Below are 71716 nucleotides of genomic sequence, written 5' to 3' on the forward strand. Positions count from 1 at the left end.
CCAGTGGTCAGTGCTGTGCCATCCACCCATTTCCACACCCCCTCTGTGACATCATCAGTCAGACCAATGAAAGTTTTCTTATCCTCACTGAGCCTTTTAATAAATTCCTGGTGGGAGGACACAAAGTGAAATAATTCAACGTTACTACAGCCACTTTTTCAAACCTGATATCTAAAATAGGTTTTTCACTCTCTCTCTCCCTCGCTCTCTGTCTCTCTTTCTCTCTCTCCCTCTCTCTCTCACTTGTTCCTCTTTGCTGTCTACGATCACCAGGTCTGCTCCTCTGTCTCTGCAGTACTGTCTGCTCCCAGACCAGGTCTTCTCCTCATTGGAACTTGGGAAGACATTGGAAGACTGGACTTATAGATCATCCATCCCTGCTGAAGATCATTACCTGCTCAGTGAGAAAATTAGATAGGAGTTAAGGAGACTTGATACTGAGTATCACAGAAGTGCATGTGCACGCACACACACACACACACACACGCATATATTCTCTCACACTTGGTATCACACATACACAAAGGTAACTCAGTGGAACGGACTGGAGATAAGCCAGGATACATATGCCCATACAGATGATACTGAGGACAATCAGTCTAATACAAATGGGTGAGGAAACTCAGAATAGTAACATATTTGTCAATTTGTCAAAAAAATTCCTCAAACAAAAACACAGGAACAACCCCTTAACATGATGGACTGGTTGAGGGACTGGATCCATTTGCAGAACCGGCATTGATTTACCACAGAGTTGGCCAGGGCACAAGAGCACAGGACAAGAACACAAGGGTTCAGGATTACACAAATAACTCAGACTTACAGGCAGAACCCAGGTGCACCAGACAAAGATTTTACAAAAGAAACTAAAGAAAACCAGTGATTTATACACAAGCTGTTTCTCAATATGCGTTCTTCTCTGTACTTGTGTTCTCATGGACTTGTGAAAGGTTATCAGTCACGGCCTCAGTGCTGCTCCAATTCAAAGTTCGCATCTAGCCAAGTCGAGATCAAATATCTGGATGTGTCCTCGTTTTGTGGGTTTTATCAAGGATGCATCAGGAGGTGACTTGTGTGAGCTTGGGTAGTCAAGTTTCCCAGAATGCATTTCACACAAAGTCTAGACTCCCGAGCTGAACTTAGCAATTCTGAACTCCCAAGAGTGGCAGTCCGTGCTTGACATACTCCGTATTGAGAAACGGCTACAGAGCAAAACAGGCTTGGTGAACCAAAACAGGTGGAGACCATGATTGAATAATTAACTGAACCAAGAAACTAACAAAATCAAACAGAACTCAAACTGACCTCCAGAATAAGTGAGGGCCAGAGTGTTACAATCCAAAAGACACTTATATACTCATATGTAAGAATTGTGATCAATATAACAGCAGGACCTCCAATAAGTATTCATAGGTGATTAAAAAAACAAAAATAACAAACAAAAGAATATTCAATGCCTCGTTGAAACCACTTTGTGAAAACTGGTATGATTTAGGTCACGTGTCAACACTATCTGTCAACAAAAGCGAAAGAAGCTCAGCAAGGCTGTTTTTGAGAGTGTGAACATTTAAAATAGTTCTCATGCTCTTATCTCTTTGTGAGGAGACAATAGAGGAACTTGAGTTAATGTCCCCTGCCTTCTTCTGATGACAGTGCTTGAGAATGTTTGTCCTAACAGGTACAGCACAGAACACTTTTTTCTCTGTTGTTGTATCTTTCCCATACTCTGTATCAGGCTGTTATATGAAACAGGAGCATCCTGCAGGTGAGTGTTCAGTGAACAAGACAAGTGGACCTGACTGAATCTAAAGACCTGTATTCATGGTGTGTTCCAGTACTGGCCTGTCTACAGTCAAAGAGTCAGTTAGTTACTATGATGTTCACAACACTGACCCAACACATAGAGTATTTCAGTTAGTTACTATGATGTTCACAACACTGACACAACACATGAGTATTTCAGTTAGTTACTATGATGTTCACAACACTGACCCAACACATAGAGTATTTCAGTTAGTTACTATGATGTTCACAACACTGACACAACACATGAGTATTTCAGTTAGTTACTATGATGTTCACAACACTGACCCAACACACAGAGTATTTCTGTTAGTTACTATGATGTTCACAACACTGACCCAACACATAGAGTATTTGAGTTACTTACTATGATGTTCACAACACTGACCCAACACATAGAGTATCTGAGTTACTTACTATGACGTTCACAACACTGACACAACACATAGAGTATTTCAGTGACTTACTATGATGTTCACAACACTGACCCAACACATAGAATACTTCTGTTAGTTACTATGAAGCAGAACCACTGATTATGTGAGAGCACGGTTTTAAAACATAGAAACACAAACTGGTATTTGAGCGTCACCTTCTTCATAATGCTCTTCAAAGTACAAATTTGAATGTACTTACTCAAATCAGAAAATTTGCTCTGAAGCGCATCTTTTTCTTTCTGTAGCTGGTCTTTGTGCTTAGTCGCTTCATAGTAACTGGTTTGCAGTTGGTCTGTCTGATTGGTCACTTGGTTGTATCTAGTTTGTAGCTGGTCTGTCTCCATGGTAAGGTTGTTGTAAGTAGTCTGAAAATTTTCTCTCTCCTCTGTCATACTGGTGTGATGTAGGTAAATGATGACACACAGCACTATGACCACAACCAGCAGGAGAACACACAGCAGCCCCAGACACACTGCCATCACTCTGTAACATCTGTTCCCTACAGGTTTACTTCCTGAAGGGGAAAAATTAGGCTATTTGTAGTACCATAGCAAGTACACACCTATACTATTATTTTTCAGAGGTATTCCTTGTTTTTTCTTTTCTTTTTTTTTTTTTTTAATTTTGATATTAAGAGTTGATTAAGTTGCTAAAATAGAACAATGCACTTGTCTGTTACCTGGACACTTGGATGTACGTATGCGTCTGTGAATATGGGTGTGTGTATGTGTAAGTTTATGTATGTGTATACATTTAGGACGTGTATGTTTGAGTGTGTTTGAGAGTGGTTTTGTGCTTACCTGAGTGATGAAGTTGTGGATGGCTGTTAAAGGGAGAGGGAACTGGCTGTGTTTCCTCATTTATAGATACATCTTCATAAGAATTCCCACTGCTCCCATCTGTAAAAGACATGTCCCCTGTAAATCCTCGATCAACATATCACTTTAAACAGCTGTACCGATAGACATTTTTAAAGGTGTATTATTAAAATTTGACTCTGACCTTGCCCTTCATTATTGTCATATTAAATGCTGAGATACATAAATCAACACAATACACATCGATTCATACATATGTGAGCAAGCAAACTGAGTTAAGACTGATTGCGAATGCAATAGTACGCCAATTAGTCATGGTGGTGGTAATGACTATTAAAATCGTTTGAGGGCCGTGTTCTTTGCATGACTACACGACACATGAAATGGGAGATGAAATCAAAATAAAGCCGACTTTAAGGTACCCTTTATTGTTGTTATTCTGCATCCCACACATGGCCGTAAATGCCATAAAGCCATAATGCCATAAAGTGGATTGTGGTGCGTGACGTCACAAGTGCATACTACTATTGAAAACCATAAAAAAAATCTAAAAATGGAACTGTATCTATTGTCTCAACCCCTTATTTCAAAAACACAATGAAAACTGCCAGAAAAAAAAAATACCTGATGAAGGTTACATTTTGGGGGGTACAGTTCCACAAGCTCCCATTCATTCTGGACTCTCTCGGGAGCGCCCCCTGTGAAACAGGAAGTTCTGAGAGTGGAAGTTCTCTCCTATTTAGAAAAATTCTCTGGTGTAACATAGTGCTTTTCCCGCATGCCTCTATAACTAACATTCATGTAACATTATGGTAGACAGCCAGTCATCAGCATTATTAGATTTTGGTACAAGCATGCTGCATGCTTATTGGGGCACTGACACTGATAAGATTTACTCCTTAGGTATCAAAATATGGTACCAAATGACCAGGTATTGTTCAATACTCAGTAGTATCTAAGCAATTCGGTCAGTGCCATAAAAGTATCAAAGTTCGGTACCCAGCCTTTCTTGTACAATTAAACATGTGACAAATAAAGTTTTGAATCTTGAACAACCCCACAACATCACTCCACACCCTCCACTTCTCTGTTTGACCTGCTGCATTTGACCCTGTATAATTTACTTCTGATAAGGAACCAAAACATGCTAATGAGAACATACCATCAACCTGTTAGCCTATATATGTCATAAGATCTTACATCAGTGGAGCTGCATCTTGATAACTTAGTTTTCTGTGACATTTTTAAAACTATATGATATTTAAGTTTCACTCAACATTAAAATAGGACATACACTCTGCTGAGCTATTTTCACAGAAGCACCACAAAAAAAACAGTAAAAAAAAAAAAAGAAGAAAAACAAAAACCCCAACCCATCTTTTACCCTCTTTTACCTCCTTTTTCAGTGGTTGCTCCCAGCTACAAATTACTTCACACTGTAAGAAGTTGAACTACAGCAAAGCTACCCTAGAGAGAAATCTAGTTTGGTAAACTAAAAAGCTACTCAGAAAAAGTAGTTCAAACTACTTTGTAGGGAAAAAAAAGATCAAATTGACAATGCACACGTGATACGAAATTATAACAAAACATAATACATGATAACATCACATGCCTGCATAAAATGCCACTGAATTGAGTTTACTGCAAAGAGTGCCCACTTGTTCACAGGTCATACATAAACCAAAACAAATAAAAATACCCCACTATTCATGGGAAGGTGAAAGGACTGTCAGCTTTGGTTTTGTATACAATGTCCATCAGTCAGACACCTGCCCTCCAGAAACTAGAGCCCAAGTGGGGTCAATGCACCAAGCAGGGGGCTGTACTACGAAGCGAGGTAACTGGCTTATTCAGGTAACTTCTGGTTAGGTTAACTCATAGTAAGTAGTAAATCTCCTAATAGAAGAGCCCTTTGTTTTGCTGGGCGAATGAAGCCATAGGTCTCTCCTATTAGGATGTTTACTATTTAGTCTGAGTTAACTTAAGCAGAAGCTACAGTTACCTCGCTTCGTAGTACTGCCCTCAGGATTACTCAGCCAGGTAACTTCTAAAACAGCGTGCAGCAACCTCTCTGAACATTTGTTAATAAATAGCAACAATCAGTACTCATGATTAATTGACACCTACTATATTCAAGTTTAGTTTTACAAATTTAGATTCAAAACGTTAAAATCTATAGCCAAATACTTCTGACAGGTGAGCTGACAATCCAGCTTCCTGGAATACCCCTGAGACCTAAACCTATCCTAAACAAGACAATCCCACCTAGTCTTTTCAAAAGGACAAAACTGCAAGGTATGTTATATGATTGTTGTAAACAAATCTGGATTTTGTATTATCTGACAATAACTAAAACAGTGCAGAGAAAAATATTTAACTTGCATCTTTTAATGAGTTTGACCATCTTGAGCGCAGGTCTTAAAAAAAAGCGCCCGTTGTCTTGCTCGTCAGTTTTTTATCATCTGACATGTACAGACTTAACTATTAAGACAGTCTTCAGGCTGCACTTGTTCGTTTCTGATTGAACATATTTGTTGTCGGGCGAACTAACGCTGCAGACTTTATTTAATTTGACTAACGTTAACGTTCAATGAATTAAATCACTTGCCTGTATGTAACATTCTGACTACTTATCTAAACTTCGCAAAACTGGCTAGCAACATCAGTGTTAATACACCCACCTTTATATGAGTTCTTAGATTTGTGTTTGACGTCTTTGCAGTAGAGAGTGTATTTTCTCTTGGATTGCATAGCTCACAAATAAAGACGTAGGTTTTGTCGGTAGAGCCAGTCAGTGTCATGTGCAGTATTTGCTTAATTATGGCCATTGTGATTCTTCGTCAGGTTGAGATTCGGGAGGTTCGTCCACGGTGACGTTGTCGCTGTATGAGCACTGAGCAACGCACGCCCTTTTGCACATGCACTACACAAACGTCAAGTGTGTGGTTAGTGGCTGCCTGATAAATGCATGCCTTCGCATCGGTCAGGCTGAAAGAAAAAGGGGCCGGTCTGGTCAAAGGGGGTTCGATTACAGTGCAGAAGCAATGATAAAATACAAATAAAAAATCAATCCTTTACTTTTATGGCCTGAAATTGTTTGCATTGTTTGAAATTGTTTCACACAAAGATCGCAAAAAAGTAATTTAACTACTTGAATCACTATGCAAATATGAATATAGTTGAACTACCAGAATGCTACTGCAAAATGTATTTAAACTACTAGTTTAATTACATGTAGTTCACTACCCCCCAACACTGGTTACTCTCATGAAGTCCAATTCCACAAAGAAAATATTTTCAACACAAAAACTGATATTCATTTGATAAAAAGTTGTTGCTTTATTGATATTGTTATCTTATCATAAGATACATAATTATTTAATTCCGCTCAACTATCAGTTTATGATAATGTAATGGTATGGTCTTATTGGGATGCGGTTTTCAAGATGGTTGAGTAGTGTTACATATAGCACTTTACATAGAGAAATGGAGATTGTAGAGTTCTACTATTACTCAGTAGAACAGAGTGGAGTTGAGTGATTATATATATATAAGAAGACTCATAGAGGTAACAGTGGAAATGATTATGGAAATACATGCACCAGTGAGGAAATTCCCCCACCATCTATAATGACAGTGATGCCAAAAGGAAACTCACATGTTCAGAACTCAGGTAAGCTCTCTCTCTCCCTCTCTCTGTCTCTATGTCTTTCTGTCTCTCTCTCCGGCGCATACACACACACACACACACACACACACACACAAAAGCTACCTCAGTTGCTTATTCAGGGGAATGCATCTAATATACAGGAAAATGGGCAGGAAAACTGTGAAATGGCACATCACAGGAAAAGACAGTTTAATGTATGTTTTGTTATGGCACCTGATGAACGTCTAGACAGTGCTGAGGTCAGTGGGGATAACAGACAGTTTCTCAGCTCATCAGTTAGACCACACAGCAAATGTCTACAGAAATGGTTTGTTTAGTTGTTTCCGCGTCTCCTGCCCTTCCATGTCCCATCACCTCCACAACTCCTACACTGGCTAAGAGGGCCCAGGCGCACTTTGAAATGTCTAACAGAATTACAGAGCGATTTCACACCAGTGTCACTGATGGTGAGAACACAGCTGTCTGTGTGACTTCCTCTTTCAGCTGATCAGCTCAGCCTCAAAATATTCCTACTTAAGTTTTTAAAATCAAAAGATCATGTATTCCACTACGGTTTTGTATTGCAGGGTTATGAGTAGTTGATTAATATGTGATGTAGTGCTCTCATGGTATTCAGCATTCAGCATCTCTGGTCTACTGACCCCCAGTCTAATCACCTAAATAATTCAATCCTCGAACCTGTTTCAGTTCCTTTAAACGTATTTTTCACCTGCTTTCTGTTCATCTGTTCTGGTTTTCTTTCTGTATAAACCCCCCTTTCTTTTCTGTTCTTATTTGCAGAGTCTTATTCTGAGTCCTGTAAGTCCCGTTAAGTTGGAGATCTGTGGCGTTGAATGCAGTCTCTCCACTTTTGCCCAACATGCACAACATGTTGGACACTTTTTTTATATCTGTCTTGTGTTTTTGTGTGTGTGTGTGTGTGTGTGTGTGTGCGTGTGTGTGTGTGTGTGTGTTTTCAGAGATGTGTGATTTGATTTTTTGGAGAAGACAGTAAATTGATCTCCACCAACAGCACAACAGACGGGCCGCCTCAGTGTCCATTCAGACATTCTGTTCACAATGCTTTAGTTTTAACTTTTAAACTGGACTCACTGTGAACCTGTCTGTGAGTCCTGCTTTGCCTCAGCCTGTGTATCCTGGTGTGGATTTCTGCACATGCATGCGGCCTCTCTGCTTTTACATAATATGCACAATGTCTTGGACTCTTTTTTTTTTTATTTGTCTTGTGTTTTCGTGTGTGTGTGTGCGTGTTTTCAGAGATGTGTGATTTGACATCCAGACATTCAGTTTGCAATGCTTTAGTTTTAACTTTTAAATCAGACTCACTGGCCTTGCTAATCTACAGTCCAAATGGGTAAGAAAGAAGCTCAACATTCTTGAGCTCATCCTAACTTATATTACGAGGAAACTGGTGTTGTTTATGTCTTGTTGTCCAAAAATAAGCCATGATACTTCACGCATAAATTCACTCATCACCAGTTTCCTCTTTTCGGTTTCACACGTTAAACCAGCCTCTCTCAGATAATCCCACACAGTCCTATGACCACAGCAGCTCAGTGTGTTGGGGGGGAAACATCACGCATCAGCTCAGAGCAGTGAGGGAAAAGAGAAAAGCATGAGACTGTGGATATATGTTAAGACTGTAGAGTTGGTGAACGTTTTCTCAGCTTAACCAGTTAAAGTGTATGATAGAGACCATGGGTGAGAACATTTATAATAATGATCAGAATACAGAGGATCAGGACAAAACATCAAACAAACATCTAGGAGAGACTCAAAACACAGGTAAGAATGCACACGTATATCTGTAATGGTGAATTATTTGGTATTGTAAAGCAAAGGCAAAACCCATCAAGATCTTTCAAATCAAACAGATCAGTTTCAAAAGTTACTATGTCCGTTTGTAGATCACATAACGATACGACAGTGCTTAACACAACGTGAATAATGAACAAATTCACCAAAATGCAGAAATAAATAAAAACAGAGAGAGGAAAGAAATGAAAAGAAACGGAATTCTCTCTGCATGTCGCTTAGATTATTCTCTCTCCCTGCGCTTGGATGGAGGCAATGACTCAGGTCAGATCGAGGGATAGTTTATTTAAACAAGTTACAGTGGGTTGGATTTGTCATATGATCAAACATGACACTGAACGCACATTAAACTTAACGTTCGTGTGTCTGCAGTGGAGGCTCTGACATGAGGAGTGCGAAGCGCAGCGCATAATCGTGTAGGGGATTGTTTTCTTTACGAAGTGTTGAATTCTGAAGTTCAGTGTCGTGGAGAGAGTGTCATCGTTGCATGTTTGGTATCGGTCGAGCGTTTACGTCGATGTATTGTGGTAGAATATTTAAGGAAATCGCATCGAAACAGGTTTTCCTGCAGCCCGATTTGTGTATAAGGCAAGCTGTGAGAAAAAAAAACGAAACAGGACACTGTTCTCACTAGAACGCACCTGCACGAAAGTCGTCGCAGCTGGAGCGACGATCATCTTCGCCTACCGCCAGTTTCAGTCCTCTGCTCTGTGGCCATGTGTTTCTGAGTTTGTCAACGCAGCACAGTGTGGGTTTGTGTACTGCAGGTGCAGGGCAGCCCAATCTGGTTACACTTTGATTACGACTGAAGTAACATCTCGTCTTACATACATTGTCTCTGTGACATGCAAACGCATTTTAATGCAGTTGGCTGACAGGCTTAGAGCACTGAAAGAGCTCTGACTTTTCTTTTCTTTTTTATTTCACAAACATAAAGCAGTTTTAAATAAATGAACATATAAGTGAATTGATCAAGTTATGACACATGAGAACTACTCCTTCATACTGTGTGCGTGCGTGGGTGCGTGCGTGTGTGTGTGTGTGTGTGCGTGCGTGTGTGTGTATGTCCTTAAGGGCTTTGTGTCCACAGACTAACTGGCTGTTTTGGACTGCTGTGTATTCTCCAAGCAGCACTTAATGTTGTTCTGCGTCTTCACTGTGAGTCGACCCTGTTTTTAATATTTGATATTGAACAATTCAAAATAAGCGACAAGATATGTGTGAATGTCTTAAGTGCAAGGTCTCTGATGATTTTTTATTTATGCTGCTGGACAATAACAGTAGTGATATTGTGTCTCAGTTATCTCTCAGGGTGATATGGACCAACTGATCTGTTACAACACGACAGAAGAGAAAGACAATCTACAAACCATCTGCTACAAAGTGGTTAATCAGGAAGATAAACTTCAAATGAGCTACAGCAATTGGACTGCAGAGCTGGACCAGTATCTAACCAGTTACACCAGTCTAGCTAAAGACAGAGAAAAGTTACAAACTAGATATGAAAACATGAGAAGTCAGCTAGATCAATTGCAAATCAATTACGAAAGCCTAAGAGGTGAGAAAGAACAGTTACAAATCAGTTATGACGACCTCAAAAGACAAGGAAGTCATTTACAAACCAATCTCAACAGCCCAACGAAAGATAGAGACCAGTTGCAAACTGTACGCTGCAATGACATGAGAATTCAGAGAGACCACTTGCAAACCAGTTACAACAATATAAGAAATGAGAGAGACCAGTTACAGAGAGACAAAAATCAATTACAAACCAGTTACAACAATGTTAGAAATGAGAGAAACCAGTTACAGAGGGAGAAAAATCAGTTACAAACCAGCTACAACAACCTGGGATATCAGAAAGATCAGTTACAGAGGGAGAAAAACAAACTGGGTAAGTGGATTTAATTGAAGAGCATGTCTCATACATAATGATTTGCATATTTATGAATGAATATCTGTTTAAGTGTACAGCATACAGTCTTACTTCTGCTTTTCACTCTGGACAGATGAATATGTTAAGCAGGGATGGAAGTATTTCAGCTCCAATGTTTACTACATCTCTACTGAGACAAAGACTTGGAGTCAGAGCAGACAGTACTGTAGAGACAGAGGAGCAGAGCTGGTGATCATAAACAGCAAAGAGGAACAGGTGTGTATATGTGTGTGTCTGTGCGTGTCTGTGTGTATGTGTGTGAAAGAGACAGAGAGAGTGTGTGAGAGATGGAAGAAATGACACCCAAAAACGAAAAAAGTATGGAAATCAAATCTGAAATCACAGAAATAGAAATGGCAATTCATTTCAGTTCAGTTCAGTTCAGTTCAATTCTGCATGGCAACGGAACAAAGCAAAAATATTCTTTAAAACATTCATAATTTTGCCAGTGCCTATAGCTGAGGGGCACGGCTAGATGATGCATAGTGGAATCGAATGTTTTTCACCATTGTCTTTAGTTTATTAAAATATTGTGCTGATATTACTTTTAGACAAAAGCCCTGTCATTTGTACAAAGTGCTGTCAAACACAGCCCCCTAGTGGCCAGAGTATTAGTGTTATGGGCACCCCAGCAGTGTCGTGTTTTCTGATCATAATCTTGACTGAACATCTAAACAATGATTCATGTAATGACATTTTCACTTTGTGTCATATCAGGATTTCATTAGTAGTTTGAACACTGTGTGTAATTGCTATGCATGGATTGGTGTAACCAGAGGGTTGTATTCGTGGAGATGGGTGGACTACTCAGGATTGGATAAGAGGTGAGAGATCAATGAATTTTCCTCTCAGTTTATTGATTTATATCATAAATACAGTAAGGAGTCTGACTGTCTGTGTTGTTTCAGCTACTGGTATAAAGATGAACCCAGCGGGGGATCAAGTGCAAAATGTGTTGTAAATATGAATGGATATGACAGTCTGAGAAGTTGGTATAATTATGGATGTGATTCTAGATACAACTGGATGTGTGAAAAAAGGATTTTCAACTGATATCACCCTAAGAGAAACATGAATGTTATTACTTTTATTTCTCATAGCTGTGTGAACGATGTCTTTATTATAATGATTTGTCCTCAGTTTGACACCACTTGTTTGATCGTATGGCGAACAAACAGTTATATAAGGACATCATTTAAATGCATCTATTGAATATTTCTTCACTTTTTATCATTTTGAGATTGTAAAATATTGTTTATATTGTTTTGTTATGCGAGATTTTAATTGATGATGTATGTTGTTTTGTGTCTGCTCTCAAATAGATGTACCGCACTGACTTACAAGATGATCAAGAAAAAATTCCAAACTCAGTGTAGTGAAATAGACAAGTAAACTTTCAGCAAAATAGAATGAGAAGGTGAACAACCAGGTGTATTGTTTCTTTAAGAAATCAACACAGCAGTATTTGACAATAACACACAATAATCACTTAGAGCTCATTTTAGCCACTTTGTGCCAGTCCCACAGGGACACTCAGGAGTCAGGGTGAGAGACAAGAGAGTTTTAATAACGTCCTGGTGAGATCACACAAAGTCAGAAGGGTTGCCCATGAAGTTTAGAATACATTTTAAAATTTTATTTATTACCTACAAGGCCAACCATGGTCTGGCTCCGGAGCATATCAAAGAACTTTAAACCCCTTGCAGCCCAGCCAGGCCCCTAAGGTTAGCTGATTAAAAACTTTTAGCTGTCCCACTGACCAAACTGAAAACAAAGGGTGACTGTGCTTTTTCGGTTACCGCCCTCTGTCTTTGGGACACCCCCCCCCCCCCCTCCCCCTCAGTGGGAGATTGGCAGATTGTACTGCAGCTTTTAAGTGCCTCCTTAAAATTCGGTTTTGCAAAGACGGCCAACGCATAACAATGCTTTTCCTCTCTATTATCGCACCACTTTTACACTTGCTCCATATATTACCATTTTGTGGTATTTTATTTCACTTTATTTGTTTCATTCAACTCTTTTTTATTTCATTGAATGTTTCAGCACTTTGTGCTTAAGCTTGAAAAGTGCTATACAACTAAAATTATTACTGTTATTACTATTATTATTATATAGTACAGTTTAAAATGATCACGTAATGACCTTGTCTCCACCCCCCCCTCTGCTCCACCCCTTCAGTGCTCAGCATCACTGGTCAATGATCACCGGTCTGATCAGCTCTGTCACTCCATTATGTTTTACACCTGGTTTTGTTCATCTAGTCTACCTTTTAGTTTGTACAGATACCCTTGGTTTTGGTGTGTTCCCTATGTGTGACCCTGCTGACCCTACTTAAAGTTTGTATCACATTTCTGAAGCTCTGTAAGTTGAGAAACCTTTGTTACACCTGTGATCCTGCCAGAACATTATCAGTGGAACATTACAGACTGGAGATAAGTGAGGATATGTATGCCCATACAGATAATACTGAGAACAATCAGTCTAATACAGATGGTTGAGGGAACTCATAACACTAATGTTTTTGTCATTTTGTCAAAAAAAAAAATCTTTAAACCCAAATCACAGGAACATCTCTGAACATCATGGATTGGTTGAGGGACTGCATGCATGTGCAGAACCAGCATTCATTTACCACAGGATAGGCCATGGAACAGGCTGGGGGAACACAGAACAAGAACACAAGGCTTCAGGATCACACAAATAACTTTACAGGTTGAACAGGTAGATCCTGTTCCATGGCCTGCCCTGTGGTAAATGAATGCTGGCTCTGCACATGCATGCAGTCCCTCAAACACAGGTGGATTTACAGGTAGAACCCAGGTACATATAGATAAGGTCACATCAGACCAGGATAGTCCAGATGAAAATTTCATGAAAGAAACCAGATAAAAATCAATGATTTATACACACAGCAAAACAGGCCCGATGAACCAAAATAGGTGAAGACCAGTATTGAAAAATTAATTGAGTCGAGTAACTGACAAAAGCAAAGAGAACTCAAGCTGACCACCAGAGGGAGTAGGTGAGCACCTAAGCATTACAGTCTTAAAGACACCTAAATACTCATAAGCTCTGATAAGTAATAATTATTTTACACTGAACTGTACATCAGTTCTGATGAGTTTACCTGAACTCTACAGTCTCCAGTTCTCTGTGTAGGGTACTTTATCCAACACTACTCAACCACTTGTAACACCACAACCCAAACCATCACTCCCCACCCTCCAGTTCTCTGTTTGACCTAGTGCATTTGACACAGTATGAATTCTTCCTAACAAAGGACCAAAACAAACTAATGAGAACATACGATCAACCTGTTAGATATGTCATAAGATCTTACATCAGTGGAGTTCCAGCTCGATAATTTAGTTTTTTGTGAAGTTTTTTCAAAGTATATGATATTCAAGTTTCACTCAACCTTAAAACAGGACATACTTTCTGCTGAGGTATGTTCACAGAAGCATAAAAGAAAAAAACAAAAGATGACAAAAAATACTGAGATAGATTTCCTCTTTTGGTGGTTGCTCCCATGGTGACGGGTTGCACAAAGAAAATATTTTAACCCCACAATTGATAACTTTGTAGGAAATGGTTGTTGCTTTATTGCTATTATTGTTTTATCATAAGACACACAATTATTTAATTATGCTCAAATAATTTCTGATGAGATGTGACTGCATAGTGATTATCAGTTTATGATTATGTAATGGTACGGTCTTATTTGGTTGTGGCCTTATTGTTGGCTAAGTGGTTTTGCATATAGCACATTAGGCAATGAACTGGTGACCGCAGAGTTCTGGTAAATTCCTCAGAGCTGATACACACTTCACTGCAACATCAGTTTTACTCAGTAGAACAGAATGGAGTTGAATGATGATATATATGTCAATACAGGACTTACTGAGAACAATGGGTCTGAAAGACACAAAAATGGGAATGAATATGGAAATATACGTGCCAGTGAGGAAGTCCCCCTGTCATCTAAAATGAGAGTGATGCCAAAAAGAAACTCACATGTTCAGAACTCAGGTAAGCACTCTCTCTCTCTCTCTCTCTCTCTCTCTCTCTCTCTCTCACCCCTCACCCTGTCTCTCTCTCTCTCTCTCTCACACACACACACAGACACACACAAAAATAAAAACATGCCTATTCTTTTGCTTGCGGGCTGGTTTGTCCACATGTGTATGCACTGAATCTTGTGTTGAGTCTTGTGTTGCTCTCTCTATCTAAGCATTCAATATTACAACAATATTGTATTTATATTTCAATATTACAGCAGCAACAACAACAACAACAACAATTTACAATTTACAATTTAGCATTTGGCAGAAGCTTTTAGCCAAAGCGACTTACAATCAGACAATAATATTAATAGGCGGAAATATTTAAATTAAACATATGTTCATATGTTTCTCCTCTCAGGAAAGAATACATCAGTCAACAGATGCTATAGAATAACTACAGTGTTTCTGGGGCTGTTGTGTGTTGTCCTGCTGGCTGCTGTCATAGTGCTGTGTATCAACAGACACCAGTTACAAACCAGTTACAACAACCAGACCATATGGGAGCAAAGGTCCTCTGTTATAGGTGAGTAGTAGTTTTTGACTTAAGCTAAATATCACATTGTAATGTATGTAAACGTAATTTGTCACATCTGTTTAATGATATCTTGCTGAAATCGTTTAATATGATAAACTATGTTTAGGTGATGTCACTTCTTGTGATCCGGATAGAGTGCTGTTGGATTACTCGACAGAGCTGTACACAAGCTCATATGAGCTGAGATCTTCAAACTGATTTTTAGGGTTGAAGTCAGAGAGATATGGACTTGTCTCCATGGGTTGCAGTGAATGTGAAACATAGGCACAAACTGAAACTGTGTGAGGAACTTGAAGTGCATGTGTTTGACTAAATTTATCACTGCCGTGAAAGTTAACACTTATTCCATAAGCGCTAGAAATAGATGCACAACTCACACTTCCTCTTTCTAGACCCAAAGATGTAAAATGACCAAGTTTATCTGTTAAAAATGATAAACAAAGTCCATCTCTTTAAAATAATTTGTAAACTGCATATGGTTAAATAGGTTAAAATCATTATAAGCCATATAAACATCACAGGTCCATGAAATGTATCACCAGTAAATCATTTTTTAGGTGTATCATTTGGAGGTGTATCATTATCATTTTGATGGTATCATTTATTTATGATCACCTGACCATGCATGCAAGCATTTGGACTGTGTGTAAACAAGCGTGCAAGTGGTTCTGCAGCAGGACTAAGTCTCAGATACACTGTCTGTGTCACTATACACTTAAGGATGGAGCCGAATCCGAATACGGTATTCGGCAAAGCACAAATAGTGGGTTTCTATGAGTATTTATTTCGTACAAATATTTTAAAAAATATTTGTTTTCGGGAAGAAAAAAAAACCAAAACATGTCAAATAGCTAGTGTTCTTCATTACGACGGAGTATCGGGGCCACACGGGGGGGGGGGGATCTAAGATTCCAAGAATAAGGTCTTAATATTACGAGAATAATATTACGAGAATGAAATCGTTATTTCAGAAGAGCAGAAGAGGATCAGCAGAGCAGCCTGCCGCAGTGTGGGACTGATGTGCCTAAAGATTAAGTAGTTCGTTATTTGTGAAACCTGAACTTAACTATACCTTCATAAGATGTTCCACGTTCCTCATTGTAACTTAGGCGGCAGGCTGCTCTTCTGATATTTCCCCTCTAAAAGAACACATAGCCAAAAATGACGACTCTATTCTCATAATGTTATGACTTTTTTCTTCATGACCTTATTCTCGTGGCCATTTCCTCCAAGTCCGCGTGGTTCTGTCTTCGGAATAAACACAGCTTCTTACACAATCTTTTCAAAGTCCTGATACTTAGGATAATGCGGTGCCCAAGTATTTCATTATTTGTGAAACCTATACCAAAGTATAACTTCACAAGATGCTCCGTGTAGGAGATTAGCCTACAACTGTGGCGTAGTTACAGATTCGTTCACCTACACACTGTGCTCACTGCTAAGTCAGCCTGTGTGTCACATGGTTACGTCCGTTTAGGACGGGTAGTGGCGGGGTTCACAATGTTCACATTTATTAGTTTAGACTTTAGTTTTCTGGCTTGAGTGTTGATTAGGAACTAAATGTTAGTTTTAAAATGGTTTTCTTTTCAATGATGTTTATGGCTATACATATTTATAGCTGGGTTTATGAAAACCATAAATCAATATTACATTGAAGTGTTCATCATTATTATAATAGTTTGTTGAAGAACACTTATTACCACTTTAATATCCCAAAATTAAAAGTGTAGTAAAACCAAGAACAGGATTGCTATGCCTATTTCCACTTTTATTCGATTACAAATACAAATACAAATACAAAGACAAATACAAATAATTTTTCTGCCTCGGTAAATACTGATACAAATACAAATACTGGGCTCTCTGCACATCCCTACTATACACACAGAAGACCAGAGACTGTAGAGTTCTTAGACACTCATCAGTGCTCAAATAAAATTCACTGTAACATTTGTATTAGTGAGTGGAAGAGAAGTGAGTTGCAAGAGAGTATATGATATAGATATGAATTGAGAAACTTATGAAGACATGCACGTCAAACTCAGCACAGCTCAGCTGTGAACTGATAGAACCGGAAATCTAAAAAGAGACACAGTTCCTAAGAAATCTCTCTCTCTTTTGCTCTCTCTCTCCCACCCACCAACCCACACACACACACACACACACACACAAACACACAGACACACACACACAGACACACACACACAAACACACATACACACACTCACAGACGCACGAAAAAAGATGAATGCACATTTGATCATTTGATTTCACACATCTAATGCTGACTCCATTGTACTCAGCAGAAACAACACTGCAAAGAGCATATTTAAGAACAAGCTACACTTTTTTCAAGGGCTGCACTTTTCTCAGCTGTTCTTGTTCTGTGTTTCAACTAGTTATAACCCACATACAGCCATTTATGAGTTTCAGCCAGTTACAAAGGAGGAGATTATGTCATGATATTTGTATATTTAATGTTTAATTTTGTAGTGTATCATGAGTTTGAATAACTATGATAATGATAATGACAGTGATGCCCCTCTTTATTATGCAGATCTATGAAGACCCTATGATTATTGTTGTTATTATTATTGCTGTTGTTGTTGTTGTTGCCATCTAGCCTGTGCATGTGTGTATAACTTTTTCATTACAGAGCTGTTAACAAAAAGCTCTTTTTTCTCCTTTTTTTTTTACTGTGTGAACAGATGAATACACTCAGCAGGGATGGAGGTACTTCAGCTCCAGTGTTTACTCCATCTCTACTGAGACAAAGACCTGGAGTAAGAGCAGACAGTACTGCAGAGAGAGAGGAGCAGACCTGGTCATCATAAACAGCAGAGAGGAACAGGTGAGAGAGACACTAAAGGAAAAAACTCACAACACACTTATAGTTGAGAGTCTGGTGTTTAATGGACAAATATATGACTGACATAATGTTTATCTGATGAACAATAGTATTTTAACACTGTTTTCACTTTCTGTCATAACAGGAGTTTGTTGTCAATAGTTTGAGGACATGCTGGGGTTGCTATGCTTGGATTGGTCTGGTTAACGACGGTTACTGGAAATGGGTGGATGACACAGCACTGAACACTGGGTAAGAAATGATTGAATTTCAGTCTAGTAATGAGTTGAATGCTCTTGGTCTCAGTAAACTGATTGTTTTAGAAGCACAGCAGATTCATTCTCTGTTCTCTTTTAGATACTGGCATAACAACAACACAGACGGATCGAATACAGGCTGCGTTGTCATTATGAGTGGATATAAGAGTGTGAGTAGTTGGTATAAATATGCATGTACTTATAGTTACAAGTCAATCTGTGAGAGAAAGATTTTCCACTGATGGTACCACAGGCAACATGGGTGACATTCCCTTCTCTCATATAAACGTGTGTATATAGCTTTGTGTTTAATTCTGTTCATTTGTTGATGTGTTGTTTTCTATTCCACTTGTTTTATTTTGTGGTGAAGATAAACAAGGAAGCCAGGATTTTAAACACAATAGTTTAATGGATCTCTGTTTTGTAATTATTCTTAATTTTTTTGTTCTTTCCTTTTTTCTTTCTTTTTTTTCAGAATATTAACCGCTAGGTTTTTTTTTTTTTGGTTTTTTTTTATGTATCTCATGGATGTATGTTCAAACATCTGCCGGAACATGGCAAGAGATTTTATGCGTTTATGTGAGATTAAAATGTAAATCTCATCCGATAGTATCTAGTTTCAGGGTTTGTTCAGGAAACGAGAAACAAAATAAAATATTTTCTTTATTTCAAACAAAACTTTCCTTTAATAAAAAGTCAACAAAATAAGGCAAAGCAACTCTGGATGCTTTTTGATGGTCCATTGTGCTACTGGGCAATGCTATCAGGTTAACTACACTTCTAGCATCTTACCATTAAATGCCAATAGTGAATGCTTATAAATAAACTGGGAAATGAGAACATATTCAAGATTTTACTTTCCTGATTTAGAGCTGGGGTCAGTTCAGATGTACTTCCCTTACAGAGTTTTGATACTTATCACTTGAGGAAGGAGAAGTATTTACTGCTGTCTGTACAAGATCTTTTGACACTAATAGAGTCAGTTTTAGAAAATATTCTCTTACATATCTCTATCATAATGGAATATAGATCATGCCTCTCAGTGACTACACTTGTGCTACTTTCACCTTCGACCCCTTAGGGGCTTAACTGCCTCAGTGAGACCTACATTAGCTTAGATTGATCTGTCTGATGATGTTACAGAACTAGTATGAAAATGGGTGGGTGTTACACATATAGCAGCACATAAAAGGTTCACCATCAAAAACCTAATAATGCACATAAATATAGCATGCACTAACAACAGACACATAAACAGTGAGTACAGTTAATAAACCACTTCAAATCTTCAAATATTTCAACTATTACAAATTTCATAGAAGTCAACCTGGTCTGAAAATACATCAAAAAATACAGTCATATGTGAAGGAAAGAGGCTGCTTCTGGTTTACACGCACACACACATACACACACACACAATTCATAACATCAACACATAGTTCAAGATTCGATCAAAACACTGTACTTTGTAAACTAACACTTTGTGTCCTCTAATGTTGTAAACAGAGCGTGTGACCAACTCAGGGACTTTACAGAAATAAGTTCAGCACTGACATGACAGAAGACTCCCCAGAGTCCTACCAAGATTTGAACTGGTATTACTGGACTCAGAGTCCAGAGGGCTAATCATCACACCACAGCACTACCGAGATGCGTGCCATGATCTTCGGCATGAGTTGCATGAACTGAGGCGTGGCTAGCTCAGCTAGCGGACCACGTGCTCTATCGGCCCACGGAGAGTCTGTCACACCAACAGCATTTCTGGTAAAGAAAAAAAAAAGAGGAAGAGTTACAACAGCCACAACCACAACCAAACCAAACAAAACCAACTGTGCTTTGTTGTTCCCCAGGGGCTGAAAATGATGTTTCTGTTCATCTAAAACCATTCATGGTCAACAATAGCAAAACCATCCACTATGCTGGATATTATTCATATCACTGTCATGGTTTTGGGACTTTGTTGACCTCTGGTGGCCATTTTTGGCTTTTTTTGTGTGTGCGTGTGTTTTGTGAGTGTCCTGCCCTCTTGCTAGCTCACCTGGACATATAAATAACTTGTGGGTTTCCAGTCTCAATGCAATGTAATTTTTGGTGGTTTGGAGGCTTGTAAGAGCAGAGAGCTGACATATATATACATATCATACGGTATCATCAGCATCAGTCAGTATGACGAAACTGAGCTGACTGAGGGTATATGTTCAAATGCATATGTTTCTGGGGATGAAAATTCCAACTCAGATGATAGTGAGCTCTTATGAAGAAAAATACAAATGTGAGGAAACCCTCTCAACTCCAAGAACAACAGCATCCATAGGAAACCCAGAAATCAGAAATCTGATTGGATTCTCATTCTCTCTCTCTCTCTCTCTCTCTCTCTCTCACAGTCACACACACATACACACACACACAGAGTTGTTACTCAAAACAATCTCATACCACCCTCATTCACTCATTCATTATCTAAGCAGCTTATCCTGATTAGGGTCGCGGGGGGTGTTGGAGCCTATCCCAGCGCTCATAGGGCGAAAGGTGGGGAAACACCCTGGACAGGCGCCAGTCCATCGCAGGGCAGACATACAGACAAACAGACTCACACACACATTCATACCTAAGGGCAATTTAGCATCTCCAATTCACCTAACAAGCATGTCTTTGGACTGTGGGAGGAAACCGGAGCTCCCGGAAGAAACCCACGCAGACATGGGGAGAATACGCAAACCATCTCATACCAGTACATCAAATTTCATCCAATAAACAGATGCTGTTGTACACATTGTTGATGGGCATTTTGCTCGTGTGAAGACCTGTTGTCAAAAATAAACAATATTTATTATATGTGTATGAGAGTCAGTCCCTTTGTTCTGAGTTGCTGTGCTCTTCTTAGTGGAGAGATCCTCTGTGTCTGTGTGGTGTTCAGGGGCAGCAAGACTGTCATAAATTTCTACCCCCAACTCCACTTGTTCTCCTCTGTTTAATTCACTTGTCTAAGTGCTTAGTTTTAAAAACTTACTCAGGCATCTCCATTCTCTTAAGAAAAGACCAAACAAATAAAAACTTTTAATGCCCCTGACCGTATGTTTGTTTCCACGATGTATGGCACTTTACTGTTCATGTCACAGCAGACAGGAAACTTTTATCACAGGAAACTGAGAAGCATCAGGAGGTTGCACTTAAATTTCCCCGTAAATTAGGAGGGGCATGCATCATATCATATATGGTCACCCTAGTTGTGTAATGGTTAGTGTTCTAGAATCTGAATTCAACGATCTGAGTCCAAATCATGGTGGGGCCTTCGTCAACCTTTTGCTGCATGCAGCACTCGCCAAGTAGCTGTCCAGCTGTTGCAAAAACGGAATAAATGTCGGAAAACAAGTGGGAGTCAAAACATAGTCATTTAATAATCTTGGCGTGATACATATGATGAAGGAGATGAAAACTTTAGCGAAAACCTTTAGAAGTGACAGAGAATTGTTTGTCTCTGTGCTACTGCATATTTATATATAACTAATGGTGCATATTCTCTACAACAGAGTCATTTCAATGGGAGTTGTTCTCATATTCAGATTATCTGTGATATTGACTGTATAAAGCATTATGTTGTGATGATTGGGTACTGATGTGACTTTCTGAGGTCTGAATACAATGCTGTTGCTGTGATAAAATGGAGATATAAATAATGAGACTGTCCAACCTCACGGCAATGTCAACAGAATGTCATTAGTAAAGGTCATTATGTAGGTTTGATGTCTCTCAGTGAGTAAATTTTCCATAGATTAATCCTCAGCTAAAACAGAATGAGATCAGAACAGATAGTGCACACACCCCATGCTAGATGAAGAGGAAGTGGAATTAAGGTTACCATGGTTATCTGTTTCCTGTCGGACCTTTGTTACAGGAAAACAATTCACACAAATACCACAGAGAGTAAATAAAACACTCTCTTCATCACTGCCATCTGACTTCTCTTAATGTGATAACTGAGTCTCCTAAAAAAAAAGAAATGTAGTGAGACCAATCTGATCATATGTTCATAATCATGTGATCACTCATCTGTGGCCTGTCGTTCTCAGGGTGGACTAATTTAAGTCATTGATTCACACAAAGTCACACAGATAATTGGAGGTTGCTAAGCACTGACAAACTCATCATAGCTGATATACGTTTTATTGTATCATCTACAGTAATTAGTGGGACAGAATGGAGTTGACTGAGGGAACATTTAAGCAATATCATTTGAGAAGGAGTATTGTTATACTGAACATCAGCACAGCTGTGATTCGGTAGTAAGCACGAGGCCACATTAGATGCAGACACTGCAACAGCTGGTAGCATCTAATATACAGGAAAGGGGCAGATATACAGGAAAGCTGCCAAATGGCACATCAGAAGAAAAGACAGTTAAATGTATTTTTCAAATGAGTGGAAAGGTTTCTTAAGTTGTTTCCATTTCTCCCTTCCATCCATTTCCCATCATCTCCACAACTCCTGCACTGGCTGGGAGGCCCCAGACTACCACATGTCTTTCCTGATACATGTGAACTCAAACACTGCATCTTTTCACCAGACCATGGAGGACTTTTCTAAGAAGTCATAATGAAAGGGAAGGTTTATGCTTTACTCCCTAGATCTGTCTTGTGGAAAATGTTTAAGCATTAACACTACCTGAACATATATTCTGCCTAATCAAGTCTTAAACTGCATTTCTAAGTCTCGTTTTAAGTTGAACGGTGAAAAATGACAAAGAGGAAGTTATGCGAGGATGTGATGGTTGAGTGTGTACAGGAACGTGCCTGCAAACTCAAAAGAAGAAGAAGTATTATTGATCTGTCGTAACCTCTGTATAATCAACACTATCAGTCACCGCTTGAACTGTCTACTTGACCTTGACCTTGGTGAAAGCATCTTAGATTAGACAAGTGAAACTGTTAAAGGGATGTCAGGCCGGGACCATCTGTCACAGTCTGTAATCGTATCCGTATTAAAGATAAATATGTCAGTCAAAGGGAAGCTGGGAGGGAAGTTGTGTTGGGCTAACTCTGCAGTTCTCCTTCGGGAACATGTTGTGTGGACTGGATGGACTGGTCCCGCTCCCACATCACGCCACCTCTAAAGTTGTTTGTCACTGTATAAATACTCTGTCATTCTCTCTATTCAGGGTGATTGTGCTCACAATTGTGCTAACCTAATCTGTGATAGTGCACACAAACACACACACACACGCTGTGAAAAGTGAGCAGTGAATTTGTCCTCTGCATTTAACCCATCCAACACACCGGTAGCAAATACACAGCATTCCTTGCGCCCGGGGGACATTGGGGTTAAGTGCTTTGCCCAAGGGCACACAGCCATTGATGTCAGTCCTGGGAACCAAACCGGACCCTCCAGTCACGAGCCTGGTTCTCTAGCCTCAAGACCACAGCTACAGTCTCCCGTGATTGCTCTCCCACGATTCATCACTGTTTGTGGTCTCTGGGACTTAACAACTCTCCATAAGGAGACTCCTGATTTCCCTTACAGTCTACTAATTTAACACACAAACCAACCAGTGAGAGGTGCTGGAAATAATCTTCTACCAGCCTACCGCCCATGAACACTGTCACTTGTGGTCATCAGATGGTCCGGCCAAACCAAACGTACCAAGACAGATACAAATCATGGTCCCTATCACCGTTGTCCTCATCAATGACTACAGTGAAGTGGAACCGGCCATCTGTATTCAGCACCTGGTCAGTGATGAGGCTTGAGGAGGAAGCCCCACAAGTCAGGGAGAAAGTGTCTACACATGGGCCACAGGCCAAGGGCTTGCCCCCAACAGGGTTCATATTCCCCTCAGTCTGTGTTGTGGTGGGTGGGTGGAGGCGTTACCTTGGTACACATTTATTTATTAGTGACAGACATTCTGATATTCAGATTCATTTATCTTTATTTTCTAAGGCTCCATCTTCTGTACTGGCTCCATCATGTCTTGAGATCTGAAAAGAACAGATCAGTGAGATGTTTCATTTCAAAATCACCATATATGGTCATTAGAAACACTCTGGAGGCTCACTGGTTAAAGTATTACCACAATTTCACACTTTACAGCACAAAAATGGTTTTCTAAATGGAAAGATCATTCATTACCCTGGTTTTGTATTTCAGCCATATGAATAGTTCATGAGTATGTGATATAATATCCTAATGTGGTATAAAGTGTGGCTCAGTCATGATTAATAAAAAATCGATAAGGCACAATACAATATGCTGGACACGATTCTGTCTGTGCTGTGTTATTTGGTGGTCAAAGATGTGTGATTTGATTTTGTGGAGAAGAAACTAAACTGATCTACATCAACAGCACAACAGACGGGCCACTTCAGTGCCCATTCAGACATTCAGTCTATGATGCATTAGTTTTAACTTTTAAATGGAACTCACTGGTCCTGCTAATCTAAAGTCCAAATGGGTAAGAAAGAAGCTCAATAGCTTTGAACAAACCCTAAAATGTATTTTGAGGTAGTTGTCGCTGTTTCTGCATTGTCATCCAAAAATTTCCCACTTAATTTTTAAAGCCACTGGTTATCAGTTTCCTCTTAACAGTTTCGCTGTTTAATCGACATTTCACCAAATATAACACACCATCATATGACTGCAGCAGCTCAGTGTGTTGATGAGAACACAACGCCCATCTGCTCAGAGCACTGACGGAAAAGTGACACACATCAGACAGCATTACGACTGTAGAGCTGGTGAGTGTTTTCTCAGTTTATGCATTCCACTGCATGATGGAGAACATGGACGAGAACACCTTTAACATCGTTCATGATCTGGATACAGAGAATCAGGACAAAACTTCAACCAACCATCCAAGAGAACCTCAAAACACAGGTAAGAGTGTACATATACACAAGTTAATTATTTAGAAAGGCAGAGGCAAAAACAACAACAACAAAAAGCAAGATCTTTCAAATCAAACCAACAGACTGATGTGTTTCAACAGATATTTTACCTGTTTGTAGATTATACAATGACATGATGATATCTTACTTAAAGTAAATAATAAATGAAATAATAGAAATACAAAGAGAAATGAAAATAGTGAAAAATAGAAATATCTGTATCTAAAATTTTCTCTGCTAACATAATTCTAACACTTTCTCTCTCTCTCTCTCTCTCTCTCTCTCTCTCTCTCTCTCTCATTCTCTCTCCACAGGTCAGGTCCAAGACAGCAGGGAGAGAAAGAGTGAGTGTACATGTAAGGGTCACTGTAAGGTCAAATAATGGCTTACTCTAAGATCAGATGTGGAGACGGCTCATTTAAATGCATGACTCAGGATTAGTTTGAGTTTTTTCAAAAGGACGTCAAATCAACATATTCTGACCAATCTTGTGAGCATGAAAATTGTACATTTTGACCTGTTGGATTTGTCGTATTATCCAACGTGAGCAAACATTAGACTTACTGTTTCGGAAGTGCAAAGTTTAACAGTATCAGTTCTCTATAGTGGAGAGACTGAAGTGTGTTTGGGGTGGGTGGTCTTGGACCTTGTGTGTTGAATATTCATTTTATGGAAGTTCCTCGAAATGGCCTTTACAACAGCCCAGTGTGGCAGTTGGCAAGAGAACAGTGCTCTGTTCTAACCACAGTGCATAAACTTATTACAAATGAAAACCATTCCTTCATACTGAAAGTGTGTGTGTGTGTGTGTGTGTGTGTGTGTGTGTCTTTAAGGGCTTTGTGTCTACAGACTAACTGGCTGTCTTGGACTGCTGTGTATTCTCCAAGCAACACTTAATGTTGTTCTGCGTCTTCACTGTGAGTGGACCCTGTTTTTAAATTTTGATATTTAAATTGGAAATTTATGGAGTTATAAATGGAAATTTGGAGTTATGCACTTTAAGAATTAATGACAAACTTGGTGTGAATGCCTTCAGCATGACAGCTCTGGTCTCTGATGAATATTTTTTTTTTAATTTATTCTGCTACTCAATAACCTAATTGATTTTGTGTCTCAGTTGCCCCTCAGGGTCAACAGGACCAACTGCTGAACTGTTACAACATGACAGAAGAGATAGACAATCTACAAACCATCTGCCACAAAGTGATCAATCAGAGAGACAAACTTCAAATGAACCACAATAAGTTAGCTGCAGAGAAGGACCAGTTACAAGCCAGTTACACCAGTTTAGCCAGAGAGAGAGAGCAGTTACACACTGACTATGACAATGTAAAAAGCCTAACTAAAGAGAGAGACCAGTTACAAACCAATTACGAGAACATGACAAGTCAGAGAGATCAATTACAAATCATTTACAACAATCTAGCAGAGGAGAAAAAACAGTTACAAACCAATTACAACAACATTGAAAGTCATGCAAATCTTTTACAAACCAATTTCAGCAGCCTAACTAAAGAGAGAGACCAGTTACAAAGCAATTACAACAACATGACAAGTCAGAGATATCAATTGCAAATCAATTACAATAACTTAGCAGAGGAGAAAAGACAGTTACAAATGAGTTATGAGAACATTGAGAGTCAAATAAATCTTTTACTAACCAATTTCAGCAGCCTGAGTAAAGAGAGAGACCAGTTACAAAAGCAATTACAACAACATGACAAGTCAGCAAGACCAATTACAGATCAATTACAATAACTTAACAGAGGAGAAAAGACAGTTACAAATGAGTTATGACAACATTAAAAGTGATATAAATCTTTTACAAACCAATTACAGCAGCCTAAGTAAAGAGAGAGACCAGTTACAAAGCAATTACAAGAACATGACAAGTCAGAGAGATCAATTGCAAATCAATTACAATAACTTAGCAGAGGAGAAAAGACAGTTACAAATGAGTTATGAGAACATTGAGAGTCAAATAAATCTTTTACTAACCAATTACAGCAGCCTAAGTAAAGAGAGGGACCAGTTACAAAGCAATTACAACAACATGACAAGTCAGCAAGACCAATTACAGATCAATTACAATAACTTAACAGAGGAGAAAAGACAGTTACAAATGAGTTATGAGAACATTGAGAGTGATATAAATCTTTTACAAACCAATTACAGCAGCCTAACTAAAGAGAGAGACCAGTTACAAAGCAATTACGACAACATGACAAGTCAGAGAGATCAATTACAAATCATTTACAACAACCTAGCAGATAAGAAAAAACAGTTGCAAATCAATTATGACAACATTCAAAGACAAGCAAATGTTTTACAAACCAATTTCAGCAGCGTAACTAAAGAGAGAGACCAGTTACAAACCCATTTAAACAACATGACAAGTCAGAGAGATCAATTACAAATCAATTACAGTAACTTAGTAGAGGAAAATAAACAGTTACAAGTCAGTTGTGACAACATTACAAGTCAAGCAAATCTTTTACAAACCAATTTCAGCAGCATAACTAAAGAGAGAGACCAGATACAAACCAATTACGAGAACATGACAAGTCAGAGAGATCAATTACAAATCATTTACAACAATCTAGCAGAGGAGAAAAAGCAGTTACAAATCAATTACAACAACATTGAAAGTCATGCAAATCTTTTACAAACCAATTACAGCAGCCTAAGTAAAGAGAGAGACCAGTTACAAACCAGTTACGACAACATGACAAGTCAGAAAGATCAATTACAGATCATTTATAACAACCTAGCAGAGGATAAAAAACAATTACAAATCAATTATAAGAACATTGAGAGTCAAATAAATGTTTTACAAACCAATTTCAGCAGCCTAACTAAAGCGGGAGGCCAGTTAAAAAACAATTACGACAACATGAAAAGTCAGAGAGATCTATTACAAATCATTTACAACAACCTATCAGAGGAAAATAAACAGTTACAAATCAGTTACGACAACATTACAAGTCAAATAAGTCTTTTACAAATCAATTATGACAACATAACAAGTCAGCAAGATCAACTACAAATTATCTACAACAATCTAGCAGAGGAGAAAACTGAGAAAGAAAAGTTACAAAGAGAGAAAAATCAGTTACAAACCAGCTACAACAACCTGAGATATCAGCAAGATCACTTGCAAACCAAATACAACAACCTGTTAAATCAGCAAGATCAATTACACAGGGGGAAAAACAAACTGAGTAAGTAGATTTAATTGAAAATCATGCCTCGTACTTTAATGATTTGCATATTTATGAATGAATGTATCTGTTTAAGAGTACAGCATACAGTCTTATTTCTCCTTTTCACTCTGGACAGATGAATACACTCAGCAGGGATGGAAGTATTTCAGCTCCAGTGTTTACTACATCTCTACTGCGACAAAGACCTGGAGTCAGAGCAGACAGTACTGTAGAGATAGAGGAGCAGACCTGGTGATCATAAACAGCAGAGAGGAACAGGTGAGACAGACAGAGAGAGAGGTTGAGAGAGAGAGAGAGAGAGAGAGAGAGAGGAGAGAAAACTTTGAAAAGAAGGCACAACCTTGGAGAATGCAGGCATCGATCCCGCTACCTCTCACATGCTAAGCGAGCGCTTTACCATTTGAGCTAATTCCCCATGCCGCCGTCTTGCCCGGCACCATTTCTCGCCCGGCCCCTCGGATGCCCAAGGTGCACTTGGAGGGCAGGCCAGTGGCTTACATCGGTAGAGCCCCTCCGCAAAAGTTTGTCGGCTCAACTTCAAAGCTAAGGCTTGACAAAAGCATTAGCCAAACTAGCTGCTTAGCTAGCCACAGCATCATGCATGCGGTGGGGAGGGCAAACCCGCTGAAACACTAGCTAACCGTCACACCAAGCAACTGCAAAACAAGACGTCACAAAGGGATCCTGGAACCACACCAAACTCATAAGGGCCCAACAAACAGTCCAAGGGGCAGGTGTCAGATGTGGGGACCTAGAAAGCCATTTACCTTAACGCCTCCTTTTCTAGCCCATCTCTGGGACTGAGTCAGCCTCCCACCCACCCTCATGGCCTGTGATGCCCACTGCTCTGGACTTCAATGAGCATAAAGTACAAAAGGGATGAACAGCGGCCTTTAAACTCGGACACTTTATGTCGGTGTTCGCTTTATGATGGACGCCACATTTGTCCAAAAAGCTCTTGGCAAAATGTGACGAGCGAAACGGAGCAATTCAGGGATGGTGGGCCGGTGTGTGTGTGTGTGTGTGTGCGCGCCTGTTATGGCTCCACGCCCTTCGATAGCTCAGATGGTAGAGCGGAGGACTGTAGGTGTAATCCTGGCCATCCTTAGGTCGCTGGTTCAAGTCCGGCTCGAAGGACAGACTTTTCATTTGATCCAGTCCTTTGACGATGTCTGGCCGCCTTCTTGGGTCACTTTTCCTGAGACACAGCGCCTGACCCAGAGCAACTTTGCTGCAGGACCTTGCCTTGCGGTGCTGCAGAGAGGGTCCGCGACCCTCGCTCCTTGCTACTTGAGAGTGGAGGTCGTGAACCAGGGACAAAAGATGCTGCTGCTCCCCGTCGGGGAATCGAACCCCGGTCTCCCGCGTGACAGGCGGGGATACTCACCACTATACTAACGAGGACACACTGGCCCTGGCTGAGGGCACCCAACACATGCAAACCGCTGGGGGCACTGACAAACACGCAAAAGACAGAACCTCTGGGTCAAGCAGCTCCGCAAGTGCCCCCTTACCGCCAACAGGGAACGGGTTCCTGAACCGGTTTCGTTCAGGATTCTTTCAACCTTGGTGCCACCTAGCCAACCAGCCCGCGTCTCCCCCAGTTTTGAGCGGAACCATTGTAATCATCATCAACCGGTCAAAATTTCCGGCAACAATGCTCAACCAAAACGTAGCTATAACCAAGGCTATCCCTAAAAAGGACATTTGTGTTTTGACAGCGAAACAGCCTATTAACAGCACCGCAATCTGCAAAGACTCACTGGACACGTTTGATGTCAAGTCGGCAGCAGAGGATTTTCACGCGTTACAGGTTACAGATGGTTGCCTACAATTTAGTGGCTAATGTTCAGGTTTTGCTCCATTGTTACTGTGCAAGAAAAAAATCCCCTCAGAGACTGCCCCGAGAGTTGGCAGACTTTTCCAGTTTTTGACACTTTCTGCTGCCTTCAGTGTATTGTCTGGGGGACAGTACAGTCTAAGCGTACAGAGGACTTTGTAGTTGAAACTAAACCTCTGCAAACTGCTAGGGATGCACAAGCTATTGAAAACTGTGCACTCTCCCACCTCTCCCACAATACATCAAAGGGAGCTTGATAACGGCCCGACAGACAACCCAGGGGGCAGGTGTTGGACGAGGCCAACGGCCTTAACACCTTTTGGTCAGCAGCTTTGACACTTTCCCAACACCCACACCCGTTTGACCACAGCGAAGGAATACACAAGCTATTGACATCAGTGCATTTCCAGCCTCCAAGACGGAGCAAGGCTGTCAGAAAATGCAGTACTCTCCCATGCCCACCACTAATATATGGAAGCCCCGTGTCAAATATGTCCCCCTTCCGACACGTTTGAGCGCGCCGCCGTGCACTGCTGGTGGGAGCAGTGGTCTTTACATTGCCAGTGGATGATCCCACTTCCATTGCTTTTCATATATATGCCGTGGGTGTCTGTAGGTGCTGTGGGTGCCTGTAGGTGCTGTGGCCCTATGTCTGCAGGGGCTTTGTGCCCATAAGTGAGAGCCAGGCTCTCTGACCCTCTCGCCTCATGCATCTCTGACGGAGCCAACGTGAAAGAACCCTGGAGCGACCAGTATTTTTGAGCGCTCTACTTATTCGGGGGGTTTTTTGTTTGTTTGTTTTCTTTTTTTTTTTTGCTGGCTCAAAGCGCCTGCCTGTTAGGCCGGTTAGCTCAGTTGGTTAGAGCGTGGTGCTAATAACGCCAAGGTCGCGGGTTCGATCCCCGTACGGGCCAGCGCCTTACTTTTCTTTGCGGCCAAGGGAGCGCGTGGACGACCCTTCCTGCTGAGCCCTGAGCTCTTCGTCGTCTGAAGAGCCCAAGGCCCGATCAGCAACTTGGAGGGTTCCATGGTGTAATGGTTAGCACTCTGGATTCTGAATCCAGCGATCCGAGTTCAAATCTCGGTGGGACCTTTTGGCAACCGTTTCCGTGTGGGACGCCGCTCGCCAACTGGCTGCCCTGCCCTGCCCCTAAGAAAACTTTGAAAAGAAGGCACAACCTTGGAGAATGCGGGCATCGATCCCGCTACTTCTCGCATGCTAAGCGAGCGCTCTACCATTTGAGCTAATTCCCCATGCCGCCGTCTTGCCCGGCACCATTTCTCGCCCGGCCCCTCGGATGCCCAAGGTGCACTTGGAGGGCAGGCCAGTGGCTTACATCGGTAGAGCCCCTCCGCAAAAGTTTGTCGGCTCAACTTCAAAGCTAAGGCTTGACAAAAGCATTAGCCAAACTAGCTGCTTAGCTAGCCACAGCATCATGCATGCGGTGGGGAGGGCAAACCCGCTGAAACACTAGCTAACCGTCACACCAAGCAACTGCAAAACAAGACGTCACAAAGGGATCCTGGAACCACACCAAACTCATAAGGGCCCAACAAACAGTCCAAGGGGCAGGTGTCAGATGTGGGGACCTAGAAAGCCATTTACCTTAACTCCTCCTTTTCTAGCCCATCTCTGGGACTGAGTCAGCCTCCCACCCACCCTCATGGCCTGTGATGCCCGCTGCTCTGGACTTCAAGGAGCATAAAGTACAAAAGGGATGAACAGCGGCCTTTAAACTCGGACACTTTATGTCGGTGTTCGCTTTATGATGGACGCCACATTTGTCCAAAAAGCTCTTGGCAAAATGTGACGAGCGAAACGGAGCAATTCAGGGATGGTGGGCCGGTGTGTGTGTGTGTGTGTGTGCGCGCCTGTTATGGCTCCACGCCCTTCGATAGCTCAGATGGTAGAGCGGAGGACTGTAGGTGTAATCCTGGCCATCCTTAGGTCGCTGGTTCAAGTCCGGCTCGAAGGACAGACTTTTCATTTGATCCAGTCCTTTGACGATGTCTGGCCGCCTTCTTGGGTCACTTTTCCTGAGACACAGTGCCTGACCCAGAGCAACTTTGCTGCAGGACCTTGCCTTGCGGTGCTGCAGAGAGGGTCCGCGACCCTCGCTCCTTGCTACTTGAGAGTGGAGGTCGTGAACCAGGGACAAAAGATGCTGCTGCTCCCCGTCGGGGAATCGAACCCCGGTCTCCCGCGTGACAGGCGGGGATACTCACCACTATACTAACGAGGACACACTGGCCCTGGCTGAGGGCACCCAACACATGCAAACCGCTGGGGGCACTGACAAACACGCAAAAGACAGAACCTCTGGGTCAAGCAGCTCCGCAAGTGCCCCCTTACCGCCAACAGGGAACGGGTTCCTGAACCGGTTTCGTTCAGGATTCTTTCAACCTTGGTGCCACCTAGCCAACCAGCCCGCGTCTCCCCCAGTTTTGAGCGGAACCATTGTAATCATCATCAACCGGTCAAAATGTCCGGCAACAATGCTCAACCAAAACGTAGCTATAACCAAGGCTATCCCTAAAAAGGACATTTGTGTTTTGACAGCGAAACAGCCTATTAACAGCACCGCAATCTGCAAAGACTCACTGGACACGTTTGATGTCAAGTCGGCAGCAGAGGATTTTCACGCGTTACAGGTTACAGATGGTTGCCTACAATTTAGTGGCTAATGTTCAGGTTTTGCTCCATTGTTACTGTGCAAGAAAAAAATCCCCTCAGAGACTGCCCCGAGAGTTGGCAGACTTTTCCAGTTTTTGACACTTTCTGCTGCCTTCAGTGTATTGTCTGGGGGACAGTACAGTCTAAGCGTACAGAGGACTTTGTAGTTGAAACTAAACCTCTGCAAACTGCTAGGGATGCACAAGCTATTGAAAACTGTGCACTCTCCCACCTCTCCCACAATACATCAAAGGGAGCTTGATAACGGCCCGACAGACAACCCAGGGGGCAGGTGTTGGACGAGGCCAACGGCCTTAACTCCTTTTGGTCAGCAGCTTTGACACTTTCCCAACACCCACACCCGTTTGACCACAGCGAAGGAATACACAAGCTATTGACATCAGTGCATTTCCAGCCTCCAAGACGGAGCAAGGCTGTCAGAAAATGCAGTACTCTCCCATGCCCACCACTAATATATGGAAGCCCCGTGTCAAATATGTCCCCCTTCCGACACGTTTGAGCGCGCCGCCGTGCACTGCTGGTGGGAGCAGTGGTCTTTATATTGCCGGTGGATGATCCCACTTCCATTGCTTTTCATATATATACCGTGGGTGTCTGTAGGTGCTGTGGGTGTCTGTAGGTGCTGTGGCCCTATGTCTGCAGGGGCTTTGTGCCCATAAGTGAGAGCCAGGCTCTCTGACCCTCTCGCCTCATGCATCTCTGACGGAGCCAACGTGAAAGAACCCTGGAGCGACCAGTATATTTGAGCGCTCTACTTATTCGGGGGGTTTTTTGTTTGTTTGTTTTCTTTTTTTTTTTTGCTGGCTCAAAGCGCCTGCCTGTTAGGCCGGTTAGCTCAGTTGGTTAGAGTGTGGTGCTAATAACGCCAAGGTCGCGGGTTCGATCCCCGTACGGGCCAGCGCCTTACTTTTCTTTGCGGCCAAGGGAGAGCGTGGACGACCCTTCCTGCTGAGCCCTGAGCTCTTCGTCGTCTGAAGAGCCCAAGGCCCGAGCAGCAATTTGGAGGGTTCCATGGTGTAATGGTTAGCACTCTGGACTCTGAATCCAGCGATCCGAGTTCAAATCTCGGTGGGACCTTTTGGCAACCGTTTGCCGTGTGGGACGCCGCTCGCCAACTGGCTGCCCTGCCCTGCCCCTAAGAAAACTTTGAAAAGAAGGCACAACCTTGGAGAATGCGGGCATCGATCCCGCTACCTCTCGCATGCTAAGCGAGCGCTCTACCATTTGAGCTAATTCCCCATGCCGCCGTCTTGCCCGGCACCATTTCTCGCCCGGCCCCTCGGATGCCCAAGGTGCACTTGGACGGCAGGCCAGTGGCTTACATCGGTAGAGCCCCTCCGCAAAAGTTTGTCGGCTCAACTTCAAAGCTAAGGCTTGACAAAAGCATTAGCCAAACTAGCTGCTTAGCTAGCCACAGCATCATGCATGCGGTGGGGAGGGCAAACCCGCTGAAACACTAGCTAACCGTCACACCAAGCAACTGCAAAACAAGACGTCACAAAGGGATCCTGGAACCACACCAAACTCATAAGGGCCCAACAAACAGTCCAAGGGGCAGGTGTCAGATGTGGGGACCTAGAAAGCCATTTACCTTAACGCCTCCTTTTCTAGCCCATCTCTGGGACTGAGTCAGCCTCCCACCCACCCTCATGGCCTGTGATGCCCGCTGCTCTGGACTTCAAGGAGCATAAAGTACAAAAGGGATGAACAGCGGCCTTTAAACTCGGACACTTTATGTCGGTGTTCGCTTTATGATGGACGCCACATTTGTCCAAAAAGCTCTTGGCAAAATGTGACGAGCGAAACGGAGCAATTCAGGGATGGTGGGCCGGTGTGTGTGTGTGTGTGTGTGCGCGCCTGTTATGGCTCCACGCCCTTCGATAGCTCAGATGGTAGAGCGGAGGACTGTAGGTGTAATCCTGGCCATCCTTAGGTCGCTGGTTCAAGTCCGGCTCGAAGGACAGACTTTTCATTTGATCCAGTCCTTTGACGATGTCTGGCCGCCTTCTTGGGTCACTTTTCCTGAGACACAGCGCCTGACCCACAGCAACTTTGCTGCAGGACCTTGCCTTGCGGTGCTGCAGAGAGGGTCCGCGACCCTCGCTCCTTGCTACTTGAGAGTGGAGGTCGTGAACCAGGGACAAAAGATGCTGCTGCTCCCCGTCGGGGAATCGAACCCCGGTCTCCCGCGTGACAGGCGGGGATACTCACCACTATACTAACGAGGACACACTGGCCATGGCTGAGGGCACCCAACACATGCAAACCGCTGGGGGCACTGACAAACACGCAAAAGACAGAACCTCTGGGTCAAGCAGCTCCGCAAGTGCCCCCTTACCGCCAACAGGGAACGGGTTCCTGAACCGGTTTCGTTCAGGATTCTTTCAACCTTGGTGCCACCTAGCCAACCAGCCCGCGTCTCCCCCAGTTTTGAGCGGAACCATTGTAATCATCATCAACCGGTCAAAATGTCCGGCAACAATGCTCAACCAAAACGTAGCTATAACCAAGGCTATCCCTAAAAAGGACATTTGTGTTTTGACAGCGAAACAGCCTATTAACAGCACCGCAATCTGCAAAGACTCACTGGACACGTTTGATGTCAAGTCGGCAGCAGAGGATTTTCACGCGTTACAGGTTACAGATGGTTGCCTACAATTTAGTGGCTAATGTTCAGGTTTTGCTCCACTGTTACTGTGCAAGAAAAAAATCCCCTCAGAGACTGCCCCGAGAGTTGGCAGACTTTTCCAGTTTTTGACACTTTCTGCTGCCTTCAGTGTATTGTCTGGGGGACAGTACAGTCTAAGCGTACAGAGGACTTTGTAGTTGAAACTAAACCTCTGCAAACTGCTAGGGATGCACAAGCTATTGAAAACTGTGCACTCTCCCACCTCTCCCACAATACATCAAAGGGAGCTTGATAACGGCCCGACAGACAACCCAGGGGGCAGGTGTTGGACGAGGCCAACGGCCTTAACGCCTTTTGGTCAGCAGCTTTGACACTTTCCCAACACCCACACCCGTTTGACCACAGCGAAGGAATACACAAGCTATTGACATCAGTGCATTTCCAGCCTCCAAGACGGAGCAAGGCTGTCAGAAAATGCAGTACTCTCCCATGCCCACCACTAATATATGGAAGCCCCGTGTCAAATATGTCCCCCTTCCGACACGTTTGAGCGCGCCGCCGTGCACTGCTGGTGGGAGCAGTGGTCTTTATATTGCCGGTGGATGATCCCACTTCCATTGCTTTTCATATATATGCCGTGGGTGTCTGTAGGTGCTGTGGGTGTCTGTAGGTGCTGTGGCCCTATGTCTGCAGGGGCTTTGTGCCCATAAGTGAGAGCCAGGCTCTCTGACCCTCTCGCCTCATGCATCTCTGACGGAGCCAACGTGAAAGAACCCTGGAGCGACCAGTATATTTGAGCGCTCTACTTATTCGGGGGGTTTTTTGTTTGTTTGTTTTCTTTTTTTTTTTTGCTGGCTCAAAGCGCCTGCCTGTTAGGCCGGTTAGCTCAGTTGGTTAGAGTGTGGTGCTAATAACGCCAAGGTCGCGGGTTCGATCCCCGTACGGGCCAGCGCCTTACTTTTCTTTGCGGCCAAGGGAGCGCGTACCCTTCCTGCTGAGCCCTGAGCTCTTCGTCGTCTGAAGAGCCCAAGGCCCGAGCAGCAACTTGGAGGGTTCCATGGTGTAATGGTTAGCACTCTGGACTCTGAATCCAGCGATCCGAGTTCAAATCTCGGTGGGACCTTTTGGCAACCGTTTGCCGTGTGGGACGCCGCTCGCCAACTGGCTGCCCTGCCCTGCCCCTAAGAAAACTTTGAAAAGAAGGCACAACCTTGGAGAATGCGGGCATCGATCCCGCTACCCGTTTTAACTCCCGCTGGGGGTTAAAATTAACTGTAGGTTAAAATTAAGGTCTCCGTGATTGCACACGCACACTGTGAACAGTGAGCAGTAAATTTGTCTCTGCATTTAACCCATCCGATTCCCTCGCAATCTTCAAGAACCACCTGAAGACTCTTCTTTTCTGAGAAACCCTTACCTCCACAAGCCACTAACCAAAGAACCATTCTATACTCAATCCCAACCTATTACATTATGAACTATTTTCTAATGCACAACTTGTCAATCTATAACATGTACTACATGGCACTTCCTTACTTTTACCGTGAACTTATGCCCATACTGACCTATCAGCCCTGACTCTTTTTATGATTTAGATTAACCTTGCACTTAATTGTGATACTCACCACATGACAGTTTGCACCACATGCTTACTCTAACATTTTCCTCTTACTTGCATGTGTATCTAGCTTGATAATGTACCTAGCATTGGTTCAGCAGTCAGGTCCTCAATGGCTATTTGCTTGGTTTTGTACTATGCCCATCTTGGAAGTCTCTTTGGATAAAAGCATCTGCAAAGTGATTGGATGTAATGTAATGTAATGTAATCATAATATGAAGATCAGTTGTAACTATCATGTGAAAGGAATGAAAAGAGGTTCAAATATTTTTGTAGCACTCTGCACCTTTGTAGTTTAAAAAACACTTGCCGAGGCATAACCACACAGCTCATCTTTTTGTATTTGGGCTCCAGACAAGCTTTTCTCTTATTCAACATTTATAATGCACAGATTGCAAAGCTCCACTAGGGGGCAATATTTGATAAAGGGTTTGCTGAGTTTTGCAGCAGTCACTGTTTAACGCAACCTGTGCTTTATCTCTTGTGGCTGACTGTAGAATTAATATATAATTTTTTGTGTGCATATAAACGTCCTCATTTATATGCATATATGAGAACAATGATACTGTAGCATGCTTTTGCAATAGGAAAAGGAAAAAAAAAGCTACAAATAACCATAAATAAATAAATGATTCAAACAGCAGTGAGTCATAATCATATTCAAAAATACATCATAACAACAAGTAAAAACAATGTTCCAGACAAGAGTGAATGCCTTTGTTTTGCTAGGAGAATGAAGCCATAAGGCTCTTCTCTTAGGAGGTTTACTACTTATTCTGAGTTAACTAACTTTGACTTTTCACTAAACCTGCTTTCTGGAATACTGCCCTGGAAAAATACAAGCAGTGATGATATCCTCTCATATGCTGTGAAAGACTTATATTCCTGATTCTTAATCGTTTTAATCTCATTATCGGGCTCCCTGTCGTCTGATTTAGCTAATGCTGCAAGTGAGAGCAATTATCAGCTATTTTACTTTTACACCTTTCTGGTTCTTTGAAGTCCATAAATCTTTCAGACAGCTGGAATATAAAAAGCCTGCTAGACCCAATAAACCAGGGCTATATTTTCTCAAGTTAGCAGCTGATTTTAACCCAAGGCCATGTCTTATCTCATAATAATGACATTTCGAAAATTTTGGAAATCTGTCTTTATTTTCCTTCTGTGAGAGGGGCATGATCCTTCTAATATGATCAATAATAGACCAATTACCAAATTATGTGTTTTTGCAAAAGTTCAGGCAAACAACTGAAGGATATGCCACTGTTTTAAGGGTTTCCCCCAACAATGACCATATCAAGCAACAATAACACACAACACACTGGATTTGAGGATTATAACTGCCATCCTAACCATTACAAATGTATTCTGTTGTACATGTCTCTAACTTTACAGTAAACAGGTACACCATTAAACTATGTTGTGGATTAAGAATACTTTAAGAGCACTCTTGTTTACCCCTCTGACTAAATGAAGAAAATTAAGCTATTAAATAAGATGTATTACACTGTATCACACTGACAAATTGTCCCTTATAATCATACAGTGTCATTTGAAAATATGAATCATGGCTTACTCATCTAATTAAATCTACTTACCCGGTTTAGAATGTTTGGACATTAGTTCATCTCTCTCATTCAGTAACTGGTCTCTCTCTCCTCAGACAGGATGATGTTCTTGTCCCATAGCCTGTCTCTCTCCTTAAACAGCTTGTCTCTCTCCTCAGACAGGATGATGTAGCTTGTCTGCAGCTCTTCAATCTCTTGAAACAGGTTGATGTATTTGGCCCAAAGCTGGTTTCTCTCCTTGGACAGGTTGACATACCTAAGTTGGTTTAAGTCACCCTGAGGGCAAGCTGAAGCCCAACATTGCATACACTAAGATACATTATTAAAATACAGAGAAATATAAAAGTGTCATAAAAGTTCATAGTCACACCATAGGTTCTGACATGCCCCCTTTGCTGGCCATTTTGAGTTAAAATTTTCTTTGTTTAGTAACTTCTTTCTTTTCCTTGGTTCAGTCGGTTAATCATTTGATCATTAGTTTCACCTGTTCTTGGTGGTTGTTGTTGTTGTTTTTGTTGTTGTTAATCTAGTTCAGTTTCCATTAGAAATACTCTGGCCTTCTCTTTCTTGCTTTGTGAAGTCCTGGCAGAGTTGCCTTTTCGCTGTTTGTCTTCCTGTGCCTCTGTTTCCTGTATTTGACAATAACACACAATAATCACTTAGAGGCTCATTTTAGCCACTTTGTGCCAGTCACACAGGGACACCAAGGAACAGAGTAAGAGACAAGAGTGTATTCTTTTACACTCAACCTCCCCAACCTTTTTTTTCTCTCTTTCCCTTGTTCAATATGCTCTGTATATTCTGCCATGCATCTTGTATTCTTGTGTTACATAAATTTAAGTACTGGGTGATTGTAAAGCCTTCTCACAGATCCAGCAAAAATTATTATAACATGATACATCATGCCAGGTCTCCAAACAGCCACATGAACAATCATATTGTATAATCACAAAGTCTTCATTAAGTCCTTTAATATGATTAGGCTGCCCTCTGTTCCAGTACCATGTTAGTCTACTGTAGTTTTGATACAGACTGACAGCAAGAATTGAATTCAGTGATCTGTCATCCAGTGACCAGTGCTGTGCCATCCACCCAAATCCACGACCCCCCTGTGACATCATCAGTCAGACCAATGAAAACTCTCTTATCCCCTCTGAGCCTTTTAACAAGTTGCTGATGGGAGACACAAAGTGAAAAGATTTTATTTTTAAATTTCATTGAATTTATTTTCTCTTGAGTGAGACATTTGACATATTCAGCAAAGATATTCAGAGCAGGCCAGTCGCTGACAGTCGATCAGTTCAAGATTCTATGTACTCAAAATGTGACCAGTCAGGCTCAAAAACCAATGATTTTATACAGTTTAATATGATTACGTAACGACCTTGTCTCCACCCCCCTCTGCTCCACCCATTCACTGCTCAGCGTTGCTGGTTAATGATCACCTGTCTGATCAGCTCTGTCACCACATTATGTTTTACACCTGGTTTTGTTCATCTAGTCTACCTTTTAGTTTGTACAGATACCCTTGGTTTTGGTGTGTTCCCTATGTGTGACCCTGCTGACCCTACTTAAAGTTTGTATCACATTTCTGAAGCTCTGTAAGTTGAGAAACCTTTGTTACGCCCGTGATCCTGCTGGAAAATTACCATTACTCAGTAGAACAGACTGGAGATAAGCAAGGAAACGTATGCCCATACAGATGATACTGAGAACAATCAGTCTAATACAAATGGTTGAAGGAACTCATAACACTAATGTATTTGTCAATTTGTCAAAATACTTTAAACCAAAATCACAGGAACATCTCTGAACATTACGGATTGGTTCAGGGTCTGGATGCATGTGCAGAACTGGCGTTGATTTACCACAGAGTAAGCCAGGGAACAGGGACAGGAACACAGAACGAGAACACAAGGCTTCAGGATTACACAAATAACCTTACAGGTAGAACCCAGGTACATATAGATAATGTCACATCATACCAGAGGGCTGTACTATAGAGTGAGGTAACTGGCTTATCCAGGTAATTTCAGGAATAACTTTGTGACGTTGGGTGTAACTAGGTTATCTTCGTGGTCAACGTGATATTACCCTCCAGCGAGGAAAAATGCTGGCACATTTGGAAGACTCAGTCGACTGTGGTGCATGGATTGCAAGAGGCTCAGTCCACAGGGCAAGGGTAGATAGAGACTGTCAAAACCCTCTAGCTTACCCCTTATATCTTTGCTAGCTTCTAGGGCCAGACATCTTCAATGCCACTCGCCAGAGTAATGCCCTCACCTGTTGAACACTGTGCCATGCTTTGAGATATTTTGACACTTCATGTATTCCATCGGTGATGATGAGCATCTGATCACAAATACTGTATGCTGTGCAGTTCCCAAGGTGGTACTTAATCTCACTAAACTGCTGGATGCATTTGTTGTGTTCCCTGGCCTTTTAAGCATTCTAAAGATCATTTATGCGATCGCAGGTAATTCGCAACATAAAAACATTTGGTCTGTTTTTAATATGCGTAGGCTAGGCCTATACACAAAACGCAACATTGTCAGTACCTCTGCTTGGACTCAGTCACTCTGCAGCCTCCTGCTGGTTATTCTGTTTTGTCTTACCATGTGCTTTTGTTTGTTTTTGTTTTTGTTTTCCATGTGCTTCTGACCCCGCCCTTTGCCTGTTGTGATCTACTTCCTGCCATTGTTTGTTTCCAGCCCTCTGAGTTCACCTGTTGCTCATGGTGCTTGTATCACTCAGCCTGTTTATACCTTGCTCTGTTAGTCTCTGTTTGTCAGATTTCTCCTGCCTCTTGACTGTGTCCATCTAGCCTGTTTACCTGCTTTGATATTCTGCCCGTTTGCCTGTTTCAACCCTGCCTGTTTCTGGATTTTGGATGTTTGTCTGCCTCTGCTCCTGTTTCTTGCTCTGACCTTTGCCTGCTCCTGGATTTCTCTTTTAGACTGTTTTCTGGTTTGTCAACCTTTTGTTTGGATTTTTTCCTTATTTTTGGTCCACAGTTATCTTTAGCACTCTGGAGGCTAGGTGGCCTAGGTCAGTGTTTGATTCACGCATTTTTTGGGAATCCACTCATGGTCAGAGAATTGCACAAGGTACAACAACCACCACCCTATATCTCACTCATCATGCTGTATTATGACAATTTCTCTCTACTGTTCAAAGGGCGTCCTAATGGCCTGCTTCTCGGGGACTGAGGTTACCCGTGTCTGCGTTACCTAATGACCCCCCATGCTGATCCACAAACAAGCGACTAAATTAAATTTAGCTTTGCTTTGCTTGGAGCAGACATGTGAGGTAGTGGCAGCATGTGTAGTGTTCAGTAACATTGCGACTGTTAGAAAAGAAAGAGCACCATGCCAGCTGTTGATGCCACCAGATGTAGCCTTCGCTCCTGTCTGCTACTGTACGTGCGCTGCATTGAACCATTAAAGCGGGAGCAGAAGTGATGGCTCAAGCTACTTGTTGGTTCTTAGAAAAGAACTAAGAATTACGAGAGATAAATTCAGAATGGCGAGGGAAAAAAGGCAGAATCGTGAGGAATAAAGTTGGAATGGTGAGGAAAAAAAGGTAGAATTGTGAGAAATAAAGTTGGAATGGTGAGAAAAAAGGCAGTATTGTAAGAAATAAAGTTAGAATTCTGCAAAATAAAGTCACAACTAAGCAAACTTTTTTTTTAATGTGGCCAAAACTGGCTTCCATACATTTTTGTGTGTGCACACAGCCATGCAGTCTCATGACCTCTTATGGTGATTAGCGGGGCATTCACCTATCTTAATTAGGAACAACAGCTTTCAATTTACAAAGATTCATCATTATAAGGTGCAAGCTTGTCAAGAAGCACCAAGACGGAGGACACAAGTGCGGGCAAAACTGAGGTTTTAATAAATCAAATAAACAAAAGAAGCTTTACACAGACAGGTGTAACAGGAGACCAGAGGGGAGTTCACACAGGTAGCGAAGAAGCTTAGGAAACACGGAACTATTCCAAAACACACAACAGAAGAACGGCTCAGTAGACACGGGAAGGTGTAGACTTCGCACTGACTGATCCGACAGAGGGGTTTAAATAGGGAGATGTGTAATGGGAAACTAAAGTGAGGGCAGGTGTGCGGGATGAGAGTGATCAGGCCGGTGATTAGTAGACGCGGCGACGCTGAGCGCGGAATGGCTGAGACTGGCGAGGGAGGAGGCGAGGTCGTTACAAAGCTATTCTGCAGTTTAAGAACACGTCATGAATCTGACATAGACTTTTTCAAAGGAACTTTCTCAAGAACGAATTTAAGAAAAAACGTAAGAAAAAATTTAAGAGGAAGTTATTGGTGAATGAGGCCCAGTGTTCTTACGAATTGCGCTGCCAACAAGCCTCCCTTGTTTTTTTTGGCCACCACGGTGTTACATCTAGCCGTTAACATTTATTTAAACTCCCCATATCCAGACATTATCAGCGTCTGCATTCTTCTCAGGGAAAAATACGGAGCACGAGCCGCTATGCAAAAACTCTACCTGTGTTGCCGAACACGCCCTTTTTGTGTATATACACAAACTCCAATTCATTTAACACTGAATCAACTAATCGACATCTTAATCACCGTAGTAGTACCATTTAACACCAGTTCAGGCAATCAGAGTTTGTCAGCCCTGACCTTAGTACAGCCCTCAGGTTACTCCACAGATTTCACAAAAGAAACTAAAGAGAACCAGCGATTTATGCACAAAGCAAAACAGGCTTTATCAATAAAAACAGGTGAAGACCTTGATGAAATAACGATCTGAATCAAGAAACTGACAAAATAAAACAGAACTCAAACTGACAACCAGAGGGAGTAAGTAAGAACCTGAGCGTTAGAGTTCCAAAGACACTTATATACTCATAAGTTCTGCTGAATAATAATTATTTTACACTAAAGTGTGCTTTCGTTCTAACGAGTTTATCAGAACTTTACAGTCTCCAGTTCCCTGTGTTAGGAGTGAAATGCAACACTATGTAGCCACCAATAAGACCACAACCAACACCATCACTCCACACCCTCCGCTTCTCTGTTTTGTTCTTTACTTCCTCTTTTAATGTGGTTGCTCCCATGGTGGTATGGTCTTATTGGGTTGTGGTCTTATTGCTGGTTAAGTAGTTTTGCATATAAGGTTCACTGGAGACTGTAGATTTCTGGTAAACTCATCAGAGCCGACACACACTTCACTGTAACATCACTTTTACTCAGCAGAACAGAATGGAGTCAAGTTATGATGTACATGTCAATACAGGACGTACTGAGAACAATGAGAGAAACTCGCATGTTCAGAACTCAGGTGAGCACTCCCTCTCCCCCTCTCTCTCTCTCACTTTCTCTCGGTCTCTCTCTCTCTCTCTAACACATGCACACACACACACACCAAAACACACAAAAATAAAAACATGCCTATTCTTTTGCTTGCGGGCTGGCTTGACCAAACATGTATGCACCGAATAATCTTGTGTTTCTCTCTCTATCTAAACATTTAATATTACAACAATATTATTTATATATCACAATATTACAGCAACAACAATAACAACAACAACAATAATAACCAGAAATATTTAAATCAAACACCTCCCCAAATTTTTCTCCTCTCAGGAAGTGACACTTTAGTCAACAGATGCTGTAGAGTAACTACAGTGTGTCTGGGGCTGCTGTGTGTTCTCCTGCTGGCTGCTGTCGTACTGCTGTGTATCAACAGACACCAGATAGAAACCAGTTACAACAACCTGACCATGGAGAGAGACCAGTTACAAACCAGTGACAACAACCTGACCATGTGGTATCAAAGGTCCTCTGTCCTAGGTGAGTAGTAGTTTTTCACTTTAAGCTAAATATGACATTGACATAATGTTCTGTCATGCGATCATTTAAAGTCTGCATTGAGACAACTGCTCAGAGAACATAATTTACCAATCTGTGAATGATTTCACTCAGGGAGACTGCAGTAAAACTACATTCAAATTTGTTTTCTTTACATTTGTCTCGTAAAGCTGTCAGAATGTGTTGGGTACAAAAGTGACTGAGAACAGCCATTATTTCACTCTAAGAATCAACATCATTGTAACATGTGAGTGGTTTACACCTGTCTATCTGCTAAGTATGTAAATTAAAAAATCATAAATATAAATAGTATGTACTATTTTTCACATCTGTTCAATAAGTACCACTTTACAATAAGACTACCCTTACAAAGGGTTTGTGAATGGTTTATAATTAGTGTATTAATGAGGTTGTGAACACTTTGTAAATTATTAATAAGCTGTTATAACACATTAGATAAAAAGTGCAACAGTGACCTGTTGCTTGCCAAATAGTGATCCCACATTTATTTGTACTGGTAAGCCTCCGATCTCATTGGTTACTTAGCTTGCTTTGTCCTCTCCTTTAGCCAACATTTATAGCTGTCAGCTTCATCAGGTATTTGTTAATAAGTATCTGGCATTGAACCATCATCAGCATATCTTAATAGTCAAAAAAGTTTCATTTGGCACATCATATTTGGCATATTTCATTTCCATATCAAATTGCCAGATTTATACACTAAGGCTTTAGTAATATTGTTTATCTTCACATTTTCAGCATGCTATCAGTAGCTGTGCTTATTATTATCACAGGTGTTGATATGACATACGCCATAATATTAAAGTAGTATATTGTGATGTGTGTTGGAGGGCAGATGGGTGGAGTTTCCCAGCATGCCTTGGGGCGATGGACTGTTGCTTAGCCCCAATTCCTGATTGTTCAGTTTATTTTTTCCATTGTGGCTAGTAGAAGTGTATGTGTATTATTCATCATGAAGTCTTTGTGTTGTGTTGTTAATTCTTGTGATAGTTTTATGTTATCTGTGTACCGTAAATGTAATTGCCTGCATGAATGATGTACTTCCCTCCTACTGTGTCAGCAAGTTTAATGTGTTACAGTAAAATAACTATAGTATGGTTCAAAAACACTACAGTATATACTACAATAAAACAAAGGGTATACTACAGTATATTTACTATGGTATACTATAGTGTTTTTTCATATGGGGCTTAACAGTAACAGCTGTGGTCTGCCTCTGTGACCAGATTTGTCACACATTCACAAACATTATTAATCGCAATTTTCAAGTCGCCTCTCATATATATGGTGGTGAATATGATTTTAAGTAAGCAGTGAGCACTACATCACAGCCACTTACGAAGCAGTTAGCTTGAAACCCAGTTGATTTCAAAAATCTCAAACATGGGCTTAAGATATGGCCATGGGTACTCTGGTGAGGAACCTTTATCTTTATCATCTTTATCTGCCGTAGTGGCAGCCATCAGTAAAACCACCAAGTTCAACTGTTAAAAAAATGCAGCACGCACTTGACTGACAGCATTGGAGTAGTTTACTGTGATTGGTTTTTCTCCTGTGAAGAACACAATATGGCCTATCACATTTTAGAAAAGAAAATTCATCTGCTGACTTCAAGGCTAGGCTTCAAAGTAATGAGTAACGAGAACCTTCATAAAAATGTAGTGGAGTCAAAAGTACAATATTTGTCTTTCCAATGTAGTGGAGTAAATGTCATAAGTCTCCACAAAAAATAAATAAATAAATAAATAACACTCACGTAAAGTACAAATACTCGAAAAATGTACTTAAGTACAGTACTCAAATGTAAATGTACTTCGTTACTGTCCGTCCCTGGTTACTTCCTAGTTTATGCTGTTTGTAAAATAAAAGGCATGTTTCCAAAGGAGCAAAGGCAGTGTCATCACTGTAGAGGTAACCAAGCAACTCATTAATAAACAGAGATGTGTTTAACACTTTACAATAAGGCTCCCCTTTTCCAGTTATAAATATTAGTAATTCATCAATAGATGGTGATGCGTTTTACACTTTACAATAAGAGTCCCTTTCACCAATTATACCTGTTTGTAATTCATAAATAAATGGTCATAAAAATGAGATGAAGCTAACAGTTTAACATGCTGACTAAAGGAACAACATAAAGTAAGCTAAGCAACTAGCAAGATCTCAGATTTAACAGAACAAACAGATAAAAAGTGCAGCAGTAACTTGATCTTGCAAAATAGTGACCCCGCATCCATGTATGAAAGCTGTGTTATAACTTGTTTAAAATTGTTTATCAATGATTTATAAAGTGTTTACAACCTAATTAATAATCTAATTATAAGCCATTTATAAATCCTTTATAAAGGTAGTTTTATTGTAAAGTAGTACCATTTAATGATATTTTGCTGAATTCGTTAAATATGATACTCTGTGTTTTGGTGATGTCACTTCTTGTGATCTGGATAGAGTGCTGTTGGATTACTCGACAGAGCTGTACACAAGCTCATATGAGCTGAGATCTTCAAACTGATTTTTAGGGTTGAAGTCAGAGAGATATGGACTTGTCTTCATAGGTTTGCAGTGAATGTGAAACATGGGCACAAACCAAAACTCTTTGAGGAACTTGAAGTGCACGTGTTTGACTAAATTTATCACTACCGAGAAAGTTAATGCCCATGCCATTAGTGCTAGAAATAGATGTACAACTCACACTTCCTCTTTCTGGACTCAAAGATGTAATAAGTCCATCTCTTTAAAATAATTTGTAAACTGCATACGGTTAAATAGGTTAAAATCATTATAAGCCATATAAACATCACAGGTCCATGAAATGTATCACCAGTAAATCATTTTTGAGGTGTATCATTTTGAGGTGTATCATTATCATTTTGATGGTATCATTTATTTATGATCACCTGACCATGCATGCAAGCATTTGGACTGTGTGTAAACAAGCGTGCAAGTGGTTCTGCAGCAGGACTAAGTCTCAGATACACTGTCTGTGTCACTATACACTTAAGGATGGAGCCGAATCCGAATCCGGTATTCGGCAAAGCACAAATAGTGGGTTTTTATGGGTATTTATTTCGTACAAATATTTTAAAAATATTTTTTTTTCGGGAAGAAAAAAAACATGTCAAATAGCTAGTGTTCCTCATTACGACAGAGTTTTGGAGCCACACCGAGGGGGACAAATCTGAGATTTCCAGAATAAGGTCATGATATTACGAGAATAAAGTCGTAATATTATGAGAATGAAGGTGAAATTTCAGAAGAGGATCAGCAAAGCGGCCTGCCGCAGCGTGGTACCGATGTGTCAAAAGATTAGGTATTTCATTATTCGTGAAACCTGTACTTAAGTATACCTTCACAAGATGTTCCACGCTCCTCTTTTAACTCGGGTGCCAGGCTCTTCTGATATTTCTCCTCTAAAATAACATCTATTCTTGTAGTTCACCTACACACTGTGCTCACTGCTCAGTCAGCCTGTGTGTCACATGGTTGCGTCCTCCAATTAGGGCAGGTGGTGGCGGGGTCCACAATGTTCACATAGTCATTTTTTAGTTTAGAGTATAGTTTATTGGCTTCGCTGTTGATTAGGAACTAAATGTTAGCTTTAAAATGATTTTCTTTTCAATGATGTTTATGGCTATACATGTTTATAGCTGTGTTTATGAAAACCATAAATATTACATTTAAGTGCTCATGATTATTACAATAGTTTGTTGAAAAACACTTATTAACACTTTAATATCCCAAAATTAAAAGTGTAATAAAACCCAAACCAGGACTGTTACGCATATTTCCACTTTTATTCGAATACAAATGCAAATAATTTTTCTGCCTCAGTAAATACAGACACAAATACAAAAACTGGGCTCTCTGCACATCCCTACTATACACACAGAAGACCAGAGACTGTACAGTTCTTAGACACCCATCAGTGCTCAAATAAAATTCACTGTAACATTTGTATTAGTGAGTGGAAAATAAGTGAATTGCAAGAGAGTATATGATATAGATATGAATTGGGAAACTTATGACATGCACGTCAAACCTACTTACTGTGTTTCAGCCAGTTAAAAAGGATGAGATTACGTCATGATATTTGTATATTTAATGTTTAATTTTTTAGTGTATAATGAGTTTGAATAACTATGATAATGAGAATGATAGTGATGCACCTCTTTATTATGCGGATCTACGAAGTCCCTATGATTATTGTTGTTATTATTATTATTGTTGTTGCCATCTAGCCTCTGCATGTGTGTATATCTTTGTCAGTACAGAGCTGTTAACAAACATCTCTTATTTCTCCTTTTTTTACTGTGTGAACAGATAAATACACTCAGCAGGGATGGGGGTACTTCAGCTCCAGTGTTTACTACATCTCTACTGAGAAAAAGACCTGGAGTCAGAGCAGACAGTACTGCAGAGATAGAGGAGCAGACCTGGTCATCATAAACAGTAGAGAGGAACAGGTGAGAGAGACACTAAAGGGAAAAACTCACAACACACTTATAGTTGAGAGTCTGGTGTTTAATGGACAAATATATGACTGAAATAATGTTTATCTGATGAACAATAGTATTTTAACACTGTTTTCACTTTCTGTCATAACAGGAGTTTGTTGTCAATAGTTTGAGGACATGCTGGGGTTGCTATGCTTGGATTGGTCTGGTTAACGACGGTTACTGGAAATGGGTGGATGACACAGCACTGAACACTGGGTAAGAAATGACTGAATTTCAGTCTAGTAATGAGTTAAATGCCCCTGGTCTCAGTCAACTGATTGTTTTAGAATCACAGCAGATTCATTCTCTGTTCTCTTTTAGATACTGGCATAACAACAAAACAGACGGATCGAATACAGGCTGTGTTGTCATTATGAGTGGATATGACAGTGTGAGTAGTTGGTATAAATATGCATGTAGTTATAGTTACAAGTCGGTCTGTGAGAGAAAGATTTTCCACTGATGGTACGACAGGCAACATGGGTGACATTTCCTTCTCTCATATAAACGTGTGTATATAGCTTTGTGTTTTACTCTATCCATTTGATGATTTTTTTGTCTACTCCACTTGTTTTATTTTGTGGTAAAGATAAACAAGGAAGCCAGGATTTTAAACACAATAGTGGAATGGATCTCTGTTTTGTTATTATTCCTCACTTTTTTTGTTCTTTACTTTTTTTCTTTTTTCTTTTCTTCTCTTTTCTTTTAGAATGTTAGCCACTAATTTTGTTTATGTATGCCATGTGTGTATGTTCTAACTTTTGCCAAAACATGGTAACAGATTTTATGAGTTTATGTGTGATTCAAATGTAAACATTATCCGATTGTCTCTAGTTTCAGAGTTTGTTCAAGAGAAGAGAAACAAAATAAAACATTTTCCTCATTTCAAATAAAATGTTTCTTTTTTTTAATGTAAGGAAACTAAGGCAAAGCAACTCTGAATGCTTTTAATGGTCCATTTCACGACTAGGCACTTCTAGCATCTTACCATTAAATGCCAAGAGTGAATGCTTATAAATAAACTGGAAAATGAATACATATTCAAGATTTTACTTTCCTGATTTAGAGCTGGTGTTACGGCTGTGGTGTTGGGGTGTGTTTTTTTTTCTCTCCATCTCTCTCTCCAGGTACCGCCCTACCCTGTCCTCATTGTCACCACGAATGGTTAGCAGTGGCGGTGCTTAATTGTTCACTGGAACCGGCTGTTTTAAAAGTCCTGGGGAGACCGATAGACGGGGCCAGTGGGCCAGACGGCAGGGTTGATGCTGTGTGTGCGCGTGCGTGTGTGTTTGAGTCTTTTAACAGGGATATATCACTGTGTGTGTTATCCCTGTGTGTATACTGCCTGGTTACAGCAATTACGCTGTGTGATTAATTCGGATGACGTGACTAAGTAGCTTTGAATATTACTTTTGGTTTTGTTGTAACCCTTTTCTTTATCTTTTCTTGGCTTAATAAATTCACCATCTACATATTTCTGTTTTCTTTTTGAGTTTTTTTTGTTGTTACCTCCCACAGTCCCTAGATTTTACTCGCGGGGACGTACAGCTGGGGTCAGTTCAGATGTACTTCCCTTACAGAGCTTTCACACATTATCACTTCAGGAAGGAGAAATATTTACTGCTGTCTGTACAAGATCTTTTGACACTAATAGAGTCAATTTTAGAAAATATTCTCTTACATATCTCATAATCATAATGGAATATAGATCATGCCTCTCAGTGACTACACTTGTGGTACTTTCACCTTCAACCCCTTAGAGGCTTAACTGCCTCAGTGAGACCTGCATTAGCTTGGCTTAGATTGATCTGACTGACGATGTTACAGAACTGGTATGAAAATGGGTGGGTGTTACACATATAGAAGCACATAAAAGGTTCAACATCAAAAACCTAATAATGCACATAAATATAGCATGCACTAACAACAGACACAAACAGTGAGTACAGTTAATAAACTACTTCAAGTCTTCAACTATTTCATCTATTTCAGACTTCATAGAGGTCAACCTGGTATGAAAATACATCAAAAAATACAGTCATGTGTGAAGGAAAGAGGCTGGTTCTGGTTTACACACACACACACACACACATACACACAAAATTCATAACATCAACACGTAGTTCAAGATTCGATCAAAACATTGTACTTTGTAAACTGACACTTTGTGTCCTCTAATGTTGTAAACAGAGCGTGTGACCAAATCAACTTTACAGAAATAAGTTCAGCACTGACATGACAGAAGACTCCCCAGAGTCCTACCAAGATTTGAACTGGGATTACTGGACTCAGAATCCAGCGGGCTAATCATTACGCCACAGCACTACCGAGATGCATGCCGTGACCTTCAGCATGAGTTGCATGAACTGAGGCGTGGCTAGCTCAGCTAGCGGACCACGTGCTCAATTGGCCCACAGAGAGTCTATCACACCAACAGCATTTCTGGTAAAGAAAAAAAAAGAGGAAAAGTTACAACAGCCACAACCGCAACCACGACAAAACAAAACCAACTTGCTCCCCAGGGGCTGAGAATGATGTTTCTGTTCATCTAAAACCATTCATGGTCAACAATGGCAAAACCATCCCCTTTCCTGGATATTATTCATATCACTGTCATGGTTTTGGGACTTTGTTGACCTCTGGTGGCCATTTTTGGCCTTTTTTGTGTGTGTTTTGTGAGTGTCCTGCCCTCTTGTTAGCTAGCTCACCTGTGTCTCAATTTCAGTGTCATGTGTCTTGATTTGGTCATTGTCGGTGTGTATTTAAACCTTTTTTCCTGTGTTGTTCTTTGCTTAGTCTCTGATGTTCTCAGTGGTTCTGACTCTGGCCAAGACCTTAACTTTGATCTCTGTTGTTTGTATTTTTGGATTTTTTGTAATCTTGTCCTTTGCCTTTCCCTTGGATTACTTTTTTGGTTTGCCTTTTCTTGATTTACTTTGAACTGCTTTTCTGTAGACTATTGGATCTGATCTGTCAAAGGTATTTTTTCTCCCGTTTGAGTTATTGTGACTTTTTTTTTTATTTGGAATCAAGATCTTCTGAACTTTTGGAATATTTGTGATTTTTTTATCTGAAATAAACTTCTCAGTAACTGAATTGTGCTGTCTCTGCACTTGAGTTTGTACCCCCATCTGCTAGCTCAGTTGTTAAAACTTCTGATTGTTAGTTCTGAGACCTGGGTTTGATTCCCAACCCTGATAATCATACTCATACCGATAGTTGCTCAATTCCACAACATCCACACTCTGCATAACTGAGAATTGCTAAACAGCTAAATCCCTTGAGTTTCACTCAAAAAGAGTAAAAGTGAATGATCTGGAGGTGTGAATTCTCTGAGTGAGGTTCAGAGATCTTGGCATTCTTCACCTGCGCTTGCGTGATCTGAGGCGCCCAAAGTCAGGGGCATGCATTGGGTGCTTCTGTGACGTTAGGATGACAACGCGTCCTCTTTTTCCCAGACATGTCCTCCTTTATGAACCTAAAAAATGCATCCGGCCAGGATTTCTAAATCGCCAAAAATGTCCAGGATTTGGCTTTTACTTTCCACAGTCACCATTCATTGTGTGTGCAATTTCATTGCCTTGACCTTTTTCTTTAGGTTCCGCCCTCTCGCACGCCACCAGTGGACGGTAATGTACACTATCATGCCATAAACATTGGTTAAACTGCCTCTCATTCATTACCGTTAAAACCACAGAAACAGCCAAGAGACCCTAAGAAAGCCATAGCGCCACCAAAACTTGAATGGAAAGAAATAAGGTCATGCCACTGTTATTATGCTAGTAGCTGGCTATGTGTTGTGGCAGTTAAGTACAGATGCGGTTTCACATGGCATTTTCAAGCATCAGTCTTACATGTGCAACGACAGGAACCAAAAAATGTCAAACACTTAAATTTCCCCATAAGTTGGGAGGGGCATGCATCATCCAACTCCCCACCCCCGTCCTCTTTTTTGAAAACCAAAATGTGGTCACCCTAGTGGTGTAATGGTTAGTGTTCTGGACTCTGAATTCAACGATCTGAGTCCAAATCATGGTGGGGCCTTTGTCAACCTTTTGCCGCACGCAGCGCTCACCAAGTAGCAGTCCAGCCATTGCAGAAGCTTCAAAAAAGGGACAGCTGTTGTGAATGCGGGCATCGATCCTGTTACCTCTTTGAACTCTACTATTTGAGCTACTCACCCAGCCCCTTGCAGGCAGATGGTGTGCTTGGATGGCAGGCCAGTGGGGGGCAAACGATGCCGCTGGGCCCTATTGGGGAATCAAACTCTGGTCACATTTGGGGCACTCACCCCTATACTGACGAGGACAAAGGACAACCTCTCTAAACGGACACCCCTGTGTGAAAAGTCAGTGCAATGCCTTGATAATGAGGACCATAGTACTGTGTACTTCAGTTATGATCTATGAACCTCTTGGCCCAAGATATCTTTGGTAACTCATCCAAATCAAACACGTCTCATCTGTCATTTCATTTATTTCCTCAGCTTGTCTATAAGCATTTTGCAACACTCACCTCTAAGTGCTGAAACTTTCTGCTTTATGTTCTCACTCCTCAGGTTCCCCCTGTGGTTCTACAACAGAACACCAGGGGGAGACATGGTGTATAACAATAACCAGCTTAGATTGGAGGCATGCACTTAGTAAACTCACTGATTCATTATCTTAGCCGCTTATCCTAATTAGGGTCGTGGGGGTGCTGGAGCCTATCCCAGTGCTCATAGGGTGAAAGGCAGGGGAACACCCTGGACAGGTCGCCAATCCATCACAGGGCAGACACACAGACAAACACACTCACACACACATTCATACCTAGGGGCAATTTAGTGTCTCCAATTCACCTAACAAGCATGTCTTTGGACTGTGGGAGGAAACCGGAGCTCCTGGAGGAAACCCACGCAGACACGGGGAGAACAAACTCCACACAGAAAGTTCCCGCCCGGCCAGGAATTGAACCCGAGAGCTTCTTGCTGGGAGGCAACAACACCGCCCCACTTAGTACACTTTATTTACAAAATGTTATCCACATTCAGGGCAGGCAGAGTTCAATAGACAACTATCAGGCTGCTGTGGGCAAAAACTGAATAAAAGTCAGAAAACAGGTGGGAGTCAAAACACAGTCGTTTCATAATCCTGGTCCGTGACATACAATGAAAGCTGTACTGAAGACTTTTAGAAGTGACGGAGGAGGAGTGTTTGTCTTTGTGCTACTGCATATTTATGTACTAATGTACTATGTACTAATTTATGTAACTAATGGTGCATATTCTCTACAACAGAGTCATTTCAGTGAGAGCTGTTTTCTAATTCAGATTATCTGTGATATTGACTGTATAAGGCATCATCATGTGATGCTTTGGTACTGATGTGACTTTCTGAGGTCTAAATACAGTAATGTTGCTGTGCTAAAATGGAGATATAAATAATGAGACTGTCCAACCTCAAGGCAATGTCAACCGAATGTCATTAGTAAAGGTCATTGCTGGTGGTTTGGTGTCTGTAAGTGATTCAGTGTTCCATAGATTGATCCTTAGTTAAAACAGAATAAGAAACACACAGATCATGCGCATACCCCATGCTAGATGAAGAGGAACTGGAATTAAGGTTACCATGGTTATCTGTTTCCTGTTGGAACTTTGTTACAGGAAAACAATTCACACAAATACCACAGACAGTAAATAAAACTCTCTCTTCATTACTGCCGTCTACACATGGGCCAGAGGCCAAGGGCTTGCCCCCAACAGGGTTCATATTCCCCTCAGTCTGTGTTTTGGTGGGTGGGTGGAGACACTACCTCGGTACACATTTATTTATTAGTGATAGACATTCTGATATTCAGATTCATTTATCTTTATTGTCTGAGGTTCCATCTTCTGTACTGGCTCCATCGCGTCTTGAGATCTGAAAAGAACAGATCAGTGGGATGTTTCATTTCAAAATCAACATATACGGTCATTAGAAACACTCTGGAGGCTCATTGGTTCAGATCTCACCACAGTTTCACACTTTACAGAACAAAAATGAAGCATTTTAAAATGTCGAAACTGTATATGGCGCCAAAGTAGGCTGTCCAACAGAATTATAGGGCGATTTCACACCAGTGTCACTGATGGTGAGAATACAGCCTTCCATGCGACTTCCTCTCTCCATGTAATCAGCTCCAGTTAAAAAAAGAAATAAGCTGTTAATGTTTACTAAATGAAAAGATCATTCATTTAACTTTTCACCCTGGTTTTGAATTTCAGCCGTATGAATAGTTAATGAATATGTGATACATTATCCTAATGTGGTATAAAGTTTGGCTGAGGCACAACATGCTGGACACATGATTCTGTCTGTTCTGTGTTTTTCGGTGGTCAAAGATGTGTGATTTGATTTTGTAGAGAAGAAAGTAAATTGATCTACAGCAACGGCACAACAGACGGGCCACTTCAGTGTCCATTCAGACATTCAGTTTATGATGCATTAGTTTTAACTTTTAAATGGGACTCACTGGTCCTGCTAATCTAAAGTCCAAATGGGTAAGAAAGAAGCTCAACAGCTTTGAACAAACCCTAAAATGTATTTTGAGGTAGTTGTCGCTGTTTCTGTGTTGTCATCCAAAAATTTCCCACTTAATGTTTAAAGTCACTGATTATCAGTTTCCTCTTAACAGTTTCGCTGTTTAATCAACATTTCACATAATGTATCCCACAGTCATATGACTGCAGCAGCTCAGTGTGTTGATGAGAACACAACGTCTGTCTGCTCAGAGCGCTGACGGGAAAGTGACACACATCAGACAGCATTAAGACTGTAGAGCTGATAAGTGTTTTCTCAGTTTATGCATTCCACTGCATGATGGAGAACATGGATGAGAACATTTATGACATCATTCATGATCTGGATATGGAGAATCAGGACAAAACTTCAACCAATCATCCAAGAGAACCTCAAAACACAGGTAAGAGTACACATACAGAAGTTAATTATTTAGAAAGGCAGAGGCAAAAACAGCAACAATAAAAAGCAAGGTCTTTCAAATCAAACCAACAGATTGATGTGTGTTTCAACAGATATTTTATGATAAAGTCTCACATAAAGTAAATAATAAATGAAATAATAAAAATGCAAAGAGAAATGAAAATAGAGGAAGAAAAACAGAAATATCAATATCAAAATTTTCTCTGCTAACGTCATTCTAACCCCCTCTCTCTCTCTCTTTCTGTCTCTCTGTCTCTCTATCTCTCTCTTTCCCTCTCCACAGGTCAGGTCCAAAACAGCAGAGAGAGAAAGAGTGAGTGTACATTTAAGGGTCACTCTAAGGTCAAATAATGGCTTACTCTAAGGTCAGATGAGGAGACGGCTCATTTAAACACGATACTCAGGATTAGTTTGAGTTTTTTGAAAAACACATCAAATCAACACGTTCTGACCAGTCCTGTGAGCATGAAAACTGCACATTTTGAACTGTTGGATTTGTTATATTATCAAACGTGACACTGAGCGAACGTTAGACTTACTGTTTCGAGGGACTCGAGCAGAGGTTCAGACATGGGGAAGTGCAAGGCGCAACATAGTATCAGTTCCCTATAGTGGAGAGATTGAAGTGTGTTTAGGGTGGGTGGTCTCGAACTTAGTGTGTTGAATATGAAATGAGGTAGAATATTTAAGGAAGTTCATTGAAACGGGCTGTACGACAGTCCAATGTGGCAGTTGGTAAGAGAACAGTGCTCTGTTCTCACCACAGTGCACCTCTACATGACCTTTGCCCACTGCCAGTTTGTGTGTTCTGCTTGATGGCCATGTGTTTCTGTGTTTGCATTGCACTCTCTGATTGTTTCCCATCCTAGCAATCTCAAAAGACAATAGGTTGGAAAGCTGTCTCCAAAAAAAATGCAGTGGGTGGGGAGTAGATAACAGAATGGGCACAGCTTCTCTAGACTGTGTTCACACTACAGTATGATCCCATCACAGTGTAAGCTTGTGTATTGCAGTAGCAGTACAGCCAGATCTAGTTAGAGTTTGATCACATTTTCATTAACATCTTTGTCTTTTATATATTATCTCTGTGACATTTAATCAAATTTCACTGCAAGGAGTAGACAGTCTTGGAGAAAGAGCATCTGCTTTTTAAAAAGACATAACACATTCAAATAATTTAATGTATAACTGGATTGACGATAGTGTAGACAGTGCTTAAAGTTATTTCACGAGAAAACCATTCCTTCATACCGTGTGTGTGTGTGTGTGTGTGTGTCCTTAAGGGCTTTGTGTCTACAGACTAACTGGCTGTCTTGGACTGCTGTGTATTCTCCAAGGGACGCTTAATGTTGTTCTGCGTCTTCACTGTGAGTCGACCCTGTTTTAAAAATTTGATATTTAAATTGAGATTTTCCTCTACACTGATGTATTTCCTTATATTCCTTATATTCTGAGTTTAAGAACTCAGGGTCAACAGGACCAACTGCTAATCTGTTACAATATGACGGAAGACATAGACAATCTACAAACCATCTGCCACAAAGTGATCAATCAGAAAGACAAACTTCACATGAACCACAACAAGTTGGCTGCAGAGAAGGATCAGTTACAAGCCAGTTACACCAGTTTGGCCAAAGAGAGAGACCAGTTACAAACTAATTATGACAGCATGAAAAGTCTGAGAGATCAATTACAAATCAATTACAACAGCCTGGCAGAGGAGAAAAAACAGTTACAAATCAGTTATGACAACATTAAAACTCAAGAAAATCTTTTACAAACCAATTACAGCAAGCTAACGAAAGAGAGAGACCAGTTACAAACCAATTACAACAACATGACAAGTCAGAAAGACCAATTACAAATCATCTACAACAACCTAGCAGAGGAGAAAAAACAGTTACAAATTAGTTACGACAACATGACAAGTCAGAGAGATCAATTACAAATCAATTACAACAACCTGGCAGAGGAGAAAAAACAGTTACAAATCAGTTATGGAAACATTAAAAGTCAAATAAATCTTTTACAAACCAATTACAGCAGGCTAACGAAAGAGAGAGACCAGTTACAAACCAATTACAACAACATGACAAGTCAGAAAGACCAATTACAAATCATCTACAACAATCTAGCAGAGGAGAAAAAACAGTTACAAAGCAGTTACAAGAGTGTAAGAACTGAGAAAGAAAAGTTACAAAGAGAGAAAAATCAGTTACAAACCAGTTACAACAACCTGAGATATCAGCCAGATCAGTTACAGAGGGAGAAAAATCAGTTACAAACCAAATACAACAACCTGTTAAATCAGCGAGATCAGTTACAGAGGGAGAAAAACAAACTGAGTGAGTAGATTTAATTGAAAATCATGCCTCATGCTCAACGATTTGCATATTTATGAATGAATGTATCTGTTTAAGTGTACAATATACAATCTTATTTCTCCTTTTCACTCTGGACAGATGAATATGTTCAGGAGGGATGGAAGTCTTTTAGCTCCAGTGTTTACTACATCTCTAGTGAGAGAAAGAACTACAGTGAGAGCAGACAGGACTGCAGAGATAGAGGAGCAGACCTGGTCATCATAAACAGTAAAGAAGAAGAGGTGAGAGAGAGAGAGAGAGAGAGAGAGAGAGAGAGAAACAGGTCAGCAAGATATGAAAATCAAATCTGAAATTACAGAAACAAAAATGGCAAATGACAATTATATTCATTACATTTATATTAATTACAAATCAAATTCATTCAAAAAGTGACAAGGACAACATGAGGCAATGACAAAACAGAACTGAATTTTTTTTTTGAAATATTCATCATTTTGGCAGTGCCACAGCTGGATGATGCAAAGTGAAATCTCTATGTGAGAGAAAATAATATGGAGTAAGAAAACTGACACTTTATTTTAGAAACCCAAAAAATGTATTAAACTTATGATATTGCAGTGGCATTTTATTCCCCAGTGTAATAATACAAAACCATCTGACTAGATTTCATAGTTTTATTTTCCCAGTTTCTTCAGTTTATTAAAAATGGTGCTGATACTACTTTTAGACAAAAGGCCTGTGATTAGTACAAAGTGCTGTCAAACACAGCCCCCTAGTGGCCAGAGTATTAGTGTTATGGACACCCCAGCAGTGACGTGTTATCTGATTATAATGTTGACTGAATATTGAAACAATGATTTATGTAATGATTGTTTCACTTTGTGTCATATCAGGATTTCATTAGTAGTTTGAACAAGGTGTGTAACTGCTATGCTTGGATTGGTCTGACTGAAGTAAGAGAGGGGGTTTGGAGATGGGTGGACAACACAGGACTCACCCGTAGGTAAGAGATCAATGAGTTTTCCTCTCAGTTTATTGAATTATACCAGAACTACAGTAAAGTGACTTACTTTCTGTGTTGTTTCAGCTACTGGTATGATAATCCACCCAGCGGTGGATCAAGTGCAGACTGTGTTGTAAATATGAATGGATATAACAGTCTGAGAAGTTGGTATAATTATGCATGTGGTTATAAGTACAAATGGATTTGTGAAAAAACAATTTTCAGCTGATATTATCTAAGAGAAACATGAATGGTATTACTTTTATTTCTCATAGCTGTGCGTACTGCTGTGTCTTTATTATAATGATTTGTCCTCAGTTTGACACCACTTGTTGGATTGTATGGTTAACAAACACTTATATAAGGACATCGTTTAAATGTATCTGTTGAATATTTCTTCACTGTTATGTTTTTATTTTTGTTTTATTTTTTTTTTTTTATATAATTTTTGAGAATATGAGGAACTGATTTTATTGACATGTGAAATTTTAATTGATTTTGTGTGTAATTTTGTGTTTCTGCGCTCAGTAAGATGTAATGACTTTTAAAAGGCAGTTAAGATCACAGAGTCAAGTTTCCACTGTGCTTAAATATCAAATCTTGCATATATTCCTTTTTGAATGCTTGAGCAACTTGAAATAAAATGAAACTCAAACAACCACTTATCCCTCTTCTCTCCTCTCTGCTTAACATGAGGCCAAATGTGATGGCTGTCCCATCCCTCTATTACAGCTTTAATTCAACTAAATTAAAATAATATCGAATATATAACATAAGCTTCTTTATTTAAAAGAAAAATCCCGCTTTGTAGCCTAGCCCTAAGGTTTCAGTGCCGTGCTTGGTGGAAGAGGCTGGATGCATGTGCATGTTACTTTATTTAAGTCAAACAAAGTTCCAAAACTTACAAACTGAAGAAACGGAACAGCAAACAACGCAAGACAACGAAGCAGGAAAACCAAGGAGTATTTATACAAAACTATACGAGGCTTAATGAACTAAAGACAGGTGAAAACTAAACTGAACTTAACAGGGCTAAACCAAAAGGACACTCAACTTAGGGACCAACAGGACTGAACTAAAACCCAAGTGCACAACAGAACCCAAAACGGCCACTAGAGGGGGAAGAAACAACAAAATACAAGAACAAAAGAGACAGAGCGTGACAATCAGTAAGCAAACATACAAGCTTTTGTAAATGTGCACAAACAGAAAATAGTGACCTGTTGCACGTTTCAGCCCGTAATCACTATCAGAAATTCCTCTCCAAAAATCACCCGTCATTATTACAACGCATCTTAAAGCTGTCTGGGGTAGTGAAGGAACCTTCCCCTGGATGATAATGCTCACGCTGTAGCTGGAAAATATACAAGGAAAATATATTTCCCTCTTACATTACATAGATGAAATGTTTGAAGGGCACCGTGAATGACAACCCAACCACAACGAATCATAATATCCAAATTTTGGACCACATTTGTCTGTGACAGGCTACAAAAATCTTATTCCAAGTCAAATGACCTTCGTGTGATCACCTGCTTGAAAGATCTCCATGGTAATTTACATTTTGTGGAATGAAATGAAAAAAATAGTTGTTTTTCATCTTAATTACCAGTGTGCATAATCTGCTTCAGTATTAATGAATAGTACTATATTTATGGGTTATTATTGACAAGTTTGGATTAGATCAGGGGTCAGTACATACCCGCTAGTTCTCTCACAATATCATATGTTATTTGTTATTTTTGTCGTTATTTGTCATTTGTTGTCTATGTAGACACAGCTGATTAGGTGTTGCTGTGATCCTGGTAGAGCCTTGGTTCCATGTCAAATAGTATCTAATTCAAAACAAAGAATCAGACAATGATATTCTCTCAAACTGCAGTCTGTTAGTGAGAGAGGAACTGTTTTAAGTGGCCAAAGACCAGCATGACGCTTCTCTAACCCTCAGCCTAACCCTAACTCCACTCTATGGAAAACAAGGTGTGGAGTGAAAGCAGACAGGACCGGAGAGAGAGAGAGAGAGAGAGAGAGAGAGAGAGAGAGGAGCAGACCTGGCGATGATAAAGAGCAGAGTGAAACAGATTAGAGGGAGAAAGAGGGTGAAAGGCATTTATGATGGTAAAACTGATCATGTCACAGAGGGGGTGTGGAAATGGGTGGATGGCACAGCACTGACCACTGGGTGAGAGATCAGTGGATGTTACTCTGGTCATGAGTGTTACAGTTATTGTCTCTTAGTCAACTCTTCTACGTCTCTTCTACTCATTGTTCTTTTCAGGTACTGGGAGAGAGGAGAGCCAAACAATAATGGCCCTGCCAGAAATGAGGATTGTGTTGTTATTTCTCACTTGGAACCTTCAAAAAGTTGGAATGATTTTAGGTGCTACAGAGAGGTTCATTGGATCTGTGAGAAAAGAATTTTTTACTGAATTTTTGTTTAATAAGGCAATTCCTGGGAACCTAATGCAACCAAATTGCTATGAGTCTCATGAATGTAGAAACCAGGGAGCAAATATCTCATGAAGGATCTGACAGAACATAATTTAACCATTTAAATAGAGTATGGTTTATATCCCTTACATGACATCTAAAATAGGCATGACAGACGAAAAAAAGCAGACTCTACAGTGGCTTGACCAAAGTATTCAGGGACTCTAGTTACACCATGTAGATGTCAGTGTGATCCACAGGGAATAACAATAACTGTTATATATATATATATATGTATATATATATATACACTTCACTGTGCTCTCTATCACAGAAGATGACTCATAACATATGTACTCAGAACTTCAGTACCCACAATTCCTCATTCTAACTCTCATCAGAGTAAACAAAAGAGCTTGTATTTGTTATTTTTCAATATAGCTTTATAATCGAGTTTCATTGTGATTAATATGTTGTTCGAGATATTCAAACAGTTGCTTATTTCATACTTTCAAACAATATATTGATCATTTTCATATTTTCTACACAGTCAGCTAAACTGTTGTCCTGTGAACTTTTTTGGTGCACTTGTAATTAATGAAGTTTCAAACGTTTCGGTGTTGCCTGTAAATGCTGATGATAGCACAAATAGGAGATATGATAAAAGTATGTGATGTTGCAGTTGTTTCTAACTCGTATGTATCCATGAGACTGCACACTTAATCTCCACAGTTTCAGTTTCCTCTTTAATCTGCAAATCATGGTTGCACAGTCAGAGCACCGTCTCACACCAACTCTCACACTGTGATGACCCTGTCTCCTCCCCTCGCTGGTTCCACAATTCAGCATTCAATGTCGCCGATCTACTCATCAGCGGTTTCGCTTCACCATCATTGTCTGTACCTATTTGTGTTTTCTCACTGTGTTTGTGTCACCCCTTCCTAATGAGCCTCTTTGTTAAAATATCACACCCCCCAGCTATCGTGCTTTGCGCAGTCGTAACTAAGACCTGTCTGTTTGATAATACGCACTTGTTTCTCTACATCTGATCCTCGCGTTTACCTGCCACCTTGTTCTCATTAAAAACCTCACTTGCACATGCATCCAGCCTCCACTGAGTTCAGTGACACACAACAACAACAACAACAACAACAACAAGGTTTATTTAGAGCTCAGTATCACTTTTAAAGTCTCAAAGGGCTTTACATCTGAATGGGTAGGAATTAAACTAAACTGACCGGAAAGCCTACAGGGATAGTCTGAGACCTCACAATAGTCAATAGTCGAACCGAAATTTATATTATCCAGAAGTTCGGAAAAATAGATCAGTCTTTAGTTTTCCAAAGGTAGACCATTCCAGAGGAAGGGAGGGTGGTAGGAAAAAGCTCGGTAGCCAGCTTCTCTTAAACTCTTGGAATGACTAATAGTCCAGTATCTTGAGAGCACAGGGTATGAGGAGGGTTATACGTTGTGATTAAGTCTGAAAGACAGGCCGGCACAAGGCCACGTAGAATTTTGTACGCCAATAAGTGGACCTTAAAATCTGCCCTTGCATGAATTGGGAGCCAATGAAGGGAAGCAAGGACAGGTGTAATGTGGTCAAACTTCCTTGTTCGAGTCAGGATCCTGGCAGCAGCATTCTGGACAAGCTGAAAACTTTTGATACTGGAGGTCAGTAGACCACAACATTGCAATAATCGGGCCGAGATGTGACGCATGCGTGAACAATGGTTTCTGCAACGGCCGTATTTAGCATTGCCTAATTTTAGTGATATTACGGAGGTGATAAAAGGCAGTTTTGATAGTGTTTTTGATATGAGTTACAAGCAAGAGACTGGAGTCAAAAATCACACCAAGGTTTTTAGCTGTAGAGTTTTGAGAGATGATGCAGCTGTCAAAATTTAGGGTAAGATCATTAAAAAGACCCTTATGCGTAGGGGGGACCGATGACCAGCATTTCAGTTTTGCCCACAAATTTGAAGACATCCAACCCTTAATAGCACAAAGAGAGGCTTCAAGGTAATTCAAGGCTAATTCAGAGCAGTCATTGTGCTTGACAGGAAATAAAATCATATTGTCAGCATAAAAATGGTCAAGTCAATGTTATAACTACGAATAAAATCGCCAAGGGGGAGCATGTAAATAGAGAAAAGGAGAGGGCTAAGGACTGACCCCTAAGGAACACCATAATTAAGTTCACGGTACTCAGATATCACATTATTATAATGGACACACTGCTTTCTCTCTGAGAGATAAGCTTTAAACCAAGAAAGTGCCAGGCCATGAATTCCAATTTGAATTTCAACGTGTTTTAACAATATGGTGTGATCGACCGTGTCAAATGCTGCACTCAGACCAAGTAGGATAACCATGGCTAATAAAAGATCATTAGTCACCCTAGTAAGCGAGGTTTCAGTAGAAAGAAAACACTTGAAGCCTGACTGAAATATTTCAAACAGACTGTTAAAAGACAAAAGGGCTATAAGCTGAGAAGCTGCAATTTTTTCAAGTATTTTTGAAAGAAACGGGAGATTAGAGATTGGCCACAATCATACAGCTATAGCAGCCTTAGTACATTAGTGGACACAGACTGCATATTTGACCAGATGAAAACTGCTGGATGTATTGCTTATGTTATGCATTAAGATCTGGTCACCATATGATTAGTTTTAGTGTGTAAATCACATGAGTAGTTCTAGCACATAAATCAGACTCATCTGTCCTGTTATTCAAATGAGAGATTAAGCTCAACATTTTCAAGCACATCTGGAAATACAGTATGTGTGGTTGCAGTGGTTTTACATCTCTAACTTTTTTTATCAGTACATTAATCATAGTTCTTCATTTTAAAACTTTTTCAGAGTCAGTTTCCTGTTTACCCAGAACTTTATCTGATCAGTTCACAGCAGTCTCAGTCAGACAAGGTTGAGACTGCAGAGTTGGTTAAGAGTGGCTCGGGTGAGGCATATTTCTAATGCCTCTAATGATCACAATGCTGAGAATCAGGACAAAACTTCACACAAACAATCAGGAGAGACCCCAAACAAAGGTAAGGTTATACGCACAGAGATGTGCAAATGGATCGTGTACCTAAGTAAGGCAACCAAAGCAAAATCTTACAGGTCAAACCAATCAGCTCCAGTAGCTACTTTTTCTTGTCTACTCACATATGTGAAATCAGTATGAGGTAGTTCAGTGCAAAATGAATAGTAGCCAATATGAGCTAAAACTGAAGAAATCTATAAAGATCATACAAAAAAAAGAGGGAAAATGGAAAAACGGAAGAGTTACACAAAAGAGTTGAGGGAAGCTTTATTTGCCCACAATACTATAGTCACTATTAACTAGGATTACAATTCAACATACACATGGATCTTACGGAATATCTACAGTAGAAAAGAAATAAACAAATGAATGAAATACAAAGAGCTCAAAATGTGTCCTCTCTGGACGCAGGTAGAATATCTGATGGATCCGTTCAAATCATTTATGACACACATGTCACATGCTCCCCACGTTCAGCATCAGGCAATGTGATGTGCTCTGATTTACACTTCCTCACATTCTGTGAGACATTCTCTTGCTTTCCATCTGTCATTTCTTTAAGTTATCCGGCCGAAGGGAGGTCTGAGTCTAGACAGTAGCGTCTTTCGTTAGCACACTGCTCTCGTACTCATAGATTCAGAAAACTGAGACCGCAGGGTCAATGACAAAATGTCATGACATGTTATGTTTGCTGTTCAGTTTCATCTTTTTAATACACTGAACTGACGTTCTGGTTAAATTTTGACATATGACAATCTCAAATGAGGGTTTGCGAAATGTGTGGATAGTGGCACAGTGTATTTGATGCTGCTCGAATTAGTGCAGCTGCAGAACCACTTGCACGCGCACTTGCAAACAGTCCAACTGCATGCATGCATGCTTTTACATTATCCAAATGCTGGCACACATGATCAAATGATCATAAATACATGATAGCATCGCCTCGAGTCGCATCACATGCATGATCAGTATCTCAGCTGTTTAAAGATACAAAGTTTACTGATCACTTTAAGCAGATAAACTTTGTCATTTTACATGTTTGAGTCCAGAAAGAGGAAGTGTCAGTTGTGTCTGTATTTTTAGCTCTACTGGCGAAAACGTGAATTTTCTCACCAGTGGTCAACTTAGTTAAATGTGTGAAGTTCAAACTCTTCACAAAGTATCTTTTTTGTGCCCATGTTTCATGTTTACTCGACTCAAAAGACAAATTCACGTCTCTCTAACTTTAACCCCAAAAATCAGTTTCAAAGTCTCAGGTCACGTGAGCTTATTGATAGCTTTGTCCAACTAATCCAAAAGAACTCTACTGAGATCGCTGACATCGTCAAAACACAGAGTGTCATATTGAATGGATTCAGGAAAATATCATTAAACAGATGTGACAGAAAAGAATAAAGGCAAACTCTTTTTGAAAGGACACACAGCAGTAGTACACCGTTGAACTGCATTAACGCCACTCTTTCTCAGTCCCGCTTTCACTCTTTCTCAGCTGTTCCTCTTTTCTGTTTAGGATCATCAGATCTGCTCCTCTCTCTCTCTCTCTCTCTCTCTCTCTGTCTCTGCAGTCCCGTCTGCTCTCACTCCACGTCTTCTTCTCGGTAGAGATGTGGTACAGACTGGAGCTGAAGTACCTCCGTCTATGCTTAGCATATTCATCTGTTCGCATTATGTGTAAAGATTGTCTTGTGAATATGGAAACCTCAAAGGCATTAAACCATACTGTGTTATAGCACAGCCGGAACTGAACTTAGTTTCCTCTTCATTTGCAAAGAACTCTCTCTCGCTCTCTCTCTTTCTCTTTCTCTCTCTCTCTCTCTCTCTCTCTCTCTCTCTCTCTCTGTTACCGCATAATTTTCACTGATTTGTGACTGTTCCCTCTCTATGGTTAGCATATTGCAACAAGTTTATAACCGGTGTCTATGGCAACATAATCCTAAAATGACAACCCACAGGAGAATACATTGCAGCCCCAGACACACTGCAGCCAGTCTGTAGAATCTGTTAACTGAAGTGAGAATGCAAGAGTTTTTAACATATGCAGGTGAAATTTTAATCCCTTGATATGTATAGTTTACAGTGACACCACAGGGGAGTTAATCTTTCAATGGTGCAATTTTGTTTTTGTTAAGGTATGTTAATACACACTTCTATTATCAGAAGGTTAAATCAAGAAAGTAAATGTGCACACTTTTGTGCTCCTGAGTGTGTGTGTGTGTGTGAGTGTGTGTGTGTGTGTGTGTCCATGTGTGTGCATGTGTGCATTTTTTTGGGGGGGGGGTGCTGTTACTTTGAAGAACTGAAACAACACTTAATGTGTGAGAAAGGGAAACTGATGTAGAGGAAATGGAGAACATGGCTTCAAGGAAAACAATGCTAGTTCATAGAAATGACAAGATGCTGACTGTTTTTTTTTTTTTTGGTTTCTTTTTTTTAATTTGGGAACCATCCAGAAATTTATTGCAGCTTTACCAAAGCAAACACATTTAGTCCAGTGCTCAGGGTGGAGACACACGCACAACATAAAGAGCGCAGTCCATTTTATAACACATTCATAAACCCTTTGTCACACAAACAATGACCAATCATTAATCTTTTGGCTCACACCTCCCAACACCTCTGTTTAGCAGTGAGGTAATGAAGGACAAGTGGGGAAGATCACCTTTCACTATTAGAAGGTATCCTTGTCTTCTTCCCTGTTGGTTTAACCCTTCGGCCGATCTGTTGCATCTGTTTCTGTTCCTTTCCTTTATGGTCTCACCTCTCTTCTGTTAATTTACCACATTGTGCTTCATGTTACTATTAAAAAAAAACCCACTGGCTTTACTTTCTTGTTTTGTTTAGTCGTACCTTGTAATATTGAGTGTAGTCGTACGTTGTAATGTTGAGTGCAGTCGTACCTTGTAATATTGAGTGCAGTCGTACCTTGTAATATTGAGTGCTTATCCTGCAATTCTGAGCATTATGCTGCCTTGCACTGCCAAAACCTTGTCAAATGTTTTTGCCTGTTGCCTTTTGACCATTGCCTGTTTTTTGGAAAAGAGTTTTTGCCTGTTGTTTTTTGACCTCCTCTGCCTGTTTTTTGACCTCTGCCTCTGTCTTTGCCCCAATGATACTGTCACCGTGATTCATCCCCTTGGATTTCTGGAAAGTATTGTATTCATTAAACTCCAACTAAAATTTACTCTGTGCTCTGAGTCTGCTTTTAGGTCCAGGCCTCACCAGCCCTAACACTTTCCTGTCTGAGCATCCTCGTATCCTGCCTAGAATCCCAGTCTGTCAGTCTGCTTCTGTGTTCCTCTTGTGTAATCCTTGATCTTTGTACTCCTGGTCTACCCCTTGACCCCATGTGTAAATAATGACCTTCAATCATTTCTGCATTGAAGTAACAAGAATCAGAAGTGAACTGTAGAGAGATGGAAATTTTTATTTTACTTTTAGCATATTTTCTAAGCATATTTTACTTCTAACAGTTACAGCCATAAAGCAAAGCAATATTTTTCCCACATTGTGTGTGTGTGTGTGTGTGTGTGTGTGTGTGTGTTTGTGTGTGTGTATGTGTGTGTGTGTGCACGCTTGTGCGTGCGCACATGTGTGTTCATCTTTGTTGTTGTGATTTCATTATTATAACTCCATTGACTTCTCATTTGCCCCTATACAATAGAGGGGAGTCCCGGGCGTAAAATAGGAACATTAATGAGGATGATGCATAGCAAACTCCATCATCATCATCATCATCATCATCATCATCATCATCATCATCATCATCATCATCATGTGTACACGTGATTATGTATATGTGATTATTATGTGAATACGTGATTATTGTTCAATTTGTGTGTTTTGTGTAATTTAGCACTTCACTCAGCTGAATTTTCCAATCTCACAGATCCAGTACAGTTTAATGCCACATTCTTGGTCTCTCCAGCTCTCCAAAGGATTTGATTTATGCTGAATAGCAACACAGTCCTGATCTCCTGTTTGACTGTCAGGCTGACCATTCAGCCAGTACCTGAAACACCACAAAGAATCAGTGTCTCTATAAGAATTACAGTCTGTCTGATATATTCCATATATAGAAGACTGCACAGACAAAGATATGTCTCATGATCAGAGTTAAATGCAGAGATCTTTTACCGACTGGTCAATGCTGTGCCATCCACCCATTTCCAGACATCCTCTCTTTCTTCATCAGTCAGACCGATCCAGGTACTGTCATCATTTCTCAGGTTATAGACAAACTCCTGTTGAAATGACACACAGTCATAATATACTATTGCCATCACTTTCACAATCCTCCCCTCCCCACATCTCTTTCTCCCTCTACCTCACCTGTTCCTCTCTGCTGTTTATGATCACCAGGTCTGCTCCTCTGTCTCTGCAGTACTGTCTGCTCTCACTCCATGTCTTTTTGTCAGTAGAGTTGTAGTACAGACTGGAGCTGAAGTACCTCCATCCTGTTTTGGTTTAGGAAGGACATAAGTCACTAATACACTGCTGAAAATCTCTCTCTCTCTCTCTCTCTCTCTCTCTCTCTCTCTCTCTATGTCTGTCTGCCTGCCTATCTATCTATCTATCTATCTATCTATCTATCTATCTATCTATCTATCTATCTATCTATCTATCTATCCCTCTAATCTCATTTTAGTAGAGATGTAGTACATACTGCAGGTCCATCCAACTTTAACAGATTGTCATGTGAGTGAAAAATTTGCATTTGACATGTTGACCCTTAGCACATGGTAAGAAGTACATAAGCACAGTGTTTTTCTTTTTTTAACTGTAGCCACCAACAGTGAAGTCATTCGTAACTTCGTAAATTGAGCCATTGTCTCAGCATAGACTGTAAATGGCCACACCGCATCTTATCTCACAGTCAAAACCACTACTTACCTAGGACACCCAGTAATTTATTCAGGTCATCTCTTTCTTTTCTCAGCTGTTGTTCCTTAACAGTCAGATTGGTTTGTAACTGGTCCTTTAGGGCTATTAGAATGTTATATTTCATTTGCAGATCATCTCTCTGTGATTTAAGGTTGTTGTAACCGGTCTGCAACTGGTCTCTCTTTACAGTCAGGTTGTTGTAACTGGTTTGTAACTGGTGTCTGTTGATACACAGCACTATGATGGCAGCCAGCAGGAGAACACACAGCAGCCCCAGACACACTATGGTCACTCTGTAACGTCTGTGCACAAAGCTGTCACTTCCTGGGGGGAGAGAGCTTTGAGTCGATGTGTAATGTAAAAAATTCTTCTTATCATTATTATTAATAGTCTTTATTGTTTAAATTCTTAGTTAAAAAGAGTAACATAAATGTATTTTGTGTTTGAGTGTATATACAGGTGTGTATACAGGTGTGTGTACAGTTGTGCATGTGTGTGTGTGTGTGTGTGTGGGTGGGTGAGAGAGAGAGAGAGGCGGGGGGCAGGGTGCTTACCTGAGTCCTGAACATGTGAGTTTCCCTTTGGCGTCTCTGTCGTTTTAGATGGTTGGGGGATTTCCTCACTGGCACATATATTTCCATAATCATTCCCACGTTTACCTCTGTGAGATTTGTTGTTCTCAGTAAATCCTGTATTGATATATATATCATCGCTCAACTCGATTCTGTTCCACTAAATAAAACTGATGTTACAGTGAAGTGTGTATCAGCTCTGATGAGTTTATCAGAACTCTACAGTCTCCAGCTCTCTGTGTGAAGTGCTATATGTAACACTGTTTAACCATTTTAACACCACAACCCACTAAGACCATACCATCACATGATCATGAGCTGATAATCAACACGCAGTCACATCTAATCAGAAATTACTTGAGCAGAATTAAATAATTATGTGTCGTATGATATAATCATTAAAGCTACAACCATTTGATATAATGCTTACTCAGCAATTTTTGGGCTAAAATGTTTTCTTTGGGGTAATTGGTTTTTGAAAAGAGGAAGTGAAAGAGAGACTATTTCTGTTTCTATTTCTGTGGTCCTTCTCTGAAAAGAGATCAGCAGAATAAATGTCTAAATGCATTTTTGGTCTCCAAAAGAAAATGCTAAAATGCTTCATTTAAAACATCATTGAGTGAATAAGCATATCCAAATCTTTAAATCTTATCTAGACATCCACTGTCAGTATTACATAATACATTAGTATACTTATTCTTATTGCTGTCATAGTAAATGAACAGATCAGTACAGCAACAAAAGACACTCTAATGTGTGTAGATGTGATAGAACCAGCACGCGTGTGTTTGAGAGACAGAGACAGTGAGAAAGAGAGAGAGAGCACTTACCTGGGTTCTGAACATCTGAGTTTCCTTTTGGTGTCGCTCTCAGTTTCGACGTAGGGAGGGTTTCTTCACTGATGAATATATTTTCATAAGAGTCCCCACTCTCATCTCCATCAGACTTACTGTCCTCAGTAAATTCTGTGTTGGCATATATATTATCATTCAACTCCATTCTGCTCTGCTGATGCTATAGCGAAGTGTATGTCAGTTCTGATGACTTTCTCTGTGTAGTACACCCTCTACTTCTCTGTTTGACCCATTGCGTTTGACACTGTATAATTTATTCCTAATGAGGAACCAATACACACACATGGGAACACACAATCAAAATTTTATATAAGTCATGAAGTCTTATCTCTGCAGAACTGAATCACAGATTCAAGTTTTGAAACATGTCAAACAGCTTAATACTACTTTAATACTCTAACAATATCCATTCAAATTTTTTTTAAAACTGTATAAGCTTTCATTTCTGCTGATGACATTAAAAGAGGAAGTTTTAATAGAGGGAGCTGAGGAGCCACAGAGGCATGTGTATAAAAAAAACGACACAGTTTCAGTTAATCAGAACGTCTCAGGCTTAGTGTTACTGAATAAACCCACACCTCTTGGAGGTCCGTGTGTGGCTTCAAATGCCAAACTTGTTGTTGCAGTCGTGTTGTTGCAGT

At 40.5% G+C, this 71716-nt stretch overlaps 2 protein-coding genes and 13 non-coding genes across 15 annotated transcripts; 9 read left to right on the forward strand and 6 right to left on the reverse strand.

Moving 5' to 3' along the window:
* Positions 1-29617: 29617 nt before the first annotated feature.
* Positions 29618-29689, reverse strand: trnad-guc (transfer RNA aspartic acid (anticodon GUC)). Its single transcript has one exon. It is a non-coding gene; the product is annotated as a tRNA-Asp (tRNA).
* A 1276-nt stretch (positions 29690-30965) lies between these two features.
* On the forward strand, positions 30966-31039 carry trnai-aau (transfer RNA isoleucine (anticodon AAU)). The gene has a single exon. It is a non-coding gene; the product is annotated as a tRNA-Ile (tRNA).
* A 107-nt stretch (positions 31040-31146) lies between these two features.
* trnaq-cug (transfer RNA glutamine (anticodon CUG)) lies at positions 31147-31218 on the forward strand. Its single transcript has one exon. It is a non-coding gene; the product is annotated as a tRNA-Gln (tRNA).
* Positions 31219-31306: 88 nt separating this feature from the next.
* On the reverse strand, positions 31307-31379 carry trnaa-agc (transfer RNA alanine (anticodon AGC)). Its single transcript has one exon. It is a non-coding gene; the product is annotated as a tRNA-Ala (tRNA).
* A 635-nt stretch (positions 31380-32014) lies between these two features.
* On the forward strand, positions 32015-32101 carry trnay-gua (transfer RNA tyrosine (anticodon GUA)). The gene is given in 2 exon segments: positions 32015-32051; positions 32066-32101. It is a non-coding gene; the product is annotated as a tRNA-Tyr (tRNA).
* A 195-nt stretch (positions 32102-32296) lies between these two features.
* trnad-guc (transfer RNA aspartic acid (anticodon GUC)) lies at positions 32297-32368 on the reverse strand. Its single transcript has one exon. It is a non-coding gene; the product is annotated as a tRNA-Asp (tRNA).
* Positions 32369-33644: 1276 nt separating this feature from the next.
* Positions 33645-33718, forward strand: trnai-aau (transfer RNA isoleucine (anticodon AAU)). The gene has a single exon. It is a non-coding gene; the product is annotated as a tRNA-Ile (tRNA).
* A 107-nt stretch (positions 33719-33825) lies between these two features.
* trnaq-cug (transfer RNA glutamine (anticodon CUG)) lies at positions 33826-33897 on the forward strand. The gene has a single exon. It is a non-coding gene; the product is annotated as a tRNA-Gln (tRNA).
* An 89-nt stretch (positions 33898-33986) lies between these two features.
* Positions 33987-34059, reverse strand: trnaa-agc (transfer RNA alanine (anticodon AGC)). The gene has a single exon. It is a non-coding gene; the product is annotated as a tRNA-Ala (tRNA).
* A 635-nt stretch (positions 34060-34694) lies between these two features.
* Positions 34695-34781, forward strand: trnay-gua (transfer RNA tyrosine (anticodon GUA)). The gene is given in 2 exon segments: positions 34695-34731; positions 34746-34781. It is a non-coding gene; the product is annotated as a tRNA-Tyr (tRNA).
* Positions 34782-34976: 195 nt separating this feature from the next.
* Positions 34977-35048, reverse strand: trnad-guc (transfer RNA aspartic acid (anticodon GUC)). Its single transcript has one exon. It is a non-coding gene; the product is annotated as a tRNA-Asp (tRNA).
* Positions 35049-36324: 1276 nt separating this feature from the next.
* trnai-aau (transfer RNA isoleucine (anticodon AAU)) lies at positions 36325-36398 on the forward strand. Its single transcript has one exon. It is a non-coding gene; the product is annotated as a tRNA-Ile (tRNA).
* A 102-nt stretch (positions 36399-36500) lies between these two features.
* trnaq-cug (transfer RNA glutamine (anticodon CUG)) lies at positions 36501-36572 on the forward strand. Its single transcript has one exon. It is a non-coding gene; the product is annotated as a tRNA-Gln (tRNA).
* A 20895-nt stretch (positions 36573-57467) lies between these two features.
* Positions 57468-63402, forward strand: LOC115823671 (C-type lectin domain family 4 member M-like). Its single transcript, XM_030787705.1, has 6 exons — positions 57468-58311; positions 58429-58571; positions 59184-59255; positions 61435-61475; positions 61572-61626; positions 63346-63402. The coding sequence occupies exons 1-6, from the start codon at positions 57468-57470 to the stop codon at positions 63400-63402; spliced, it is 1212 nt and encodes a 403-aa protein (XP_030643565.1).
* A 5227-nt stretch (positions 63403-68629) lies between these two features.
* On the reverse strand, positions 68630-71220 carry LOC115823672 (C-type lectin domain family 4 member E-like). Its single transcript, XM_030787706.1, has 4 exons — positions 71052-71220; positions 69098-69222; positions 68903-69009; positions 68630-68777 (listed from the first exon to the last, which is right to left on the reverse strand). The coding sequence occupies exons 1-4, from the start codon at positions 71218-71220 to the stop codon at positions 68630-68632; spliced, it is 549 nt and encodes a 182-aa protein (XP_030643566.1).
* Between the last annotated feature and the right edge of the window lie 496 nt (positions 71221-71716).

The sequence above is a fragment of the Chanos chanos genome, chromosome 11 (genome assembly GCF_902362185.1).
Source record: "Chanos chanos chromosome 11, fChaCha1.1, whole genome shotgun sequence".
Classification (NCBI taxonomy): Eukaryota; Metazoa; Chordata; class Actinopteri; order Gonorynchiformes; family Chanidae; genus Chanos; species Chanos chanos.

What these genes read in the sequence shown, in the direction of transcription:
- LOC115823671 (XM_030787705.1), top strand. Translation starts at nt 57,468, where the DNA reads ATGACGGAAGACATAGACAATCTACAAACCATCTGCCACAAAGTGATC. An exon ending in TAAACAGTAAAGAAGAAGAG is followed by an intron (nt 58,572 to 59,183) that starts GTGAGAGAGAGA and finishes GTGTCATATCAG; the next exon opens with GATTTCATTAGTAGTTTGAA. An exon ending in GGCACAGCACTGACCACTGG is followed by an intron (nt 61,476 to 61,571) that starts GTGAGAGATCAG and finishes TGTTCTTTTCAG; the next exon opens with GTACTGGGAGAGAGGAGAGC.
- LOC115823672 (XM_030787706.1), bottom strand. Translation starts at nt 71,220, where the DNA reads ATGGAGTTGAATGATAATATATATGCCAACACAGAATTTACTGAGGAC. An exon ending in CTCAGATGTTCAGAACCCAG is followed by an intron (nt 69,223 to 71,051) that starts GTAAGTGCTCTC and finishes AAACCAAAACAG; the next exon opens with GATGGAGGTACTTCAGCTCC. An exon ending in GGCACAGCATTGACCAGTCG is followed by an intron (nt 68,778 to 68,902) that starts GTAAAAGATCTC and finishes GTGGTGTTTCAG; the next exon opens with GTACTGGCTGAATGGTCAGC.